Here is a 72,089-nt window from a genome sequence, read left to right as displayed (position 1 = left end):
GAGTCATGTAGTTTCAAATAGAAAAACTTCATCTATATATCGGTCTAGTGCTTTTTCCAGTCATGCATAACCTTGTCATCTTCAGTACATTTTTTGCGAGGGTTCATCTTAAATACATTTTTTATAAATATGGTTTGTTGATCTACACTAGGAACATTAATTGATATATGAGAAACCTAATGACAAACAAGATACTTATCGTGTTAATGAAGAGATAGCCAATAGGAAATTTAGGTATGTCACCATTTGATGTATTGTTTTAGAAGGCTAACATATAGGTTGTGAATCAGCATATCACTGGATATTCCGTGTGCAGATATGATGTTGCTTTGGCTTCAAATGCCTTAGGGGTCGCCCATGTGTGCCATTTAGCAAACAAGTGTGGTAATCTCAAAATGCTCCTTCATGTTTCCACAGGTAAGAACGTCCATAACTCATGCTCCTTAGCTCATCTTTGTGAAAGTGATGAAACATATGTTTAAAATGTAGATGTTCTGTGCATATATATGATGAAACATCATATACTCACCAAAAGTAGTGATGTTGTTCTCGTTGTTGCTGTCTTGAGTAGCTTTTGTAGCCGGTGATCAAGAAGGCTTGTTAATGGAGAAACCATTCAAATCAGGGGAATCACTAAGGAAAGGTTACAACTTGGACGTTCAAGCTGAGATAAAATTAGTTGAGAATTTCAAGTCAACACTCAGGATGCATTCCTCTAATGACAAGTTAGAAAAGAAGAAAATGAAGGAACTTGGGTTGAAAAGGTTTGGAAACATAAATATACATATCATTTGAATGATTTTCTATAAACATATGTGACCAAGATGTTCTAGTTAACATAAGTAACATGAGCTAATTAACAACATTTTTTTCAAGGGCTAGGCACTTTGGTTGGCCTAACGTGTACTCACTCACAAAGGCTTTAGGGGAGATGTTGCTTGGTAACTTAGGACGAGACCTTCCGGTTGTCATAGTCCGCCCTAGCATCATACTCAGCACTTTCCAAGATCCAATGCCTGGATGGATAGAGAGGACTAGGTAATTTTTTTTAAATGAAGTGTTTGTCCTTCATACTAACTCGTTTTATGCAACTATATTAGTACTTATATTATGTGTGTGTTAGTTGATTATGTCACATTGGTTGCAGGACAATTGATATGTTGTATGTCGCCTACAATGACCAAAAACTTCCATGTTTCATCGCCGACCATAATGTCATAAGTGATATGGTGGGTATTGCACAAAAACTAATCCAAAACATACATACACATATCAAAAGTTGTTTAACCATGTACAGAGGCATGTGTTTGCCAACTACGTCAAATAGGGTGCCTAGAGATTATTCTTAATATAATTCTGGGCTGTTAGTGTATTATTAACGCATATGAAGTTTATACATTTCACTCATATGTAATTAACTAGCATATACGTTTATGGGGTATTCTTATAGTTATAGGTTTGAATTTAATTTGAAAACTACAATATTTATAGATACCAGCACAGAGCCATGGCCATTCATTGGGACCAGCACAGAGCTCAAGCAATTTACCATGTGACCTCAGGCCATCGGAATCCTTTGAACTATTCTATTACAGAGGAATCACTTTATGAATACTTTCGTGCAAATCCTCGTGTATCCAACAGTGGGATGATTGTCAAGAATAAAAGGGTGCTCCTTTTCAAGAAATACACACATTTCCATTTATACATGATCCTACGGTATAAGATAGCATTAGAGGTACGCACATTTTTCTTTCCAATTCATATGTACTTTCAATCTATGTGAATATGTAGACGTCGACAATAATAGCTACAAACTACAGGTTCAATCTCCAAGAACCCTCCCTTTATTTTGCTTTAGTACGCGTTACAATATGCATTGGTACTTAGAATATTTCGAATTATAGATGAGAGAGAGAGAGAGAAGTTTTAACAGAAAAGAAAGAAATACAGGTTCATATTCAAGTCATTTAAATAGATATTTACTTAGGAATGATGAAATAAATATGTTAAAACTGTGAATTATGTAATGACTTGGGAAATCTTGTGATATACAGATGTTGCATGTGATGAGTGCATTTGGGGGTTCATTTTCCAAGAGTTACAATAAGCTGAACCGCGGCTACAATTTCCTGATGCTTGTCGCCAAGTTGTACGCTCCATATGTCTTCTTTAAAGGGTGGTGAGCAACTTCAACTTAATTTTGTAGATTACCACAGAAGTAACGCTATTTTGTTATAAGAGTCTAGAACCACGTACCATTTAGTGATTGGTCTCACAAACCAATATTTACTTTTGGCTTTCATTTCACAGGAAGTAGATTTAGTTTATTTGAATGTTCTGGAAACTACATGTGAACTTTTTATGTTAGCATTGTTTCAATAATAAGTAGTTCTTTGAATGCTTCTTAAGTGGATAACTACAAGTAAATTTCACAAGACCTACCATGACTTCATGTTTGTGTTAGAGAAGTTTAGAATAACACATGTTTGGAACTAGATGTTGCTAGTGGTAGTTGGTACTTGCTATATAAGGACATAATAGTGGCAGTGATGCAAATTTTACTCTATTCTTAAAAATATGTAGTTCCTACCAAAAAATTGTAGCCTCCATCATCAAGGACCAGCTAGAACATTCTGTTTGGGGAAAAGGTATAGTGATGTTTCATAGTGTAGGTTGGGTTATCTGTACAAGTGTGAACGTTTTACTGAGAAATTTGAGAATGTTGTACTAGTGCTAACTATTATGGTCGATGTGTACTAGTGCTAACTATTCTAAACTAACTTACCAAGTATTAGGTACAACTAAAAATCTAGAATGCATGTGCAAGCAATGTTACATATATAATCACTTAGGTAAAGGAAAATGGTTATATACTCTTGGGGGTGCGTACTTCCACTCTTCAAATACTACATAGATGAAGTGATTATACCCAGTTATCATTTTTAATATAACTCGTATTTAGGTATCCTAGAATAATTAATAAGATATATTTATACATGAACACTCGACCTTGTCTCTAAAGACCCTATGTTGAGCTTGACCTCATTAATGGCTTGTAAATAGCATGGTAATATACACACTGCAGATTTGATAATTTACATGCAAACACCACGGTAACTGACCAGGGAGGGGTTGGGGGAGTTGTTGGAACATAGCCACGGTAACTTCAGTGTAAATAACACAGTATTTTACACACTACTGAGCTGATAACTCACGTACAAACACCATGGTAACTTTGACCCATGAAAAAAGTTGTTGCAAACATACCCTCCTTAACTTCTGTGTAATTAGCATGGTAATTAACATAGCACATACATGGTAAGTTACGTACAAACACCACGGTAACTTTCACCTAGAGAATTTTTTTATTGATTACATACACCTGGTAGCTTCTGTATAAATAACATGGTACTATACACACCACATGATAACTTACTTACAAACACCCTAATTATTTTGACCCAGAAAGAAGGTTGTTGAAACATACCTGGTAACTTTTGTGTAAGAAGCGTGGTCACTTATGTACCCAAGGTGTGGTAAATTTTTGGCCCGAAAAAAGCCATCGAGGCATACCACATAGGATCTAGTTTTGAAGGTCTTGTCAAGACGGATTCAGAGATTAAAACAGATTTTGAGTCAGACAGACAGTTTGAGATACAAAACGTTTTGAATTTTTGAAATGGAAGAATTTATGATAACATCAATTTTTTGTCCTCTAGTACGTATGCATGCACATGAATGAGAAAGAAGGTTTGGAACCATTTTTATGCCCCGATAATTTAGTGTAAACAACATGATGATAACTTGCATACCTCGGGCCTGGTAACTTTGGACCCAAAAATATACCATCAGAACATATCAACATGGGATCTAATTTCAAAGATCTCGTCGCAACGAATTTAATTGTGAATAAAACATTTTGAATTTCAAAATCATAGAGAATCTAGGTTGAGATCATGCATCTCTTTTGCATTTTTCATGCATGCAATTAGTTGCTCTAAAAAGACTCACACATGCAAGGGGAAAGAAATGCAGTAGGAACACGAACATCCACAAAGGAATCGTCCGGTTTGATTACTCGAATCGTGACGTTCGTCGGTTATTTCAGCCCATTAAGGATTATAATGAGGTATACTATATTTATTTAAGAGGTATATTTTGTGTGGAAGTACATAAAATCCAAGGAGTCCATATCACTTGGATAGAATTGGTTATAGCTCTTTGTTATTTGTAATATGCTCCATTAGTAATTGTTATATACATGAGAGGAGCTCTACTAAAAAAAATCCAAGTTCATATATTTTACATAGTTTGCATCATTGCATATATACTGCTTTTTTGTATGTATGAAGTGTTTATTGCAAAAAGTAGGGGCTGGAGATATTCTTTCATGCTACTCATATTACGATTTCTTAAAATAATTTATTAAAACTATATTGAGAAAGATAAAGTGGTATACTAGATACATACAAGAGGTATGTTAACCGTGGCATCCATACCTCAGGAGTATAGAATATGTGTGTGTGTGTGTAGCCCTAGGAAAAATCTATACAAAATATAGTAAACCGGTGTACAAAATGTAGTAATTTCCACAATATTGTAGTAAGGCGGTAACATTGATAGTAAAAAATATTATTGTAGAATACTAATGTTTGTCCACACTTTTACCATGCATGCTTGTATATTTGTATATGTATAATAGATACATAGGTATAATAGGTACTCTTGTATATGAAGTTTCAGGAAGACATGACATCCTAGGTATTCTGGAAAAAACTAACAAAATCGAAGCTTTGTTCAAAAACACTATTTGAATGAATGGTAAAGTCAGATCGTATTTTCCTTACTACGAAATACCCTAGGTGTCATTCCTTCACGAAACTACACAACTGAGTAGAATGGTCGACCAAGATTGATACCCCAAAATTCAGATTTTTCTTCTTCTTCTTCTTCTTCTTCTGAATTTACTATTCACGGGGGTGCGCATGAAACCATGTTGAACATGTGTATTTTCGGGTGTAATAGTTACTTACAAGATATATATTGAATGTGGGATTACGTACACCTATGAGTACATATATTTTCACACAATATATATTTGATTTCATAGATCTTAGCATACATTTCCATAGACTTGGCCAAACTTAAAATTGTTTGACTTATGACTAATCTAAAACTTCAATTAATTTGGAATGTAGGATGTATGGATTTTGCCTCAAGGTTTTTGTTGGCTAGAGAATGTTTTAAATTGTTTGTTGCTCATTATTTACTGTACTTATCCAATTTTCCATGTGTCCTACAAAGCTTTGATGACACGAACATGAGGAAGCTGTGGGTGGCGACCACTACAGACAAGCTAAATGAGGATTCCATGTTTGATTGTGATCCTGCCTGCATCAACTGGAGCTCGTATCTCGTGAACACACACATCCCAGCTGTTATGGTGAATTCACGCAATGCCACATGAAAAAGGTCGACAGGATTGCATAAGGGACGCAAATTATAAAGTTTATTGCCAAGTCGGGAATGAGCATATATGTATATGCACTATATGTATGCATTGTTTTGTGTATGGAGATATATCGTCATAATATACCCGTCCTTTCCATGTACGTACCTTAAATATACATAATAACATAGACTAAATATAGGTGCCTATGTGTGTCACAGCCATATGCGATATATGTAACACTTCCTATGGAGATAGTGTGTTCTATCAGATTGGTTGTCCCGACATTTAAATACATTATAACTAATCATTTTCCCTGCTCTCTCAGGCCATTAACATTTTTAACCATTGGATGTGTTGTTTTGACGATTCCTGGCCACTGGATGTCGTTCTAATCCCGCGTGGGTTACGTACGCTGGTCACCGAGCGCTTAACACTGGTGGGCCGCTGCTCCCGGAACTAATTCCGTTGTTTCCTATGACTTGGGCCAAATGGGCTAGGTTCATGTCTGGAGGGAGAGGCCGCTACTCCGGAGACAAAATCCAAAGCCGCTCGTTCACCACGACCTTGACTTTCCCTAAAAGAAAAAAAAACTCAACCTTGACCTTACCTCGAAAAAAAAACCTCGACCTTGACCTCTCATCTCAATCCACCTCGACCTATCCTCTCCGGAAACCCTGCACATGCCGCCACGCCGCCATTCCCTCCGGCTCTTCGGACCTCGCCCCATGCAGCCGTCCGTGAAGTGAAACGACGCCTCCGCCATCGCCCAGCCACCGTCCTCCTTTTCCTGTCTTTCCCCAAGACGAGTGCATCAGGGAGGGGTCACCGCCCCGGCGATGCCTACTCTGGCCAATATCACCCCCGCTCACCAAATCATGTGTGAAGCACAAGCTTCCGATGCCTCTGCTACCTTCCCTATTCCTGTGCGCCTCCTACTACACCAGCCATCCCAACGACCTCTTGAATACGCAGGTATTCCACCTCCACTCACCGATCTACCCGGCGGTCCAGACCCCCGCGTCGCCTCCCTGGCGGCTCGGGGGAGACAACCCTAGCCGCCGCAGCTCTCTTCCCCTCCTCCTGTCGTCCCAGCGAAGCTCGGGCTGACCCAAGGAAGGTGGCGGCAGGGCAGCTTTGGGCGCGGGGCACGGGCGCGAGGTGCTGTGCTGCAGCGAGATGTCATCCAGATCTACGCGGCGACGCGGCGGAGGCATGGAGCTGCGGGCGGCGGTGCCGCGGCAGGGCTCCGCGCCAGGAAGCTGGGGCGGCGGCCCCAGGGGCTCTCGACGGTGGCGCCGCCGCTACGGCTGCGGGGGCAGCGTGGTGGCCGCCCGTGATGCCTGCTCGCGACGATTCGGGGCGTCCCCTGCTTAGATCTGGTCCGGCGAGGGTGGTGGTGGCCCGGGCGCTCGCCAGCGGCCCTGCTTCTCTCCTCCGGCGTGATGCTGGGATGTCGTTGGTGCGGCGGGCGTGGTGGATCTGGAGGTGGTCCAGATCGATGGCTGGCGGTGTTGCTGGGGGCGCGGGCAGCGGGCGGCCTCTGGCCTGGAGCGGCCAGATCCGGAATTTGGCGTCCGGAGGCCCGGAGGTGGGTCGGCCGACGACTGTCTGCAGTCGGGTTGCTTGGTGGCTCCTTGTGGGGATGGTGGTCCGCGGTGGCATGGTCGGGGCAAGGCCTTCGGGTTGCTCTGGCTTGCGTGCCGGCGGCGCTTCGGCTGGTTCTTGGGCGGTGTAGCAGGTGGCGTCTGCTGCTCCGGTTTGGTGGTGGTGTGTTGGAGACGCCGTCTCCGGCATAGGTGCTCGGCTCCCTGACGAAAGTCATGCTCGACTTCGGTCTGGGCTGGTGGCGAATGATGCCTTCGGGTGTGATTTTGCCTTGTTGGAGGCGCCATCGAGGGGATCCGACACCTCTCCCTTCTTCGAGTACTTGTCTCCCGGTGAAAACCGTGTGTAATGGTGGCGCCATTGGCGTCATTACTTTGTTGAAAGCATTGCCTTGGAGCCAAGTTGGATGCTCGGAACACTTGATAGTGGTGGTGCGGTGGATCTGAAGTGGGCAGCGTTTTGGTGTGCTTGGTGCCATTGGTGGTGCATCCGTCTGGGCTGGTCGTTGGTCGGCAGGAATGCGGCAGGAGCTCCCCTCGGTGATATGTCCGTCGGGGGCGATGGTGGTGGGCACTTGGTGCGCACACGACATGCTTGTGGCGCCAGGCGAGTTAGGTTGGGCGCCCTCTCGGGGTCGGAGAGGCACTTGTTCGCTCCTCTTTCGTCGGACATGTCGTTTCTCTCCGGCGACGGTGATGTCGTCTTACATGCTCGTAGCTGTCTCCTGTATGTCCTGTTGTGTCCGAGCCTAGGTGTGGTGTACTCTTTGTAAAGGTTTTAGCTTGGTTTCCCTTAATTAACCGAGCATCGATTTCTTTACCGCTTCTTCTAATCAATCGAAATACACAGCTCTCCTACGTCTATTTCAAAAAAAAAACTCACCGATCTATCCGTGTCCGGATTTAACATACCTGCTCGTATGTTTGTGTGATGTTTGCCATGTCATTTTTTTGTGCAGGTAGCAAGGTGAAACTCGACCGCGAAGTACATGGAATTTTGGTTTCGGATATATGTTCACAATACTACTCCATCACTTCTAATGTTTCGAGATACCAGTTTTATATAACTGTTCGTTCATGCAGAGGTAGAATTTTTTCGAACATTAAAATAAGATCAAAATTGTATATAGTTGAATGGATAAATGGCACTATAAAACTCTTCAAATTTTCTGCAATGACGACCCTTTGTTCAGTGAAATAAGTTAACATGTAATACTGCTTTTGGTTTCTTAACATTCACTTTAAATAGTTTTAGATTGGTGAGTAAGTTGTGGTTGATTTCTGTTTTTTATTTCTACAGATTTTTGTAATAGTCGACACTCAATTCTTTCTTTTGTGCACACATCATGTGCCTGAAGTTGTGCAAGCAACAAGAAAAATAACCAACTATCTAGACTAATGGAGCATTTCACACCACAGTTTTGCAATGTTTCTGCTTTACAAAGAGCAATAAACAAAGACGCAGAACGGTAAACCTGGCATGGCCACTGACCACTAATTTCCTGCCGAGATGATTTTTAATATGTTTGTTAACTCAGTGCTAAATTTATGAATGTAGACTCGAAACTACTTTATCCTGCTCATCCATGCATTGACCAATTTCCGGAAGAGGAGATTAATAAGATGCCATTGTGTAAAAAAAACCTTGATAGCTCTTTGAATCGATATAAGTAACCAACATTTTTAAGAATAACAATTAAGTTGAAGAAAAATAACTAGAAATATTTCAGATCATGTTTTATCAAAATGGGAGAGCTATTGGAATCAACAATTGTAGTACAACTCTTAGATAGAGGAAAATGATGAGGTACAGTTTTGGTTTCTGCTTTGACATATTAAGGACACTGATTTTACACCTTCGCTTGTTTGTTCCAAACCGTCAGACTTGGGAGCCATGTTATTACTTGTTAGTGATTATACTGTGGAACTGTATCCAATGACTAATTTTTCTCCGTGTGTAAATATGTCTTCGAAACATCTTTTCTTTTCACAATGCAGACTTGGAAAAATATGTGTTCCTTTTAATTTACATATGTTCTGCTAGATTCCTTAATTATCACCACTCATCTTAGAAAATACAAGAAATATCTGTAATTCTGCATTTAGATTACCTGGAGCTAAGACACGTATGCGACATGCAGGTATTGTGAGAACATTTCCGTTTTTTGTGCAAAGGAGATGTGTGGGCTGAAGTAAGTAGTACCATCTATTTCCTTCAATTAGTAGAGTCTGATGCGTTGCAGGAATTGTAAAAAAAAATGGTTGCCATTTCTTCATTTTTATACTATAATACAGCAACAACAGAATTACATAAAGCCTCGCCTCAGGATTTAGATATTTGTTTTTAGGGAGAACAATTAGCTTTGGTTTGACAACGAATAGATATGTAAATTCAATGTGATTCGCCTTAGAATGAACATTCCCTTGTGATTCTTAAGATCTTTGGATGAATGGATCTTGATAGTGGTCTTTAGGTGTTCACATTATATATGCTTTTGTTCTTCGGCACCTAACAAGTATGAACATAGGGCATGCAGCTTCCAACTATTACTTCGTAATACGCTTATTATGATGTGTACAAATTACATCATTGTTTAGGACCTAATAAGTATGAACATAGGGCATGATAGGTTTATGTCAAGTCTTTAGTTTAGTCTGCACATCTGTTCAGTTTTTTGTTCATCAGATTGATGATGTAGATTTAAGTGCTTGTGATCACTATGCATCTACTTAAAAAAAGTACCATTAACTCTGCAAGTTGTTGTCATCATATCATTATTTTCTGCAGTTTCTTTTAGCCTTGCACATAATTAAGTTTGTAATTGTTGGTGTGAGTTGGAATTTATATATCTGTAAGAGGCCTGGAGTGTAAAATGTACAAATAATATAGATAGAGAATAGAGAGATGGATCGAGAAGAGATCCAGAAAATTCCCCATCCATCGCCTCTGCCTCTCTCTCTCTCCGTTCTTCCACCTAGCTCACTCAAATCTGCATCATTTTCGTATGAGATTCAATATGGTATCAGAGCAGGTTCGTTCCTGTGTGTTCCACCTGAAATTTTGAGCGAAGATTGGCCGCTGACGAGGTGCTGTGTCGCCGTACTCTGGAGCTTGCGGTCGCTGTAGTCGTGTGTTGTGGTGTGGTCTCTCCGAATCCCCGTCTTCATCCCTACTGCAGTCCGCCGTCCGACCCGGCCATAGGTCTGCAGCGCTGCTCCGGTTTGGTGAGTGGTTTGCGGAAAAGTCAATTTCATCCCCAAAGTGCCATCGTTCTTCCTGGTACCTATCACGCCAATAGCTAGTTCATCTCCAAGTTTGTTTTTTGGATGCTATTCTCCTGCGTGAGATCTCCATTACAAGCAGTGGAGAGGCCAAATTAAATCAGGCTCATGTACTACAGCAAGTAGCACCTTGCGTGGTGAGTCTTACAATTGTTGAGTGTGCTTGGGGTGTGCTTTTGCATTGAAAATGTCAGAACAATCTAAAGACAAGTCAGGGGATGCAAGTATAGAAAAAATGTATGAAATTTTCAGTAAATTGCTTGAGCAGCAGCAGCTTAAAGCAGTCCCAGAGACAGTTAAGTATGCCCTGGAACCAAATCCAGTGAGGTTGTTAGGTCCTGGCAACTATGTCAGTTGGGCACGCCATGCTCAATTGATACTGAGTTCCCATGGCTATGAGTACCTGCTTGTTGATGATGAAGAAAAGCAGAAAAGTGGTGATACTCACACAAGACAGATCAATGATAGAGTTCTAGTATGGCTGTTAGGAAGCATGGATCCAATTGTGCGACAACAGGTCGAAATAATGTCATCTGTGTCTGAAGTGTGGACCGCCTTGGAGAACCAATTCGCTGGGAAATCAAACAAAATGCAGGCAACCCGCATTATGGAGGAATTAACTCATCTAAATCAAGGCACAAAGTCTGTAACAGAGTACGCTGGTGAATTGAAACGGTTGTACAGGGACCTACACTACTATCATCCTTTTCAAGCAGTTGACAAGAGAGATCTAGCCATTCATCACAAATGGTTTGAGACGATTGTGGGCAAGCTGTTTCTAGATGGACTAAACCTGGAGCTTAACCTTCGGTGACAACTTATATTCTCTCAACCAGAATGGCCAAGTCTCGATGATATTATTTCCAGTGTGCTTGAGGAAGAAACTCGGTTGGCTCAACCTAAGGAGGATGATCTGAAATGTGCAGATGACCGTGCGGCTTTATCTATGCAATACCGCCGTACTCCCAGGCCCTTTGGCAAGATAGACAAAAACAAGTTGCTTTGTGATCATTGTAAAAGAAAAGGACACACAGAGGATGGGTGTTTTGAGCTGCATGGATATCCATCTTGGTGGGAAAAAGGAAAACCTCGGATAGGGGGAGTTCAATGTGTGAATAGAAGGCAATCTAACCACACCACGTCTCTACGGGGGCCACCAGTGGTAGATGTACGAGCTCTTGAGGAGTTCAACTCCAAGCTTAAACTCTCAGAAAGCTCATCTTCCTCGCAAGGCACCTCTAAGGTTGATTCCAATCTAATTGCCACTTCTCACCAAGGTATGAACCTTTATCAAGCGAACACTACCACCAAATCAAAACCTTGGATTATTGATACAGGAGCTACAAATCATATGACAGGGGATTCAGACCTGTTTGTATCTTATACACCTTGTTCAGGTAAAGACAAGGTTCGTGTAGCGGATGGATCCATGGCATCTATTGCAGGACGAGGATCCATCTGGTGCACCAAGTCATTGTCTTTACCTCATGTTCTACACGTTCCCAAGTTCCCAGTGAACCTATTATCTGTTAGCTCTATGAATAAATCTCATGGTTGTAGAAGCTGGTTTGATCCTACGTGTTGTGCTTTTCAGGAGCTAGGGACTGGGACCGAGCATGAAGGACTTTATTATCTTGATGATGGAACTGATGAAGTGGCTTTTGTATCATGTTTGTCTTCCTGTCAAGAGTTATTGTTGCATCACCGCAGGCTTGGGCATCCTTCTTTTGCTGTTTTATCCCGTGTTTATCCTGCTTTATTTAAGTTATGTCATAAAGAGGCTCTGGTATGTGATGCTTGTGAGCTAGCTAAACATACTAGGGGCTCTTATCCTAGTATTGGTCTTAGAAGTGAAAAACCATTTGAAAGAATTCACTCCGATGTTTGGGGACCCTGTGAAGTTCACTCAGTGTCTGGGCACCGGTGGTTTGTCACCTTTATTGATTGCTTTAGTCGGTACACTTGGCTCTATCTTCTGAAGCATAAGAGTGATGTATTATCTGTTTTCAAAGACTTGTGTGCCCTTATTAAAAATCAGCATGCAGCTACTGTTAAAATTCTACATACAGACAATGGTACAGAATATGTCAATCATGAGTTTGAATTGTTTCTTGCTTTGAATGGCATTGAACATCAGACGTCATGTGTTAATACACCAGAGCAAAATGGTGTTGCTGAACGTAAAAATAGGCATTTGCTCGAAGTTGCACGTTCATTGATGTTTACAATGAATGTGCCCAAATTCCTTTGGGGCGAGGCAATTAAAACTGCAACTTACTTGATAAATCGCATGCCTCTTCGTGTTTTAGGTTACAAAACTCCTGCTGAATGCCTTTTAAATTCTAATGAATTTGTGGTTCCTCCAAAAGTCTTTGGGAGTGTTTGTTTTGTGCATGACTATAGAAATTCAGTACGGAAACTAGATCCTCGTGCTCTTAAATGTGTGTTTATGGGTTATTCTCCCTCAAAAAAGGGCTATAGATGTTGGTGCCCTTCAGAGCATCGTTTTTTTGTGAGCATGGATGTAACTTTCCGTGAAAATGAACCATATTATGAATCAAATGTTGAGTCTGGTATTTCGTTGTCACCACCTGATGAGCAGCAAGAAAGAGTAAATGAAGGGCCTGTCCTTGTTCTTGCTCCCACTTCTGGTGATCCTCTGTCTACTAATAGCACTCGAAATCAGGGGGAGGAAAATGATGGTGTTAGTGATGATAACTCTTGTCATGGAGACGAGGATGATGGCATAGGACACTTATCATTTCCATCTCAAGATGAGGAGTCTCAAATGCGTGAGGACCCAGGTACCAATACTATCCCTTCTGATTCCGTAACTCCTACGAGTACATCAGGGCAGAGTGATAATCAACCTTCTACTCCTGTAGACACTTTACCTATTGCCTTACGAAGACCAACTAGAACCCGAAATGCACCAGGATATCTTAAAGACTACAAACATGATATAGCCAATTACATCTCCTACAAATATTGTAGTCCGTCCCTCCAAACTTTTATTGCTTCTCTAGATCTTACTTCCATACCAAAAGACTGGAAAGTTGCCTTGAAAGACCCCAAGTGGAAGGATGCAATGCTGGATGAGATGAGAGCATTGGAAAAAAATAAAACTTGGGAGCTCGTTGATCTACCTCTAGGCAAGCAACCGGTGGGATGCAAATGGGTGTTTACTATTAAGCACACACCAGAGGGTAAGATAGACAGATATAAAGCACGCCTTGTAGCTAAGGGGTACACGCAGACTTATGGTATAAACTATGATGAAACCTTTGCACCTGTGGCAAAGATGAACTCTGTAAGGACTCTCATATCTTGTGCGGTTAATTTTGATTGGAGCATCTACCAGATGGACGTAAAAAATGCATTTCTTCATGGAGATCTTCATGAAGAGGTGTATATGCAAATTCCACCAGGTTTTGATTCCAGTCGTAATACAGGAAAAGTATTACGCCTACATCGTTCCTTGTATGGGTTAAAACAATCACCAAGGGCGTGGTTTGATCGTTTTAGACAAGCTATGTTGAAAAGAGGCTATCGACAGAGCAACGCTGACCACACATTATTCTATAAACATGCTAATAACAAGGTAGCAATCCTGATAGTTTATGTTGATGATATTGTGATGACAGGCAATGATACCGAGGAAATTGTTGGCCTGAAGCATCATCTCGCACAAGAATTTGAAGTGAAGGATCTAGGACACTTGAGGTACTTCCTTGGCATAGAAGTCTTGCGTGGTCCAAAAGGTATATTTCTGACACAAAGGAAGTACATCTTAGACCTGCTCAAAGAAACTGGCATGTATGGTTCAAAACCGGCTACTACTCCCATTGAACAGAATCACAAATTAAGTAGTGATTTAGGGAATCCGGTTAATAGAGAACGCTATCAGAGACTTGTGGGTAAGTTGATTTATCTTTCCCACACTCGTCCCGATATTGCATTTGCCGTAAGCGTTGTGAGTCAATTCATGCATAACCCAAGAACGGCTCGTCTGGATGCTGTTAATAGAATCCTACGGTACCTTAAAGGGTGCCCAGGAAAAGGTCTTCTCTACACAAAGCAAGGGAATTTACAAGTTGAGTGTTATACAGATGCGGACTGGGCTGGTTCTCTAGATGATCGGCGATCCACTTCTGGTTATTGTGTATTTGTTGGGGGAAATTTAGTCTCTTGGTGAAGTAAAAAACAAAATGTGGTAGCTAGGTCAACTTCCGAGGTTGAGTTTAGATCCATGGCACATGGCCTATGTGAGCTATTATGGCTGCAGATTCTTCTAACTGAACTAAGGTTATGTCAGAGTAAGCCTTTGATGCTTTACTGTGACAATAAAGCAGCAATTGATATTGCGAATAATCCAGTGCAACACGATCGTACTAAACATGTTGAAGTTGACCGTCATTTCATCAAAGAGAAACTAGATAGAGGAGTGGTTTGTATGCCATATGTGACTTCAGCAAATCAGGTAGCAGATGTTCTAACAAAAGGTCAACCAGAAAAGTTGTTCTCTATCTTTTGTAACAAGATGGGTCTATCTGATGTGTTTGCCCCATCTTGAGGGGGAGTGTTGGTGTGAGTTGGAATTTATATATCTGTAAGAGGGCTGGAGTGTAAAATGTACAAATAATATAGATAGAGAATAGAGAGATGGACCGAGAAGAGATCCAGAAAAATCCCCATCCATCGCCTCTGCCTCTCTCTCTCCAAATTCTTTCTTGATCTGCACACGCATTGACAACCTCTAGTGCACCAGCTTCGATCTGTATGAAGTCATAGCCCATGGAATATGCTACAATTAATCCATTTTTCATTGCTATTGCTTCCGCTGTTACTGCATTAGTAACATAAGGGATTGTAGCACATCACGCCGCCAATAAGGTACCATGTTTGTCATGGGTTACCGCCCCTGTCGCACCTCTTCCTTCATCCCCATGGAAAAAATCTCATCATTCACCTTGACAAACCCAATTGGCGGTTTGTTTCATTTCAGATCTGATGGAATGTCAGCCCCTGTTGCAGTTTCCACCTAGCTCACTCAAATCTGCATCATTTTCGTATGAGATTCAATAGTAATGTACACTGCGAGTTGAGGCTTTATTTTCCTTCCACAATCCTTTTTGCACTTTCATGGCTTATTAAATGCTGATGTTATAGAGTAATGATAAAATTTATGAGATGCTAGAAAAATCTTTATAGGTGGTAGGGGTCGGATACTATTGGATGTATTAACAGCAGAAGCTTTGTCTTTAAGGTTCGGCCTACCCCTTGCACAGAAGGTGGGATGCAATTGTCTTGTCGTTAACTCTGACAATATGGAGGTGATTGACACAACGAAAAATGAAGGACATTCAACGGGAGCGGCGACAACCGTGTTCGATGATTGCTATTTCTTAGCTTGTGATTTTCCTCTTGTTAGGTTCGAACATTGTAATAGGGAAGCTAATAAGGCGGCTCACGAACTTGCTAGGCTAGCGAAAGTTTCCATCACTAGGGATTGGTTTGAGGAATGTATGAGTGATATTGTACCTTTCCTAATCGAGATGTAATAATTACTTCTAATTAATAAAGTTGATGTTTATTTCAAAAAAAGATAACCTTACCAATATAGAAGATGTTGCGTAAAAATGATCAATATTTTGTTTGTGTACGAGAATTTGATCAGAGTTTCAATTAGTGTTTCACTTACTGATATGAGTTCAGTTCTTTCTTGCCTTTGCATATTAATTAATCACAATTCTTATTATTCCATTGGAAAAATGGACGGGCGCAGCAACGCGCGCAGTCATGGTCTAGTATAACCTAACAATACACATGACATGTGTGTAGTACACAATAAATATGAGTCAAACCAACTGCATCAATGTGTTCCTGTTTTATGTACCTCCCTAGTTGTCTTCTTCTCCCACATTTCCAATACCCCTGATATTCCAGAAGAGAGCTGTCGTCTTTTCTTCATTGTTATTTTCTTGCTCCCTTTTCTAGCACTCGATCTCTTTGGTTTCCCTTTCCTAGTGGTACACTCTTCATTCAAAAGATATCATCCTCTCGGTCACTATGTTATCCACCAGGTTGGTTTTCATTGACAGCCCCTGAACGCTCCACCAGAACTTGCTTATTTGCCAGCTCCTCTGCTGGCTTTTCCCCCTCTACATTCTCTTCTTTTTCGTATACGTCCACGAGTTTCGCGTGAACAATCTCTTGCGCATGAATAGAATTAAATTGTGCAACAGCCTTCCCTGCCTCGGTTCGAAAGATGCAAATTTGGCAAATTATTCAAGGGAGTGAACAAATTACTTGGAGCTGCATCTTTTGCCGCTACACGTGCCTCCACCATCTGCTGGACCGTGATGCCAGGCTTAGCACACATCGACATCCTACTAGTCGAGCTGTCGCCGCCTTCCGCTTCGCAGCGGCCGCCTCCTCATGTGCCTTCCTTCCCTCTTCCTCCTCTTTCGCTGCAACCTGTTGTTCCATGGTGATTGTGTGGTCGATCTTGTTCAGCATCTGCTCTTCAGCTTGGTCCTCAGAAGGGAGCTCCTCCCTAAGCGTCGCTTTCACACCTTCATACATATACGTAGTCAGCACCAGAGCACGCCCCCAATTTATTGTTGGCGGGCAGGGATCCTGGAATCGTGCCCCTCTGCAGTTTCCTGTTCCACTGCTCTCCCTCAGCAGGGTCATTTTCCTCGCCTGACAGCTATGTTACACGCAGTTTGTTCACCTTCCAAGCTGTGATTGGTTTCCCCATTGTGGTTGCGTAACAGTTATATGGATTACTGACCAGTCCACAAGGGCCCGGGACAACAGGAGAAATGACCTCAGTTGACCCTGCAGTGTGCGTCCGGACTTGGACCATCTCCTCCTCCAGTACCACCCCTGTTGTTCTGGTTTGACTTAAATTCTGTAGTCAGTGTTAAGAAACATTTCAAGGCGTCCGCGCACTTTGATCAAACATCTGCATGCAATGTCCAATCGGATCAGCCCTTTCCAATTAAGTGATAGATCATTTGAAAAAAAATGAACCACCAACACACGTTCATGTTTTACTCCAGAATTTTGCCATTGACTTTTGACAAAGGGGGCACCTTAACAGTTCAGAGCATAGTTCCAGACTCTTGATGAAATACAACTGCAAAGTCATGGTCGAGAAGCAAGATGTCTAACCTGCCAATCACATTTATCGTCCACCAATCCTTCAAATCATTTTCAGTTTGACCACACGTTGCACTCCCCTTCAGGATCTAGATAATTGCAGTGTTCATAGCATATCAGTAGAGTTCGCAACCTCTGCAACTACAGTCATGGAAGATCGAGACAATTAGTGGAAATATGCCCTGGTTTCTTGCGCTAATAACACAAGGGCATCTCCAAGGGCAAACCTCAAACGGACGCCCCTATTTACCCGCATGTCTGGACAACATATATGTACAACTCTAATATTAGGAATGTGCTGCTTGGTAAATATTTGTTTGTTAAATTTCACATCCTTTTGTTGAGTATACTTTTCATGAAAAATATGTGTCCTTCCTTGTATTCTTTTCCTATTCAACTGTGGTTTTGTTATGGAGGCAAGTTCAACAAAATGGTTCTGGACGCATGTTTAGCGGTTTGCTGAACCTAGTATGATGAGTTGTTCTTTGGCTGTGTTGGGTTTGGTAATCAATCTATAAATTCACTATACTCCCTAATTTTTATGGCCTCGCAATCAATTGAGGTCTCCAATCTAGAATTGGGTCATCCAATTTTGAATGGGTCAATAATTTTTCAAAGAGCTCTCTCATTTAATTTTTAATTTACTAATTTTCTAGGCCTCACAATCAATTGATTTCCAATTTAGAATTAGATCACCCATTAATTATGCTCCATAGTTTTGGAGCTCTTCCTTCGATTGAGGTATTCAATTTCAGATTTGGTTCCCGATTTTGAACGGGTCGATGTTTAAGAAAAATCAATTGATGGCAACCGACTCATAAAAGCATATCGGTTACACTTACCTCTCACCACCTAGAAAAAGGAAACACCAATATATTATACTGTAGCACCAGTAATTCTTTTGATTCAATATGCTCCCTAATTTTGGAGCTCTTGCGTTCGAATGAGGTATTTAATTTTGGATTTGGTTCACCATTTTGACAGGGTAAACAAATATTCAAATAAATCGACAGCAACCAGCCTATATAAACATATCAATCCCGTGCACCCTCTCACCACCTAGAAAAAAGAAACGCCAATATGTGATACTGTAACACAAATATAATACATGCAACCACTGATGTAGAAAGTTTCTCCACATAAGTATGGGTTGGTTAGCAGATAACATAAAATCACCTCGCCAAAGACCCACCACAACACCACATTATAAATAAAAAGAAAACACACATCAACATCTCCCCCACTCGCCAAAGCAAATACTCCCTCAGTTCAAAATATAAGGTGTGTTAGTTTTTTTAAACTTCAAATTTCTTTAACTCTAACCATGTTAAGAGCCAAAAACTTTCGACATCCACAATACTAAATAACTAAATATGAAAATTCATTTCATGACGAATCTAATGATACCGATCTGATATTATGGATATTGATATATTTGTCTAAAAATTTGGTCAAACTTAAAGAGGTACGACTTTTTGAAGACTAATACACCTTATATTTTGAAACACATGGAGTAGAAAATTTATGAAAACCCAACAACATCAATGGTGCAGCAAATCTTGACCAACCCTTCGTTTATACTGAATACGAGGATCCCAAAAGTAGCACAAAAAACACAGCTGCTAATCCCTCTAATGTACCAAATGTATCTCCTCGGTCATTTTTTTGTTCTTATGATTCGGTAGTTGTCCTCGATCATTTGTTTGTTCTTATGTGTTACATGTTGTTGATAGATATGAATTTCAGGTCATGTGGGGCCATAGCTTTCCATAAATGTATGGTCTTGAATTTTTTTGAAATATATTTGTGTATATGCAGTTATGTGTTTATTGTATTTTTCTCACAATTTGCTCCTATTTGTTTATAGGGTGTGTTGACATCATAGTCAACCAGCATTTTATAAAACCTCCGTCGTCGGGATTAGCCATTGGATATTCATCTGGTGCCTATACAAATAAACTAAAAATATAGAACAATGATTTTTTTTTTAGAAATGGAGGATGACCCCCGACCTCTGCATCTGGGCGATGCATACGGCCACTTTGTTAATTATTCTCACAAGACCTTACAAAGTAATACAACAGTAAGACTAGAGCCGCCGTCTAAGCAACAAACTGTCGCTACACCTATCCAGTTGATGAAGGGGCGCAGATAGCCTGGGCCTAATACCAAACAGACATCGCAGCCAAACCTAACATCTAAGACCTAAGGACCCATCCAGGACGCCTGTCGGGCATGGGTCTCGCCGGTCCGGCGTGCTCTCAGAGGCCACCGCCGCCAACTGCCCTCGCTCCATCTTCAGAACTGTACTGATGCATCAACCTTGCTCGGTCTAGCTATCGTCGACGCCACCACGGCGCCCAACGGTACCTCCTCCCTGCGCGCAAACAGCTGAGCACGTCGCGGTCGCCGCTGATACACCTCAGCACCATGCTGCCAAGTACCACCAGCCGACACAGCTTGAAGTCTTTGGAAGATCTGTCGTGCGTAGAACCTGCCGACCAGGCATGACTCAGCGTAGATCCTGTCGGCCAGGCATGACTTGACAGCTCCACCGAAGCTCCGTGCAAGACAAAGCCGCTCCACCTCCCGCCTCTGTCTTCCAGCGCTGCTCCACAAACGATGCTCCTAAGAGACAGACGGCACTGTAGTACCGCCATTGTTCGATCTGGAAGACCATATCCTAGGGTTTCCCCCGAAGCAGCATGAGTGGGTTGACAACGGTTACACGACGATGCCTTCATCAAGGTAACGACGCAAAACGCCGCCATCGCCCGCCAACGGCTCGGTTTTCACCGGCAACTATGTCTCCCCGACTCGTAGCCGAGACTAGCTGACGGATCTCGAGATCCGATCACCCAGCCGCAGGCCGATCACCTCTGACGGAAGAGATGACCACCACTGCCGACTGCACCGGTTAGAACAGATCTGACGGAGGTGCCGCCTACGCGACCACCAGGCCCTCCACGCTGCCGCCGCCGATCCAAAGGCAGATGGCGCGCCGCCGCCGTCGCCGACCGCAGTGCCGCTGCCGCGCGAACAGGGCTGGTCGCCGCGCCTACAGCCCGCGCCGCCTCCGACGCCGCCGCGCCACAGCCATCGCCGTTGCCGATCGGATCTGAGGCGCCTCCACATGATTCGGGGATCCGCACAACCCCAGATCCACGGGAGAGAGGTGATGTCCTCCGCCACCGCCGTCGGCCCCCGGGATTAGACCGGCGGCGTCCCCCGGCGGCGGCGGAGGGTGGGGAGGAAGGAGTATGCGCCCCCGGCGGCTGGGTAGGGAGCCGCCCGAGCCGCCCTAGCGGGGACGACGCGGGGGCCGTGCATGAAATAATAAGGGAAAAAGGGAATTGAGTTTAAATTATATAAAATATTGTGCAAGTAGGAAAAAATAAAATAAAGACAAATATACAGCGAGATATAAAAAAAATTGTTGCATGCATAAATCTTGAACCAAGGATCAGGCTTATCCTCTGGCTATGGGGGACATCGACTTAGCAGTAGGACATCATATATTTATAAATATATATACTTTCCTATCTAAATTACTGAATTAAGACTTTCAGACCAATACGATCCCTTGAATTACGATCTGAGCTGCACTCTAGGGAAGATTTTATAGTTTTAAAATGTAAGCTTATAGCTAAAGAATGGGAAAAAAGGTGTGGAACACTTTCAAGGTTTAACACGCGACCAGCTATCATCCTAGGAAGCAGCACCTAATCATTGCTTGCTTGTGTCTAGGATTCGCAAGATGGAACAGATTTAACGGAGGCGGGGTGTAACTCAAATGTGAACACTGATAGTAGTGACAACTCTGCCAGTAGGAAAATGCTCAATCGCACAGAGACAATGCTAGTAGCTTTTAAGGAATCTCAGCTCATCGGGCAAGAGAATGAAAAATCAGATATTCTCAAGCTAATTGCAAATGAAGATAGCCGGCAATGTGAGGTGATCTGTCTATGGGGAATGGGTGGTGTTGGAAAAACCACAATAATCAGAGATGTCTACCAAAGCCAAGAACTCATTGGCAATTTTGAGAAGCGTGCTTGTGTCACAATTATGTCCTTTCAATCCTCAAGTGCTCCTAAAAAACTTAGCTATGCAGTTGGAATGCAAGGAGTTGGACGATTTGGTCAAACTATTAGAATTGAAGAAATACTTGATTGTTCTCGATGATCTGTTATCCACCACAGAATACGCTATAATACCATATTTTCCTGCAACTGAAGCATCAAGCCGGATCATACTCACCACAAGGATAATGTTTGAAGAATTCTAAACATGAGAAAATGTATGAGCTCAAAAGTCTGGGACATAGCGACGCACGTGACCTCTTCATTGAAAAGGTACAGATAGTGTGTGGTCTTGTAGTCCATTTGCTTGAATTTTAAGAATGCATATTTATCTTTTAGATTTAACAACGTGTGGTTGGGCTACAATGCATATAATTGATTCAAATACTTACAATCTTAATTGTATCAATTTCAGGTATTTGACAGGACTACGAATTTGTATGAGCAGTATCCTGAGTTGGTTGAACAAGCAAACCTGGTCCTAAAAAAATGCAAGGGCGCTTGCAATAGTCACCATTGGGGGCTTTTTGGCAAACCAACCAAAAACTGCGGTAGAATGGAGGAAATTGAATGAACATATTAGTGCCGAGTTGGAGATGAATCCAGAACTTGGGACCATAAGAACTATCCTTATGAGAAGCTATGATGGCTTACCTTATCATCTCAAGTCTTGTTTCCTGTATCTTCCCATATTCCCTGAAGACTACAGGATTGGACGGGGACGGTTGGCACGTCGGTGGAGTGCAGAGGGATACTCAAGGGAGGTGCACGGCAGGTCTGCGGAGGAAATAGCGGGTAGCTACTTCATGGAGCTTATAAGCAGGAGTATGATCTTGCCATCTCAACAATCAATTTGCAGTACAGAAGGAATTGATTCCTGCCAAGTCCACGACCTCATGCGTGAAATCAGCATGTCGAAGTCGCTGGAAGAAAATCTTGTTTTTACACTAGAGCAAGGCTGCAGTGTAAACACCCAGGGCATAGCATGGCACCTTGCTATAAACGGCAATTGGGAAGGAGACAAGACTGAGTTTGAGAGCACAGTGGACATGTCCCGTGTACGATCAGTAACAGTTTTTGGCAAGTGGAAGTCATTTTTCATTTCTGATAAGATGAGTCTTCTGCGAGTATTGGACCTCGAAGACACCACAGGTCTTTATGATCATCACCTTCAGCATATCGGGTGGTTTCTTCACCTAACATACCTTTCTCTAAAAGGATGTGATGCTATTTTTCACCTTCCAGATTCGGTGGGTGATCTGAGAAAACTCGAGACACTAGACATCAGAGGTACCAACATATTGATGCTGAAGATGTCCGATAGATATTTGGTGGCATCCCGCTGAAGATGTCTTGTTTACAAAAGGATAAGTAGGTATGCAATGTACCCATTCAGGGTGCAGTCACCATGTCTTCTGGATGGACACAAATTGCACAAATTCGGTGGCATCAGGGGAATCATTTGAAGTTTTTCCCTAACCGAGGATGCAACAAAGTAATCATCACTCTAACACAAAGTGACATGCGGTTGGCGCGTGTTCGAGAAAAAAAGAAAGCAAACATAACTTGTTTGCATCTACCAAAGATGCTTTTTTGCAGTAGATGCACACCTTTGGATTGGCATTTTCTATACAACGAAACCCTCTATCAACTTGCTAGCGAAGTGCCAAGGGAGTAATGTAAATTGTCAGAATTTAAAGCACCCCAGATATTTTACAGCAAGCTATTTTCTTTCTGACAACAAGAAGACAGAGGCCATATACTACCATATAGGAAGTAGAAAATCAAATTACTTCTCATAGTTACTCGTAGCAGTTGGTTCATGTATTGTTAATGAATATCTCAGCTCAACCTCTTTCCGAATATCAGACATAATATAAGTCAACAATAAACACTGTGTCAAATCATTCAAAATAGGTACAGAGCCATATCAAATGCAAAATATTATTTGAGTGCAAACATCCAAACATACACACACACTTTTGGATTACAGATAAAGCAGAGGGTCTTAAGAAGGCTATCATAAAAGGTTTTTTTACATGCAACGAGGTTACTCAGAAAGTTGCCACTTATGTGATGCCAAGACCTCCTGGATCTAGTCCTTACTTTGTTAAGTGTGGCAAAAGGTTATCAAACATGAAATTCGTGATGGCACTTAAATTTTAGTTTGCACCAGATGTTCACCTCAGCGTAACATGAAAAGGTTTTCACATCAAAAATCTGTAAGCATGATTACCACAACTGAGCAGACAATTAATTGGGTTAAGATCCATTACCTGTCAGTGTTTAATGTTCTAAAAAGTACCCGTTGAACTCCTTTAGGAATATGCAAAGATTCCATCGTTTTAGCTGCAATAATAGATCAACTCAATACGCAGATTCCATGTATAATTAAACAGATATTAAGGTATTAATTCAGACTTCGTCAAACATCAATTAGACAAGTTTGACTTCTTGTTGTCAGTATTCTTGATTCTTTGACACATTTCCTTGGTGATGTACCTCACCGTTCATAGACTCATGCTTTTCCTAAAACTTGTGTAAGATTTGGCCACCTATTTGTGGGGCACAAAAGGTGTGGCACGACTTATTAATCACACACGACCAACATAATAACCCGCAGCAAGCAAATAGTTAGCCTAAGTAAAAAACACTAGCCTTTTTACCACGATAACAAATAAGAGACAGGAACAAACAATAGAAATTTTACCAGTAATATTTTCATCCCTTGGAACATCAACCAGCAGTGCAGGACCTAATAGCACAAGGAGTTGTTAGAATGATACAAACCAATTGCATATATGTAATAAATATGTACACCTAATTGTAACCCTGTGTGTAATGATTCAGATGTACACAAAGTATGATATGTGATGCCTTTTCTATCAATAATGGCATGTTCAATGTGCAGTACCACTCATTTTGCAAGCCCGAGGAATGAGCTATGATCGTGTACATGCAATGCTTACAGAAACTTATGTTGCTTAGCAACAGTTAACATGAAAATTTAGCTGACTAAGTAAGAAAATGTTTGAACCAGTGGAGCAAAGCTCTTATAGACTGGATGGTATCAGCACTTTTAAATCAAGAAAGTAAGGAAAAGGAACCATGATGTAGCCAAGGTTGTTACAATCGCGATTCTGTTATACGATTCTACGACTTTACGATCCAAACTTACTCATATGATTCTACGATTTTAGTTCATAAAATCTATGTTTCTACGATCCTGGTAGTGAAGATTCTACGATTTACGATTCTACCATCAGAGCTCCGATGCGATTCAAAGTCGCGATTCTGACAACCTTGGATGTAGCAACCATTTTCGGTTACTCGAGTACCGGGCCCTCCTCTGTCGCAGCAAAATGTGATATTACTAAAAGTTCCCTATGGAGCTAGTCTCACTAGAAATCTAGCTTTGGAAATTCCTACTGCCTCAAACAATATTTTCTCACAATTTTTACCTATTTGTTTATAGGGCATGTCGACATCATAGTCAACTAGCATGTTATAAAATCTCCATCGACAGGATTAGCCATTGGATATTAGTCCGGTGACTATACAAATAGAATAATGAAATAAGAAAAAAATGAATTGAGTACAAAATTTATTGGAAAAATTGTGCAACTAGGACAAAATAAAAAAAAGATAACTTTTTCGCGAGATATAAACAAAACTTTTCCACGCACTTTAGAGAAGATTTTATAGTTGTAAAATGTTTGCTTAAAGCTAAAGAATGGGGAAGAAAGTGTAGAACACTTTCAAGGTTTAACACGTGACCAGCTGTCATCCTAGAAAATGAAATAAAGCAGCACCTAATCATTGCTTTATTGTGTCCAGGGTTCGCAAGTTGGAACGGATTTAATGGAGGCGGGGTCTAGCTAAAATGTGGACACTGACAGTAGTGACAACTCTGCCAGTAAAAGGATGCTCAATCGCACAGAGACGATGCTAGTAGCTTTTAAGGAATCTCAGCTCATCGGGCAAGAGAATGAAAAATCAGATATTCTCAAGCTAATTGCAAATGAAGATAGCCGGCAATGTGAGGTGATCTTCCTATGGGGAATGGGTGGTGTTGGAAAAACCACAATAATCAGAGATGTCTACCAAAGCCAAAAACTCATTGGCAATTTTAAGAAGCGTGCTTGTGTCACAATTATGCGTCCTTTCAATCCTCAAGAGCTCCTAAAAAACATAGCTAAGCTGTTGGAATGCAAGGATGTGGAAGATTTGGTCAAGCAATTAGAAGTGAAGAAATACTTGATTGTTCTTGATAATCTATTATCCACCACAGAATGGGACACATTAATATCACATTTTCCTGCAACTGAAACGTCCAGCCGAATCATAGTAACCACAAGGATAAAGGATATTGCTAAGCATTGTTCCAAGAATTATGAACATGAGAAAATATATGAGCTCAAAAGTCTGGGACAGAACGATGTACGTGACCTCTTCATTGAAAAGGTACAAATACTGTATGGTCTTGTACTTCATTTGTTTGCATTTTAAAAATACATATATATCTTGTAGATTTTAACGCCGTATGGTCGGGTTATAACGCATATAACTGATTATAATTGATGCAAATAATTATAATCTTAACTTGTATCAATTTCAGGTATTTGATAGGACTATGAATTTGAATGAGCAGTATGTTGGAATTCGCCCACAAGACCGATCACATCAAATCACACGAACACACGTGCACGAAAAACTAATAGCCAAGGACCCGTATCATGCCCTGTTTTCGCCTCTTTATTTTTTCTCTCGTTTTCTCTCAGGTTGCAATCTTAATAGCCTGCCACTGCTTATATGGACACAGCCGGGCAGCAAGACCCGAAACGCTAGTCTCCTAAACCGACTAGTACATGGACATTATAGTAGAACTCCAACTCGGTTAACACACCACCACCGTAGCAAACTTTCCTAGTTTGACTACTCCTAACACAACACGACTTAGTACTACTATTTTTGACTGACGCGTGAGACACTTACCTAAACTAATTATCGGCAAGCTGATCAAACTACTAATCCTAACCGGCATACGTTTGGATTATTCCAACATTCACCCCCTAATCCAAACATCCGATTCTTGACTCGAACGAGACACGCAGACGACCTTCTGCTCATCTTTTCACGCCGATTGGCTCCAGTGACGCAACTTACCGGACCGTAACTTCTCTCTTCTTCAATGATGGTCACAACTTCGTCACACTAGTGCAAAACCAGGCAATAGCACCGGTTCGTAAGGCCCTTTAGTGTCGGTTCAGTAACCGGCACTAAAGTGTGGGCACTAAAGCCCCCCCCCCCCTTTAGTACCGGTTCAGCACGAACCGGTGCTAAGGGCAACCACGTGGCACGAGACGCGCCGTGGTCTAGAGGACCTTTAGTCCCAGTTGGTAAGGATTTTTTTTTATTTTTGAAATAAAGTAAAAACAGCCCGCCTACTGGGCCGGCATGGCTGCGTACGACTAGAAACCCAATCTCTAGTTGTGCCAGGATGCAGGCCTGTACGGCCCAGTAGGCCCCACAGGTCAGAAGACTTGCAATAGGCCCAGAAAGGCCTGCTTAGAGAGGAGCTTGACACGGTAGCCGCAGTGGGGCTTATAAACCGGTGTGAACTCCTCTCAACTAGCGAGGTGGGACCAAACATTATGCACTGCGGGTGGCAGCGCACCACCTTTAGTACCGGTTGTGGCACGAACCGGTAATAAAAGGGGGGTCTTTAGTACTGGTTGGAGCCACCAACCGGTACTAAAGGTGGTGGCCTTTAGTACCGGTTGGTGGCTCCAACTGGTATTAAAGACCCCCCTTTTAGTACCGGTTGAAGCCACCAACCGGTACTAAAGGCCACAACCTCTTTAGTACCGGTTCGTGGCACGAACCGGTACTAAAGGTTCGCCACGAACCGGTACTAATGAGCGCTGCCCGCCTAGCCATTTGGAACTGGTACTAATGGTCACATTAGTGCCAGTTCAATTACAAACCAGGACTAATGAGTTTCACATTAGACCCTTTTGTACTAGTGTCACCATCTTTTTCATGCCCACTTGTAGACTGAAAACAACGATTATCCGGACTACCAGTCACGCTGCCACATTTTAGCATGCTATATGCCGACTAAACGCATAGCTTCATGCAAAAACTCAACTTAACTGGTGTGCGTCCTCTTCACGTTGATCTTCATCTTCTCATCGGCTTTTTGCACACGGAGAGACACAACTCTTCACCCGCCACACCTTCACATCTTATCATTGTTGCCGATGCCATATCTTACCGAACAACACCTCCTGTCCAGTGGCAACACAACTCGTCATATACGTGCAACTCATCTCTATCGTATATGAACTCGCCGGAACTCCGCGACCACAAACGGAAACGCAAGGCACGCATTCCTTTTTCCACCCGCTCTCGCTTGCAATTCTCCTCCGCCAGTGACGCATCTCAACTGCAGCAGAAGATTCACACACCTGAGCTCTTGGACGCACCTTACAAGAACTCATGTGAACACGTTGACGGCGGCTCGCAACTTCGCCATCTCCACCTTGCACCCTCCAACGATGATCTCGATGATTTCCTCGGTGTTGCAACTTCAACACCTCCATAACCATCAACGATCACCAACGCCTTGCCGACGACAGCACTGTCGCCCTCCTCCAGGTCATTCCACAGAACGACAATCAGCTGTCGCCTCGCTTACGACGGTGTCCTCGCCATCTTCTCGTTGCCCCTCTGCTGAACAACAACCGCCTGACCCTTCACGTCGCTGCACCACCGAGCGACTAGATCGCCCGTTCCTCCTCGTCGTTGTACCACCCAACGATTATATGGCCCGCACCTCCTCGTCGCTACACCAGCGACTGTATCACATGTTCCTCCTTGTCGCTACATCAGCGACTGTATCGCCCGCCCCGAGACGCTAGTCAGGTCGCCACCCCGGGGCAAGCGCAGCTTCACCTCGACCTTGCTCTGATACCAATTATTGGAATTCGCCCACAAGATCGATCACATCAAATCACACGAACACACGTGCATGAAAAACTAATAGCCAAGGGCCCGTATCGTGCCCTGTTTTCCCCTCTTTATTTTCTCTCTCTTTTTCTCTCAGGTTACAATCTTAATAGCCTGCCACTGCTTATATGGACGCAGCCGAGCAGCAAGACCCGAAACGCTAGTCTCCTAAACCGACTAGTACATGGACATTATAGTAGAAATCCAACTCGGTTAACACACCACCACCGTAGCAAACTTTCCTAGTTTGACTACTCCTAACACAACACGACTTAGTACTACTATTTTTGACTGACGCATGAGACACTTACCTAAACTAATTATCGGCAAGCTGATCAAACTACTAATCCTAACCGGCTAAACTAATTATCGGCAAGCTGATCAAACTACTAATCCTAACCGGCATACGTTTGGATTATTCCAACATTCACCCCCTAATCCAAACATCCAATTCTTGACTCGAACGAGACACGCAGACGACCTTCTGCTCATCTTTTCATGTCGATTGCCTCCAGTGACGCAACTTACCGGACCGTAACTTCTCTCTTCTTCAATGATGGTCACAACTTTATCACACTAGTGCAAAACCGAGCAATAACACCGGTTCGTAAGGCCCTTTAGTGCCGGTTCGGTAACCGGCACTAAAGTGTGGACACTAAAGCCCCCCCCCCCTTTAGTACTGGTTCAGCACGAACCGGTGCTAAGGGCAACCACGTGGCACGAGGCGCACCGTGGTCTGGAGGACCTTTAGTCCCAGTTGGTAAGGATTTTTTTTTTTTTGAAATAAAGTAAAAACAGCCCGCCTACTGGGCCGGCATGGCCTGCGTACGACTAGAAACCCAATCTCTAGTTGTGCCAGGATGCAGGCCTGTACGGCCCAGTAGGCCCCACAGGGCAGAAGACTTGCAATAGGCCCAGAAAGGCCTGCTTAGAGAGGAGCTCGACACGGTAGCCGCGGTGGGGCTTATAAACCGGTGCGAACTCCTCTCAACTAGCGAGGTGGGACTAAACATTATGCACTGCGGGTGGCAGCGCACCACCTTTAGCACCGGTTGGCCTTTAGTACGGGTTGGTGGCTTCAACCGGTACTAAAGACCCCCTTTTAGTACCGGTTGGAGCCACCAACCCGTACTAAAGGCCACAACCTCTTTCTTACCGGTTCGTGGCACGAACCGGTACTAATGGTTCGCCACGAACCGGTAGTAATGAGCGCCGCCCGCCTAGCCGTTGGAACCGGTAGTAATGGTCACATTAGTGCCGGTTCAATTACAAACCGGGACTAATGAGTTTCACATTAGACCGTTTTTCTACTAGTGTCACCATCTTTTTCATGCCGACTTATAGACTGAAAACAACGATTAGTGACCACACTAATCCCACAGAAAAGCCATGACCCGTTGTTTGCTTTTTTAAATGTGTTTATCTGAAGACTGATCACACCAAAACTTGCATGTCGCGCAGAACAATTCCAGAAATGCTTCTTGCTAGTTCCTGTCAGGAAGAACAGTTTTAAGCCTGTACTCTGCTTCTCTGAAACTCTTGTAGAGTCGAACATGTATACACGTACAAGGGCAACGCATGTGCTCTGCACTCACAACTTGCACATCATGAACCGAAGCATCATGTAATCTCATCATTTCAGAGATCCCTGAGATCATCTTACAAAAGTTTCCGTTGCCCGGTTTCATTAATTATTAAACATCGTTTTCTCCGTTGCATACATGATCCGTTTTTTGGCTGCTCCGTGGCATGACGAGACGGTGGTACTTACAGTTACAGCAAATGGCATGTTAAGAAGAGATTCATGTTTTTGCACTCGATATAACTGAATTGAGCTTTCACAGGCATCTATATTACTACAAACGACGGACAACAGTGTTCCCTTCCATGCTAGTTTCAGAACTACACGGCCAAGCTCTGCCTTGAGGACAGAAGGCCCATGCCCAAAGATGTTAGGCCAACTCCAACACAGGGACTCAAATGGGTATTGTCCACCGGCCCGTAGATGCATCCGACATGGCCAACGCATTTCACCATTAGTCGGCTATACATGGCAGCAGTAGGTATGTGCTAGTAATCCCGAACAAACCGGTTAGTTGTGGCAATGAATTGAAGCCCACTATGGCGCAGCAGCTGATGCAGGATCCAACAATGGCCTCACTCCTCATGGTCACGCTCACCGCCGCGATACTACTCATCGCCGCCGTCAGCAGAGGCGGCCGGCGAAAGCCACCATTTCCGCCTAGCCCGAGGAGCCTGCCGGTGATCGGGCACATCCACCTGGTGCGTCCACCGGTGCACCGCATCTTCCGCGACCTGGCGGCCCAGCTCGGCCTGCTGGTCCACATCCGGCTCGGCTCCACTCATTGCGTGGTGGCCAGCTCCCTTGGCGTTGCCGCCGAGCTCATCCGGACGCACGAGGGAAAGATTTCGGAGCGGCCGCTCACTGCCGTGGCGCGCCAGTTCGCCTATGGCTCCGACGGCTTCGCCTTCGCTCCCTACGGCCCACACTGGTGGTTCATGAAGCGGCTGTGCATGTCCGAGCTCCATGGGCCCCGCACCATCAACCAGCTCCGCCCTGTCCGTCGTGCTGGACTAGTGTCACTGCTGCAGAGCGTACTCCATCATGTGACGTCGTCATCTCACCGCCGCACTCATCCGGCTGTCCAACACGTCCATTATGAGGATGATGGCGAGCACCGTGCCCGAGAGTGTCTTGGAGGAGGCACAAGCGCTAGTGAAGTCTGTGGCAGAGCTCGTAGGTGCATTCAACATCGAGGACTATGTGGCATTGTGCCGCGGCTGGGACCTCCAGGGCCTCGGCCGCCGGTCCGCAAACGTCCACTGCCGCTTTGACGCACTGCTCGAGGACATGATGATGCACAAGCAGGAGGCCCATGAGGCCAGGAGGAGGCATGGTGAAGGAGAAGGAGAGCCGCTGGAGAGCAGCAACGACTTGCTAGACATCATGCTGGACAAGATGAAGGATGACCCGGTGGGGGAGGTGAAGCTCACCAGGGAGAAGATCAAAGCCTTCGTCATGGTAAGATAAAACCTTTCCCAGCTAATTTCCGCATGTTCTTTTGCTGTTAACTCTTATCGATCATACATGCGGATGTAGGACGTGGTCACTGCCGGCTCTGACACGTCGGCGGCAATGATCGACTGGATGCTCGCGGAGCTGATGAACCACCCGGAGTGCCTCCGCAAAGTGTGCGAGGAGATCGACACGGTGGTTGCCCGTGACAGAATAGCCGGCGAGGGTGACGTGGCGAGCCTGCCCTACTTGCAGGCGATGTACAAGGAGACACTGCGCCTGCGCCCTGCGGCACCGATCCTACACCGACAATCGACGGAGGAGATGGAGATTGCCGCGAGCGGTGGGTTTACGGTCCCGGCCGACACGGCGGTGTTGATCAACCTGTGGTCCATTGGGCGCCACCAGGCCCACTGGGACGCCCCTCTGGAATTCCGGCCGGAGCGGTTCATGGCCGGCGGTTGTGGTCGCGCTGCAGTCCGTGCCGGCAGTTGTGATCGCGCTCGTGCAGTGCTTCGACTGGGCCATGATCACTCCCGGTGACGGCCATGCAACGCCGAAGTGATGATGGACATGGAGGAAGCCGATGGGCTAGACAGTGATGGAGGAAGCACCCCCGAAGTAGAACAATTGTAGTGCAAAGCACCCCCGAAGTATATATCAAGGTCCTTGGACCAAAACATTTTAGCTTGACATTCTTCTCCTTCTCGGGGGTCTACTTGTGGTAGCAGACACGATCTGAGCCTTTCTCCTTACCAGTCCGCTCTTTTCTTTTGTTCATCCGGTGTTCGTTTCCCTTTTTTGTCAGTGGTTTTGTTTTTTCTATTCATATGAACATGTGATAAAATAGTGGGTGTACGCGTCTGTTTATGTCTGCGTCGACACAAGAGAGCATTTTGGCATAACATTGTTTTTCTGCATTTTTCTTTCTTTAATAACTATTATATTTTCATTATTAGTTTTCTCCTAGTTATTTGACTACATATTAAGAAACACAATAGGGCAAACCAATATGTGGTTGGACTCTTAGGAGGATAGTGGTATCCTTAGCTCATCATAAAATATAACTTAACTAGTGCAGGCGTTCGTCCGCCATCATCTGGCCGATCGGCACTGCTTCAATGCGGGTAGCGGCCGAAGTAGCCTTCTCAATCATCGTGCCAGTGTGAATGGCGGGCAGGTGGCTGGCCGATCAACAAATATAAATGTGTGTAAGAATCCGTCTCATCTGGTCACATCCATTCTTAATGGCATGCATGCGGCGCGGTGAGCAAAGCGATGGTGGTGTGGACAATGTTGCAGTAGTGCTGTGAGAGGAGAGGAGTGATGCGGTGTGGTGTGAACGGTGATGGTGCCGTTTTTAAATGCGCATGACCAGGCCACCGAACAGAAGCCGGCTTCAGTGCAGAGCTGGAATAGGCTTCTGGGTCACCGCTTCGGCATTGAAGCCGCGCCGCCCGCTCTTCCAGTCACGTTGCTATGATCGACGTCAATGTTGTTTGTAGTCGCGTCTGCTCTGGAGCGGCCTGACCGGCATGAATCCGCGGCGGCCGCTTCGCTTATAGATGTTTTTTTGACCAGCGTCGATTTTGGGCGGGTGGGAAATGGTGGCCAGCAATTTTCGACAACAGGACGTGTCTCTAGACATGTAAGATATTGTGTTGGATGGTAAAATGTGTCCAGACAGCTTGATCCGGATATTTACGAGCAATTTGAGAGTCCGCGTTAGAGATGTACTAAGCTATTTGATTTGGTCTGCAACTAGACCGTTTTCCACGGAGTGCCAGCCCATGTCTAAAATTAATCATTTTCTAATTACTTCTTTCAGGTTTCTTGTCTTCTCGTGCAAAAGAAATCAGCTAGTGAGAGGAACGAAATTAAGATATATATGAGGCGCAGACTACGGTTACCCGGGGTGGCCACCCATATCTGCCCCTACGGCGGCGCCGCCCCTGATCAGTGGTGCCCGCGGCCGAGGTGGTGCTCACAACGACGCTCATGGCAGCGCGCCGGAGTAGGAGAGGAGGCAGGTCGCGCCTGGTTTTTGTGTTTAGCAAGCCGGCGCACGTGCACGTGCTCACGTCTTGTATTTTGCAGGGGACACCAAAGTTTTGTCCTTTGCCAAGTTGTCGAACTCGGCATAGGAAGCCCAGCCGTGGAGTAGCTGTTGCCACGTCTACCGTGGGCTCCACTATCTGTTTTTTGCCGAGTACTATTGCATGTGGCTACTGCAATTTCATAGTTCAAAATATAGAGAAGAAAATAAAATGATTGCCGAGTTTTTTTAGTATAAACCCGGCAATCACAGACCACCGTCACGGATAAGTCGGCTGCTCATCCATGGGGCCCACCGGTCAGTCTTTGCTGACTTTTTATCTAGAGAAACTCAGCGAACCTGAGGCGCTACAGAGTTCCTGTCTTTCGCCAAGAACCGTTCTGCTGGTACTGGCAAAATGTGAACCTTTCAGCCAGGACTCCTATTCGCGCAGCGAACGGCAGTCGAAGCCGTTGGCCGCCGCCTCGTCTCCGGGGAAACGTTCTGCCATGGGGATGGGCTCGGGAGAGGTAGAGAGTGAGAGGGAGGGGTTGGGCGGCGGCGCTCGGGAGAGATAGAGAGAGGGGCTGGGCGGCGGCGAGGGGCGGGGCTGGTGTGGGCACAGGCGAGTGAGGCCACCGGCTATATAGCCGCACCGCGCCAGTGTTAACGTGCGCGAGGGAGGGAAGGCGTCGGCGCGCCGTCCCGTGACGGGCCGCTCGTGGGGAATCAATGGCAAGGCTGACCGGCACGGGAATCGAGGCCGTTGGGGGAATACGAGGCGCCGTGTCACTGACGCGGCTGGCCCGTGGCTTTTTCGCGCAAAATAGCTCACCCCGGCGCCCCCGGGAGCCCCAGCGCGCCGGGTTCGGTCTGGGTCCGCCGGCACTGTTTTCGGCCCAGGCCGGCGAAAATCGGGCTCCTGGGGCGCAACTGGGCTTTTTTCGGCGTCGGCGTGAGAAAATCGTCTGGGGAGGCCTTCCTAGGACGCGGCTGAAGATGCTTTAAGCTATTTGATTTGGGCTGCAACTGGACCGTTTTCCACTGAGCGCCAGCCCATATCTAAAATTAATCATTTTCTAGTTACTTCTCTCAGGTTGCTTGTCTTCTCGTGCAAAAGAAATCAGCTAGTGGGAGTAACGAAATTAAGATATATATGAGGCGCAGACTACGGTTACCCCGGGGCAGCCGCCCATATCAGCCCCTACGGCGCCCCCGTCCCTGATCAGTGGTGTTGGAATTATGTGTCCTGCAACTATATTCAAATTACTTGGAATTGTTAAAATTCAGAATACCTCATTATGGAATTATACATGTATTTATACATGAAATTGTTTTACATGTTTAGCATGGAATTGTTACTTGCTGGAACGTACTTAAGTTTTATATACTTAAGGAAGCTGGTCGATTATCGGTGGAATACAATATACTATTTATATTGGAAAAACTATCCGGGTACACCGATGATTGGAAAGAGCTAGATCGTATAATTAGATTACAGCTCTAATGTTGATCTACATAATTAGAGTAATTTACACTCTATTATGGCACGTTGCTCACAAGCGCGTGCTCCGGGGACGAAACGGGTAGAATCCGTTAAACAGACAAATATGATCGTGGTTGATAATTTGATCTGGACTCTATCCCGGAAACTAGTGGAAAAGACTAGGAATCTTATATCTATATAAGAGGTGGACTCTTTGAAAAGACAGTATAAGAAGGTCCCTATCCCCTAGCCTCATATATGTGAATTGTGAGCGGCACCATGAATAAGCACAAAGGAATAGAAGGTAGACCGTAAACTCTAAATTTTCTTACAAGTGATGCCCGCGGCCGAGGTGGTGCTCACAACGACGCCCGTGGCCGAGCTGGCGCTGACGATGATGCATGTCGCCAAGCTTTCCATGGCAGCACGGCGGAGTAGGAGAGGAGGCAGGTCGCGCCCGCGCACGTGCAGGTGCTCACGTCTTGTATTTTGCAGGGGAGACCAAAGTTTTGCCCTTTGCCAAGTTGTCGAACTCGGCATAGGAAGCCCAGCCGTGGAGTAGCTGTTGCCACGTCTACCGTGGGCTCCACCATCAGTTTTTTGCCGAGTACTATCGCATGTGGCTACTGGAATTTCATAATTCAAAATATAGAGAAGAAAATAAAATGACTGCCGAGTTTTTTTAGTATAAACCCGGCAATCGCAGACCACCGTCATGGATAAGTCGGCTGCTCATCCATGAGGCCCACTGGTCAGTCTTTGCTGACTTTTTATCTAGAGAAACTCAGCGAACCTGAGGCACTACAGAGTTCATGTCTTTCGCCAAGAACCTTTCTGCTGGTAGTAGGCAAAATGTGAAGTTCACCGAGTTTCTCTCGGTACCGAGTACAAAATTGAATCAAACTCGGCACATGCATTAGTTTGTCAAGCTCCCGATGAAACGAACTTGGCAAAAGATCGAAACTCTGCATTAAACCTTGGTGAGCTTTACTATATAATAATAAAAATAATAAAAAAATATGGAAGTTCCGCTCACTATTAAAGAAGCAACATGATCAAATTTTATTAAAATTACTACCTCCATCCTGATTTATTGGTCCTAATTGTATTTTGTGCTAAATTTTAACCGTAAATTTAACTAACAAAATGTTCATGCATGTCACAAAAAATTATATAATTGAAACTAGGTTCAAATATGAATCCAACAATATAATTTTTGTTGACATGCATCAACATTTTATTAGTTAAATATTTGGTCAAAATTTGGCACAAATTACAAAGAAGACCAATAAACCAGTTCGAAGGTAGTACTTGCTAACAGGCAGCAGGGGCAGCGACTTCTTCCTTAGGCATAGCAAAGTAGTTGTGTTCCTTGGGATAACAAGAATCTCAGTAGTAGAGAACATGAGGCTTTCATTCGTTCGCCCAGCACCCCGTGTCGCTCCCGCGAGCGACCGGGGGAAAACCTAGCCACCACCTAACCCCTCTTCCCACCGTTCCTCCTCCCCTGCCGTCGGCGGCGGGACCTCTACTCCCCGTGCAGAAGTCCCTCTTTGGCTGGCACGGGACGGCCGGGGCATACAACGGTGTTGTGCTTGCGTGGGACCGACGTCATGGTGGCGGGCGGTCGGGGCGGCATTTTGCCCGCTGTGGCGGTGCATCGGCGGCCCGGGGTGTTTTCTGGCGGCATGGTGGTTCCGTGATTCAGGATTTGGCGGGGCATGCTGGTTGGTCTCCGGTTGAGCTCTTCAGACTCCAACCCATGGACAACGACGGGCGGTGCGGGAGGGCGTCTCCGGTGAGATTCTTGGCTACATGTGGCGGTCCTCCTGGATCTCTCGTAGGTGGGTGGGTGGCTGCTAGTGGCTTCGCATGTTTCTGAGCCGGCGGCCTCGGTGGGGCGACAGAGGTGTCCGGTGGGGAGGTTTGGATTGAGGGATGGGAGCTTCTGACTGTGGTTGAAAAACCCATCGCTGGCGGGGGTCACCGGCCGTGGATGCATCTGCTCCTCCTCATCCCCCTTTGATCGGCCGAGTGCGGGCTGGGCGGTCGTTGCCGGCTCCGTCTGCTGGGGACTTCCGGTCGGGCCAAAGCCGAGGCCTTTGGTTGATCTCGGGGACGTCTGGATTTAGGGCGGCGGCCATAGCGGTGCGAGGCATGTTGGTCGTGGGCAGATTGCACGTGCGGCTCGTGTGCGGGCGGGCAGCCATGGCTTCTTGGGCGGCATGGCTGCGGGTGGTTGGCGGAGCGATGGTACGACGGAGGGATAAGAGCACTGGGGTACATCACCTGCCCAGTCGGTGTACTGGCCGACGGTGGCGGCGTTCGTGGACGTCGTGCTCCTCTTGTAGGTTCCGTCGGGGTGTTCCTACTCCTTTTGTGTTGTTCCAGGTCAAAACATGATCTTCAAATCGGATGGTGGCGCCTATCCGTGGTCATGCCCTTGTTGAAGGCATAGTCTTGGAATCCTCGCTCCGGTGTTGTCCGTCTCACCTCTTCCCGGTGGATCGCTCATCTTGGTGGTGGTCTTCGTCGACTCTAAACGGATTTTCTTTGCTCATCTTGTAATTTGCTTGGTAGTCGTTGAGGGGGTGTGCCGGTTCCCGGCACCTTTGTATCTTGCTTTGGGTGTGTCTGTTGTGTGCCGTGGTGACGTGTATTTGTATCAGTTTGCTCGGATGTGGATGATGGTTCCTTTATAATGTAAAGCGAGTGAAGATCCTTTTTCGTTAACCTATGATGTCTATCAAATAAATTTAGTGCAGGAATATGAGAAACATATAAGGGAAATTTAAAATTAGCGGCAAGCATCGGCGGTCCTGCATACCGCGTGCTCCTTGCTGATTGCTCGGTCATACTCATTCCGTCTGGAAATACTTGTTATCAAAATGAATAAAAGAGGATGTATCTAGATGTATTTTAATTCTATATATATCTTTTTTGTCCATTTTGATGACAAGTATTTTCGGACGGAGGTAATAGGATTTTTAGCTTGCAGTCCGATGAACGTTGCTGAGGAAAATCCTGCGCTGGGACTGGGACATAGGTGACTGGCGGAGATAGCGCGGAGGCTTCCATGGCCAACGTAGGTGGCACCGAGGCCAGCGGAAGAGATGTGGCTGGCACCGAGGCCACCGAGGCCAACGTAGGTGATCGTCCACTGGTGACAACTGCAGAGCCGGACGATTTTAAAGCGGTAGTTGCTTTCATACTTCCTTATTTTCTTTTTGGTCCATATATAAATTTGCTTTTAGTCAAACGTACTAGATTTTGACTAAAATAATAGGACAAAAATCAACACTCTCAATATGAAATCAATATCATTAGATGTGTCATTGAATTAACTTTCATATTGCGTATTTGTAATAATATAGATGCTGACAACTTTCTATACAATTATGATTAAATTTTATGAAGTTTGACTTAAAACAAATCTTATATGCGAAGTGAAAAGAAACGAAGGAAGTACATTATAAAGCGGCCGGTGTGTATAGCTATCATTGTGTGCAGAACTGCAGACAATGAGGTCGCTCGGGGAGGCCGTGCAAGGAACGATTGTGACGGCTTGCGTACGAGGTCCCTCTCTCCTACTCGGGCCAAACTTAAATTGACCATCCTAGGTAGGTACTACTAGTACTATTGCTTGACTGAAGGCTTGCGCGGTGATATATTATGGCGCCTCATCTTGCCGCCGTGTGTGGCCAAGAAAGAGACGAGGGACCTACTACGTACCTAGGCTTGGATCAAGCTATAACCCTGTTGTATTCAAGAGTGGAGTAGCTACTAACTACCACCAAACCAGCTAGCGTGTGTAGTGCATATTGCTCTATCGCCGGCACGACCACGTGAGATTTGGTTGCTTAATTTGCTGGACAGGGCGAGGATCGAGATCGACCGTGGGGATGGGGAGGGCGCCATGCTGCCAGAAGCTGGGGCTGAAGCAAGGAAAGTGGACCAAGGAGGAGGACGGCATACTTGCAAACTACATAGCCCAGCATGGTGAGGGATCATGGAGGTCTCTGCCCAAGAATGCCGGTAAATATGTGACTACTTAAAGTTATTTTCTTTGTTTGCAGCCGCAACCTATAAATAATTGAAACTTATTTGTCAGACACATTAGTTAACTAGCTAGACAGTAATCCGTTAGTTTCTAGTTAGTTATTCTTGATTTGTCTAGATACGGCTCCATCTAACACTAAGTGGTTGTTTGGATAGAGAGTAATTATCCTCAGTATTATCAAAACCCGTTTTAAGAACATTTTATAGGAAACCAGTTTTTGCTACTAATCTGTTAGGAAATCACGCGTAGAAGATTCTGTTTGGATTTAGAAATCATTAAATAACGCATTTACAAAACCAGGTTTTGGTTATCTTCACGAGAAAACAGGATGGGTGCGATCATGTTTGCATGCAGGTAGGGCACAGTGGGAAAACGTAGCAACTAGAAACTAGGAAGTAGGTTCTTGAGTTTAGGATAAACGTGTTCATACAAAAACGACTAATAGTCGTTTTCCCAAAAGCTTGGGTTTTTGGGTGTTACGAGAATCGGTTTGGGATATCTACGAGTTAGTTATGCGAAACCAAACAAAGTTTTAGTTTGTTACACTGCTAGATGAGTTTAAGAAAAACTAGATCTGTAAATACCCGGTATCCAAACAACCCCTAAAAGTGTCTAGATACTGTTAGATCCTCTGGATCGGATAGGCTAGATGATTCGCAGTACTTTACCTTCACTTTGGCTCGAGGAGCTCTCGGTGCCGGCCATGGTGACGGTGGCCCGTGATGGCAGAGAGTAGTGGTGATCCATGGTGAAGTGGCTCGTGGCACTTCGCAGCACTTCAATGCCTCCCTCTCGATCGGAATAGGGTTACGAGTGGGGAGCAGCGGCGGAGACGAACCTCAGAATTTGTGCCGTGGTCCCCACCTCCTCTAAATGGCACTGCGCGACAGGGGCCCACCAGCCTTGCTTGGGTTGGACACCCCCAATCAGGGTGTGAGTCAACGGTCCAATGGGCCGTTGGACCCATTGGGGAAGAGATCAATCTATCAGATACATCTATGTCTAGATAAATCTAAGACAACTAATTTAGAACGGAGGTAATATTTGTTAATCTCTTCATGCTTCCGTAAGTTGTACACATACAGGGCTACTGAGGTGTGGCAAGAGTTGCAGGCTGCGGTGGCTCAACTACCTGAGGGGCGGGCTGAGGAGGGGCAACTTCTCTAAGAAGGAGGACGATCTCATCGTGAAGCTCCATGCCACCAATGGCAACAGGTACCAGTTCACTGATGTCTTAGTTATAGGTTTTTCTTGTCAATTTGCTATAGGGCTTATCATCCGATATAAAACCTTCACTGGTCTTATTCATCTGCAAAGACACGGGAACAATGGGAACAATTAGCTATAGGTTTCTGTTGTCAATTAGCTATAGGTTTAATCATCCAACATGATACCTATGTTCGAGTTACTTGTCAATTTGGGACGGAGGGATTATAATACTAAACCTACCTACGCACGTTATGTTGTTTACGGATGTATCCACATCCTACCACTAAATCCATCCCTGATTTTAATAAATATAATCCCCATGATTCTACCATGGGCCTCCACGTAATTAAGCCTTTAAACTCGTTTCGTCTGGAAAACAAGTCTATGGATCTACCATTACTCTCTTTTCTTGACAATGTAATGGTTTCATTCGTCAGAGAATAACATTATCATTTACAATCAGGGATGATATAAAATCAGTCCGGTCGGTGTCCCACAGAGATGAACTTTTGAACATGTATGCTACTTTTGCTAAGAGTCTGCCACTTGCTTGGTTTACTTCACGGTAACAAGTAGTGAATTGGACCTGTCGAAACTCTTAATCGTCGAAACTCTTAATAGCAATCAGGTAAGCTACCCAAAAAAAAAACCAAATGATAAGTGCCACACATGTGACACGAAGCAATCTGGCCTTGACTTCTTTACAACTAAAATCGTCATCCGAAAAGAGAAACCAACGCCCAAAAAACTGAAAGTTGCCATCCTCGCGTCACTAAACTTGCCACCAAAAACATTTGGAGTTGCCATGTGTTCGTGTCACACGTGTGGCATTTACCAGGTTCCAAAAAATAGATTCAGGTATGTGCACATACATGCATGCAAAGATATATTTTTTTGCGGTAGAATTAACAAACAGTTTGGATCAATCCGTCATAAATAAGGAAGGCACCAAATCTGTCAATTTAAGCTAAAATCAATTCATATCCATAGAGGTCAGTACGGTAACTACAGTGTGACGCCATAACACGCAACCAGCGCAAGCGGTTCCGCATATCTCACAACGGTCCACATATGACACATCAATTCATATGTACTATGTGAGGGCTTGCTGGGTGAGCTTAGGTTATGAATGACTATCTGTCTAATGTTTTTATCTACAATTTTCATAACAAAAATAATACTCCTATTGTGTTATAAAAAAACTCATGCTGGGGCACGTTCCCTTTTTGCGAATCATTTAAAGATTGCTCGCCACACGTTCCTTAATATGTGAAGAAGAAAAAATGCTTCTCAATTTATGTTGACGGTTCAAAATAGTAATTTTAAGGGCATATCAGTTCTTGAAAATACACCACCACGTTCTTCCACATAAGCTAAAACATTTGATCCATTTATTATAAATTTTGATGGATGAGATTTTAAAAGTAACATCTCTAAAATTAGTACACTTATATATAAACTACAAAAGGATGTGATGGGGTGCCCTTACAAAGAAAATTGTTGAGGAAATCGTTAACTGGTAGTTGTTCGGTTGGCTGGCGAGTAGGGAATTAATGGGCTAATTGAAGTTAATCAGTAAGTTGGACGATTTATCAGTTTATCGGCTACTTGATGACCCTACAAGTAAGGATTAATCAGCAAGTTAACAGGTTAATCGGACGTATTCTTGAACAGGAAGAAAAGTACGTGACATGTTAGGATACATTATATATGTGCTAACCAGAAATATAATACGAACACGTCAAATAGTTAGGAAGCGGTCTGACTGGATTCAAAAAAGGCCAGCTGTCCGACCCTAAAAAAGGCCAGATGTTCGATCCTCGGCCAGCAAAATAACAGTCCGGATAGTACTGACATCAGCAATAAAAAATAGTATCTATTTAAACATGTACATCAGGATCATATGAAACATTAGATTATAATTTCTACTGAAATTTATAGTTTGAATCTGCGAATTAAGTATAGAAGAGAGAGTAGATTAGTATCTAGACGTGTACTCCACAAATCATATAAAACTCTAGAATTCTTTTCTACTGAATTAGTAGCTTATTTTGTGAATAAAAGATGGACGATAGAGTAGAATGATAAATTGAAGGACCAAAACAAACATGCATTGCATACTAATGAATAATTAATGTCGAGCTACAATACTAAGATTATATACGTATGTGAACTAAAATAAATACAATATACCTAAAACAACTAATTGGCATGCCTCACCAAAATGATATAGCAAAAAATTACCTATGATATGGCCAAAATCAACTTCTTATACCCGGGGTACTTAGAGTAAGAATAATATACCTTCAACAACAGAATTCCACACCTCACAACAATGATATAAAAAAATGAACTTATTATCGGATTAGAAAATGTGGCATTACTAGTAATGGTATACTTGGAGACATACTGAAGGTAAATACATGTTATTTCTAGGTCTCATATGTCTACCAGAAGTAACAGCCAGGCTTTTTGAATTTCATTCTAATTGGGGTATATATGCCGATAATTGGTATGCATGACCAACCAGTACATAAATCAAGACCTCACCAATTAGACACATAGTCTAATATGTCACCTATAGACTACCTTGCCTTTAAATAAATTCATAATAAAAAGGGCAAGTTAATGTCAAGTGGTTTTTTTCGTATATTTTGTATATTTAAAATTTGTATTTACTATTCCACGGGTATGAGATATCCATGTCCCTTTCTAATGCCATTCTACATTTGGTGTCAGATACCCCTTCTGATACCTATTTTTGTCGAGTATCAAACACAACACGTTCTAAGAACCTCCTAATAGAAATTAAATTTAGAAAGAATCAAGCTACTCTTTCGGGTAGCAAAATATTGTACATACCAGGTCGACATATATACCTATAGTAAAATATGGCTATGTATATACCAACTACATGAAATATGGCATCCATAAGTATCGAGTTATTTTCTTTTTCCTTGCTTGGGCATAGTTTTGGTCTTATATGACTTTGCCTTTTGCCAACGTGTTCATTAGTGTGTGAGTTGATGTTGGCTGTGTGCATCTTTGTTATGCAGAGGCCGGGTGTGTGCTCATTGTGTTTGTATCCACTTGATACTTCATTTTGAGTTAATAAAATCCACCATTTCTCGAAAAAATAAGTATCTGGTAACCGGTGCGATAAACTGAATGAAAAAAATACTATCTTAATTTCGAACCATAAAAATGTTGTATGTATCCACTTAGTCGTGCTACATATCTCCGATCATACAGGTATGAATAAATGTCCATATACCCAAGAACACATGCTCACCTAAATTTCCTAGTATATACCCAATGAACTAAAAAATAAAACTGCATATCTAAAAATAACCCACAAACACATAAATTTTGGAAATGATATACACAAGTCCCAACCTGCTTCTTATCATATTAGAATATGGTATTCCCATAAATAATATACCTCAAGTGGAAATATACCCAATGTGTCTGCACACAGACGTATATACCCGGCTATGTGAAGATAGCGAGGAAAATATTGTACATATCCGGTCGACGTATATACCTATAGTAAAATATGGCTATGTATATACCAACTACGTGAAATATGGCATCCACAAGTATCTGGTAACCGGTGCGATAAACTAAATGGAAAAAAATACTATCTTAATTCCGAATAATAAAAATGTTGTATGTATCCACTTAGCCGTGCTACATATCTCCGACCATACACGTATGAATAAATGTCCATATACCCAAGAACACATACTCACCTAAATTTCCTAGTACATACCCAATGAACTAAAAAGTAAAACCACATGTCTAAAAATAACCCACAAACACGTAAATTTTATAAATGATATACACAAGTCCCAGCCTGCTTATTATCATATTAGAATATGGTATTCCCATAAATAATATACCTCAAGTGGAAATATACCCAGTGTGTCTGCAAACGTATATACCCGGCTATGTGAAGATAGCCAGGAAAGTACCGTACATACCAGTCAACCTATATACCTAAATTAAAATATGGCTATGTATATAACTGGCTACATGAATTATGCATCCATAGGTATTTGATACCTGGAGTGGTAAAATGGTTGAAAAATATGTTAATTTTGAAAAAGAAAAAATGCTGTATTTATCTGGTCAACCGTGCTACATACCTCCAATCATACACGTATGAAATAAATGTCCAGAACATGGACGTTTGGGAAATAATAATGATGCCTTCACTTCTATATTTTTCTCTCCAATTTATATTATTAAGACCTCTCAACCAGGAAGAATGACATGCATGGTATTTTTAGCTTGCTTTTGAAATGTCACCATGCATGGTGTGCTGGGTCATGGTTAATGACATCCATTTATGATTACCGCTATAGTAATTGTTTCCAAATTATGTATATGTTTCCAAATCAGTTGTTTGTGATGGATTGACCCATTAACCTATATACCATTATAACAACGCGCCCCTTAATGAAATCAAATGGTGGAAAAGGCTAGGAGCATGGGGGGTAATATAACCAACGAGGAGGGGAGTAGATAAAGAGATCTCCAGGTTTAAATGCGAATATGAATGGCAAATATTTAGCTTATTTCTCGATGGATACTATTCAAATTGTTAGCACATGCAACACAAGATCAAGTAACATGATTTATACCTTCTGGTGGGCAAATTAAAAAATATTAAATCCTACCACATAAAACAACGGGTCACAATGCTAACAGTAAAATAACATTACATTAAGATGAGAATGCACGTAAGCATTGATCGAGATATTGCACTAACAACAATACAATTTCACTAATACAATGTGGGTGAAGAAAGGGAACACAAATGTTTACACGATGTATCCATTCTTTATGTCTCAAAACCTGTTGACATTGAATCATATGTATGCAAATTAAGAAGAGAGTATGTGCTATCAAATGTTAGGAAATTACCTATCAATAGTTATAATTGATTTCAGTATAGTTTACTTCGGCCAAGGTCATTCCGTGTAGCACCATCACTCGTAATTTCATATACAATTAAGCATACTAATGACCATCTTAAATATAAAACAACATTTACAATGACATAAAATCTAGCCATGCAAATGCGCATGTCACTCTGGTAGTTTCATTAATTATTAAGCCGAGTAGAGAAGAAAGACAACCACTATGGAACCATTACAAGATAAGAAATTGACACCTACGTCGGCTTCTTCCTCAGCAATGCCTCCAAGAAGTGTCAAATGTCTTCGCGTCATTGTAATCAAGTCTGACCTAAAACGTCGCCTTCATGTGTAGATATCTGCCCCTTCGCTTTTAGCCGTGACATTTAAATATCTCTAATTGACGAGCATGCATGTTGTTGTACTTACTGACAGGTGGTCGCTGATTGCCAGCCACCTACCAGGGCGGACCGACAATGAGATCAAGAACTACTGGAACTTGCATCTCAGGCGGCAGTTCCATAGCTTCAAGAAGACATACACCACCAACAACAGCACCACCATAACCATTGACATCAACATGATTTCCGCCACCAATAGGAAACGACGAGGCGGTCAGGCGCTAGGTCAATTGCCAAGGAGCAGCACGAAGAAGAAGCCAGTACCTAAGCCAGCCAAGCCGCAGGATGGCTGTAGCCCGATTGGCGCCACTTCATCAGCATCATGCCTACCTCAGGGTAATCAGGACCAGAACCAGCCCATAAACATCACTATCAGCCACACTTTTGGTGAACCTTGTAGTGGAAATGGGATATGTCACATGGTCAGGGACAACATAGCCCAGAATGGTGGTGTCCTAGAGACAAACGGTGCAATAGATTGGATTGAGCTCTTGGAACCGAACAACTCAATGGATCATATTGGTCTTTTGGAGGATGAAAGTGAGATGGAAGCCCTATTGTCAAGCATCGACTTGACAACTAGTGGGCATTCGGTCATTGAGCATGGAGGCCAGTCTTGGTTGGAGGATCTCCTGGAAATGGACTGGGAGGGGTTTGTATCCCATCTATGGGGCCAGTCTGCCCAGAATGATCTTCTCCAGACTACTATGCCACATGCAATGACGGGCTCCGAGGTGAGCGAGTTCGAGCAGTTCGTAAGTTGGCTCCTCTCCGATGAGTTCTAAGAAGATCCCAGAACGGCAGAGTAGCCACTGCCCATGGCAAAGTAGGTTTCATGTGTGCTAGTCCTCAGGGCCTCTGTGCGATGGTGCTAGTGTTGGAAATATGCACTAGAGGCAATAATATTATATTATTATATTTCCATTTTAATGATTAAGAGTTTATATTTAATGCTATAACCGCTATGATCCTGGAATGTTGGATTCAGTGGAAAAATCATATGCATGTGTGGAATGATAAACACTAAAGAATAGGTTCCTAGTCTTGCCTTTAAGACTGGCTCAAGTCTTGTTGATGATCATGTTTTTTGGATCTTAGGATATCGTTAAGTGTAATGATAGTTCTAAAACAACATTGTTGAGAGTATGATGTTAGAAGAACGATGATCATATTGAATCGAACCAATTGTTTGTTATACTTTAAGGTAATATCGTCTGAAATCAATTGTTATAACACGAAGTGTTAATTAACACATATTTTTGTTCCTCGGACCATGAGAGTATCATAGTCACTTTCCACCATATGGTGGACTTTAGTGTTGCTCGAACATCATTTGTAGCATGGTGATCATAGCGAAAACTTACAGGTTCATCGGATGGGGGGTGTCATTCTTTTTTGAAAAAGGGGAACCCCGGCCTCTGCATCAGAACGATGCATATGGCCATACTTATTAATAAGCAAATAGGTTCAACAAAAGTCGTCATGTGTCAAACAAAAGAACGAAAAATGCTCACAAAGAGCAGGAAAAGTAAAAATAAAGCCACAACCAGATGGCATAATAAAGATAGGGAAACTAATTGCCTATCCTATTACATGACCGCCATCTAAACTGGTTGAAAATAGCCGGGCTACCATCTCCCATCGGATAGATCCAGTAACCAAACGCTCCCTACTCTCCCTCAGAGTGAGTAGCGACCACATACAGATCAATGCAGTAGCTCGGAAGATAACCTACAAAAAATGAATGTTTGTTGTTCTGTTAAAGACCAAATCATTTCTGCAGTTCCAGACTGCCCATAATAAAGCACATACTCCTACACAAATGTGTCTCGCTGTTCCGGAATCTATCCCATCAAGCCACGTCCCAAATAACGTACTGATAGCTAGTATTCGGAGGAGTAATATTAAAGGCTACGTGAACCGTCCGCCATAAGATTTTTGTCAAAGGGCAGTCAAGAAAGAGGTGTTTGATGGATTCATCCCGATCACAAAAACTGCATCTTGTAGATCCTGTCCAGTTGCGTTTGCCAAGTTGTACTTAGTTAAAATGACTTGTTTTGTACGAACCACATAAACACTTTAACTTTCAAAGGTACTTTAACTTGCCAAACATGTTTTGAACTAGGGATAGAGCTAGAATTGATAATATCCAGATACATGGATTTAACCATAAACTCTCCATTCCTAGTTAGCTTCCAGCACAACTGATCAGGCCGTTGAGAAAGTTGAACATCCATCAGTCTTCTCACGAGATGGAGCCAGGCTTCCTAGCGGTTTCCTGCTAGCGCCCTTCTGAAATGAATATTGAGAGGAGTAGATTGTAGTACTGTTGCAATGTAAGCGTCTCTTCGTTGAACAATGCTATACAATGAAGGATATTGAAGTGCGAGGGGTGTTTCCCCTAGCCAAGTATCCTCCCAGAATCTCGTAGTGGTACCATTTCCAACAATAAACTTCGTCCTATTGAAAAAGGCTGATTTAACTCTCATCAGTTCTTTCCAAAAAGGTGAGTCTGTCGGCCTCACTGTCACCTGGGACAAAGTTTTAGAGTGCAGGTGCTTATTACGCAAAATCTGTGCCCATGTGGCCTCCGTCTCAACAGATAACTTATACAGCCACTTACTAAGAAGACATTTGTTCTTCACCTCAAGATTCTACAAGACATAAAAGGGCTCACCTTGTTACGCAAGTTGGGAGTGACCGATGTCAATAAGGAAAATGTCCAAGAGTTGTGTTCAGCAATTTTTGGTCTCGGTGCCTAGAGCTGCTGTGTCAATCCGGTCAGAGGGGGCACCAGATATGTGTGGCTGATTGGAGAGAAAGTTCTCGTTTCCGAAGAAACCGCAAATCCAAAAGTTGTGCGGTAACCCCACCAAACAGACGGAATGGGTCCAAGGGCTAAATAATCTTGTGATGCCGAAGCTATGGAGCACTAGGCTTGTGCCTGTTGTTGCACCATGGAGGTCCTTGGGAATATACAAAACCTTGCATCCTTGTATCATGTGCATAATTTTCTCTGGAGCTTGATCTACTTCATCTTAATTTTTATTCGTACATGTTCCCGAGCCATGTCATGCTGGAGCTGGGATACCTTAGTTCATTAGACTCGGTGTTCGGGGAGGGAGCAACATCCAAGGGCTCAATAATCATGGGAGTTGTTGAAGGTTCATCGTTTCAGCCCTCGGTGTGGTTTTGGGTGATAGGTGATTAGGAGATAACTAGCAAACATGCCCGTGCGTTGCAATGGGATAAAAAAATCATGCGTCTCTAAAAATGACTCAGGACCCTCTCTCTCTCGCACAAGCCCTCTATTTCAACCGGTCACCGACCCATTTCTCGCTTTATATAAGAGCTAAACGGTAATTAAAAACCTATTCTCAGTATTACTACAATATGCAGAAGTTGAAAGGCTTACGAAAACAAATAAATAATTGACTGGTTGCAAATTATAGTTAACTAAAAAACAACAAATAAAGTACGAATAATCATGTTTATCTGTAAAAATAATTAGGTAAAGAAATGGTGCTGAGATCTAACAAAATGTTTAAGAAAAATAAGCATTAAGTTCTTCTGAAAATTCAAAAAGGAAATGTCTGAGACGCACGTGCTTTGGTACATTGATTTGCTACAAAATTATGAGCTCCAACCACTATAGAAGACGTACATGATTGAGGAACTTCTGGCATAACACACCCAAGTAAGATCACAAGCACAACCAACTATTGCTAAAGAAATATCTTGGTTTTCAAGGAAGCAAAAGAAGTAAACGTATGTTATATAGTATGTAACAGATGCATAGAGAGTCCAACAACGCACCTATGCTGTGCATCAGAACTTGTATCGTATCAAATCAAGTGGGCATAGTAAGTGAGGGTTTGGTCGGTTTACAGCGACCCAATCTGCATAGTACTATATCAATAATCAGATGGATTAGCAAATAAGTAATCACAACAATTGATGTATAAACATCTACTTTGGATGATCATGTGCATGCATACCTGTAGACGTGAACTCATGCGCCAGGTTGCTGGCTTGAAAGCCTTCCTGCAATCACCAAATAGGATTAACCAGTAACCAAGATAGTTTGATATGTTAATAGGTATATGAGTTTTCCATCGGGCGAGTATCCATGCATCGCTATCTAACCTCCAAAGGAATCAACCCAGCAGCTTGCCATTTTTCTGCCGTATAATATCATGTTCTTGTAAAACCAGACATTCGGAAGTAATCAGAAGACCCTTTTTTTGACATGGAACGGCAAGAGGTCTTTTGTATTGAAGTTTAGAAATGTACAGGGAAGTGATACAGATCCAAGAAAAGGGATGGGAGCAAAAAATAAGAGCAATCACCAGCAGGCGATGTCTGTACAGGGGCGAGACACTACAGTGCTAAATTCATCAGTAAAGCCCTTGCAATGGATGAACGATGACTCATAATATTTATAATCCCACAATAAAACAATTCAAATTCATCAAATTGAATGAATCAGCCATCAATTTTACAAATAAAATAATATTTATTAAGAATAACACATGCAAGGTAGAGAAGAACAGATGCACTGACGGCTAATCAGTCACCCCAAGGGAAAATATTACAGATTGACGTGGTCCACTATAGCATGCGATAAGGCAACAACAGCATCGGCCACTGCATCCTCACAAGCTTCGCTCCATGCTACTTCAAGTTATGTGCCGACACTTGCCGCCGCAGCTCTCTGCAACCTGCGCACCCTCTTGTTGCAATGGGCGCTCCTCCTGGTTTAGATTGAGGGACTCCACTGATCCACTCAGATCCGATTCCTTCTCACGTACGACAATAGGAGGTGGAAGAGCACTAGTAGAAAAAGGGGCTTTGGTCTAGCCAGAAAAGAGCATTAATCCCGGTTGCATTACGAACCGGGACTAATGTGAGCATTAGTCCCGGTTCAAGCGGCGAGGGCACCATACAGGCATTACTCCCGGTTCAAATGGGACCTTTAGTCCCGGTTCGTGGCATGAACCGGTACTAAAGGGTGCGATGCCCATTAGTACCGGTTCGTGGCACGAACCGGTACTAAAGGTTAGACCTTTAGTACCGGTTCGTGCCATGAACCAATACTAATGGGGTTGAGACCTTTATACCGATTCGTGCCATGAACCGGTACTAATGGTGCAATTTTCAAATCCTACCCCCCCCCCCTCATCGCCTTTTCAGTTTTGTAAAAAGCAAAAGAAAATGATAGAAACTTCAAAATTTAAAATCCTTCCAGTGGTAGTTATGTTACTACATCTACTAGTTAGGAAAATTTAAAAACTTAAATTTGGACATGTTTTGTAAAAAATGTAGGGAAAATGTAAAACGGCTATAACTTTTGCATACGATGTCGGAAAAAAAGTATAATATATCAAAATGTTCCGAACGAAAATCCGCATCCGATGGAGATGGCCTACGGCCTGTTTGTAAATTTTTAGAATCCTCAAATTCTAAAAGGAAAAAAAGTTATGCTCAAATTTCAGTTTTTTTTTTGAATTTTTGTTAAATCTGGTCAAACTACTTATTCAAGAAGTATTAGTGTTACTAAATAATTATTCAAAAATATTAGTGTTACTAAATAATTATTCAAAAATATTAGTGTTACTAAATAATTATTTCAGTTTTTTTAAATTTTGGTCAACTATGGTCAAACTACTTATTCAAGAAATATTAGTGTTACGAAATAATTATTGATTTTTAGAACAATAGTTACAAACTCAAACAGTGAAATGTGTGACTTCATGCTCAAGCTAAATTCCTGAGGGTTAATAGGATTGCCATCTTAATATTGTTAGGAAAACAACAAGTGCAGACTTAGAAACGAGGGAGAATAGAACCCGGAAGTTAAGCGTGCTCAGGCTGGAGTAGTGAGAGGATGGGTGACCGTTTAAAAAGTTAGATGATTTGGAATGATGAGGGGTGATTAGAGATTACATATTAAATTGAGCAGTGATGAGGGGTGATTAGAGATTAGAGGTTAAAATAATTCAGAAATTTGAAATTCAAAAAAAATTCAAATTTGTTTTTTCAAAAAAATCATAAAATATCCTTGAGTACCGGTTGGTGTTACCAACCGGAACTAAAGGTGGACCTCCAGGCAACAGCCACGTGGAGGGCCTTTAGTCCCGGTTCCAGAACCGGGACTAATGGCCCTTATGAACCGGGACTAAAGACCCTTTTTCTACTAGTGGAGGTCGAGGGTGGCTGCCCAGCTTCACGGCGACCACCTACGCAACCAGACGTGGACGACAGAGCACTTTGGGGTCAGGTAGGTGGGGGACGATGCAATTGGGGTATGTCTATTTTTTGTTTTGTTGGGCCAAACGTTGGATATGATACGGGCGTGGAGTCTGATACAATCACCCTTTTCCTTTTTATCGTCTTGTGCGACACACGGAAAAAATAAATTAGCCCTTGTCCGATCAATCCGGACATATGAAAGCCCAAGTGCTAGGTGGCCCAGTTGGGCGACGGGAGGGCCCAGATGGGCGACGTGAACAACGACGCGATTCGAACGTATGACAATCGACGCAGACGGCTTCTTTTTTAATCTCAGCCATCAAAAGTCTATGGTTAACACAAAATCAACGGATATAAAGAGGTGACATATAGAAAACTATGAAATCTTCCGTCTTTTAATATTAGGTATAGATATAGATTGCACGTATCATCCTGGAAGTCGGCGGCGAGGTCCAACATGGTCCTGAATGCTGAGAAGTGCTTCAATACGGTCCCGATACATGGAAACACGTGATCAATATGGTGCTAGCCAACTCACCTGGCGCGATTGCTCATAATTAATTGACTATTTCCTTCTTATCTATCTATCTATACCTATACTAATTAGGCTCTTCCTAAAAGTTCCCACATCTAGATTAAACCATCCAAACCTAATCTCAAACCCATCCATTGCTTCACCGAACTCCCACAATCTCTAACCCAGCTGCCACCCTCCCTCTCCTGATTCGTTGATGGTAATCACGTCCTTTAACATAGCCAATACCTATTCTCTCCTAATTCCTACATGCTTCACCACGCTCTTATGGATGCAGTCTGGCAGCGACCTGCAAAACACGGCTCCGCCCGACTGACGCGCATCCGGTGCTGACGACCGTAGGGGCAGCGCACAGGCGAACCCGGGCAAAGAGCCACCGCATGCGAGGGAGGACCTGCAGGCTTTGGCGCGCACAAGAACACGGCCCTGAGTGCGCGTCACCCGCAACAGCCGAGAACCAATCTATTAAGTCATCATGCAGGTTCACAGTGGCGAAGCGACGTTCTAGCTGCGTAGTCAAATGACTACACAGGAAATTGGTAGGCCAAAAACTCCCAGTTATAGTCATTTGACTACGCAGGAAATTGGTATACCCCACGATTGAACAAACAATCTCTGAAAATTGACTATTAAGGCCCACAAGTAATCTGCTTTGGGTAACCGGTGGTTTGGCCCATATAGTAAATTGAAGCAAAGGGAGTCCTAGTCTTTGGCAACTCAACTTCTATGCCTTTCCATCTTTCCGCCCATGACCATGGTTCCTGGACAGCCGCCACAGCTCCTCCCCTCCTCCGTTCGTGATCTTAGCCGCGAGGCACTGCCACCTCGGGCGAGCCATGAGCGACGCAGCGTCCCTGTCGTCCATTGACATCCAAGTACCCATGTAGGCCTGTACCTGAACTGCCGTGCAGATCGAGGTTCAATCCAACACTAGAACAAGGCCCTTCCCCTTTATTTGTAAGTTTGATCTTCCTTCTATTCCAATTTTTACTCCCACTAGCAGTACAGAAAGTAAGAGATTAGAAATTGTTACTTTCTCCGTATCAAAATATCTTCTTCAAGTTTATGCCAGACTCAAAACGAGAGCGCTGAAGCCTTCTAGGGATTAGCTGTGGCTGGCATGTGGGCCAAGCACCCCTGAGCATCCAACCGTCTTTTTTACTCTTCTGTAGTTCAACTCCAGTCGCTAGTATCATTCATATAGTGTCAAAAAACGTCTTATATTTTGATACAGGGGGAGTATTTATGAAGAATTGCAGATATTGTTTTCTTAGCGATAGATTTTTTTGTCAATTCGGTACATGGATTAATTTGTATAGAAGTGGCATTCCAACTCATATGTTGCAAATTCTTGGTGGCAATTACTCGAAAATGAGGACAGACCTATTGACGCAAGCCCTGCTTTGGAACGGGTGCAAGTTAATAGTAATGCAACGCCACATTCAAACAAAGAAAATGAACAAGTCAACAAAATTTTGCATTGGAAAGTTTGACATCACAAGGTTTAGATCCTGGCACCACCACTGAGTTCACTATCAACCCCATATATAGACCTGTAAGTGCTGATGATATCAATTAACATGCATATCTTAGGCTAGACGGAGCGAGCGGGCTTTTTAGCCTGTTTGGGACCGGACCGTTCGGTCCTGGCCCGTCAAAGAAATTAGCCGGTCCTGTTATAGAATTTGGGCCCGATATTTTGTCGGTCCGGTCCGGTCTTTGACCGAGCCAACTGAGCGGACCGAAGCGCGCTGCAGGCCATTCCTCGTCATCGCGGCCACCACATGCTCTGGCCGGCGAGATCCGCGCGCTGGGTGACCGACGACCACGCCCCGTCGTCCCTCTCCCGTGTGGGGCTCGCCCCTCCTTGATTTATTTCCGTTTATTGAGTCGAACAAAGAAGAAAACTCAAGTCGCACGTGAGGTAGAAGAGAACAGAAAATAGAAAGAACACGCCCTAACACCAGTGATTATCTGAGAGTCACACAGGGGCAAGAGGCAGTCACGCCCTACCATTTGGTTTTTCCTTTTACTAGTAAGTATGCACGTACAACGCACGTCTTAATTGTCATCAAATAATTATTAAAATAGTTTATCATCTACTCCCTCCATCCCATAATATAAGATCGTTTTTGAAGCTAACATAGCTTGAAAAACGTTCTTATATTATGGGACAGAGGGAGTAGTATACATGTATTATTACTGATAATAATTTTTTTGGGATGGAAACACAACTAAATGACCAATAAATAAAGGGCATGCAAATAAGTTCAAGATCAATAAATTTATGTAACATATGATGCTAGTACCTAGTAATTAGTTATAAGCTATTTTTGTAGCCATATCATCTTGATTCTACCCTCTGCCCCATCATAAAAATTGACATGACACATGGCTGCAACAATTTCAACATGATGATAGTCAAATACGTTGCCTCTCCTGTCTCACACATGCCCTTGTTTCGTCATATCATAGAAGAAAAACAGTTCCGTAAAAAATGGACAAGCTGATTTCTTCATCATGAAATTTTATGATTTGAAATAGTTACTAAATATGTAATGTTTAGTCCAGCAGCCAAATGTGCTTATACCCCTCAGTTGTATACATTTTTGCTTCACTCATGGTTTAGTGCCATGATGTCATAAAAGATATATTAGAAAAACTCGAATACACATATGTAGTAATGCAGCGTGTGGGAAGATGGATTCATGCATAATTAACAGATACCCAAAGCAATTATGAAAAAACATGAAAGGACGGATTAACCATTGTTACATCCCAAATTAGTGAGAATATTTGTAAATTGTAGAAGAAAAAGGTACAACTATCAAAATAAAAAAAACTTGAATCTTGGTTCATTAAAAAGTAACTTATCCTACAGTCTAATCACAGAACAACACATAAGTAAACGACTTGTTGTTTTCTAAAGAGGATGAATTTCATTGGCAGCATGTCTGAACTATCATAAGAAAATTAGTCTGAACTCCTAAAATTTGTTACTCAAGAAATCATCTCCAGGCCCCTGAAATTTTGCTATGCATTTTTTTGGAAGAGAAGAGCGCTATATCATATCCACAGTACTGTGCAATAGTTTGTTTCTTGAGCCTAAACAAAAGCAAAACTTCCTCTAGACACTTGCCTGATGTAAGAGGGGAAGAAACTTTCATAATTTCAAAATGGAGGACAATTCACACTTGCCTTTTTTTGCAAACAAAGGGATTGTCTATGTACGCGGACTGGTGGAGACATCTTTGAAGAAAAACTCACCTCTATTTTTTTTTACACAAAATGAAACTGACCGTGCACCTTAAATATGTGCAAGCTAGTTGTGTATTTCATCGATTGTTCAAGGAGAAGGCATCGAGGAAGGAACCTCCCTGATGATAATACAACCTAGTCGGTCAGAAGATAATTCTTTTTTTATTTGGACAAGCCGCACTCACTCACAATTTCTCTGGTGAGTCACTGTCAACACGGAGTACGTCTATACAGTATTAATGAAAGAAAAACAATCTGGTCACTTCCCCACCGCCCCCTCGCATCTCCTTGCCGTTCCCCATTCTCCCATGGTCGCCCCTGCTCCTCCTCCCCTTAATGTTGAATCCGGCCGCGGAACTGGCCGTCGGAGGCGTGGGACTCGCACACCCCTGCTCTTCCCTGCTCCTTCATCGAATCCGGTCGCCGAAGTGACCGAGGCGGTGCTCGAGCTCGGCATGCTCGCCCGGACGCCGAGGCTCCTCCCTCCTCCTGATTTAGTAAACATCGCCGCCGCCGCCATGAGCCTCTCCACCCTCTCCCGCGCTCGTCCCAGTTCCAGGTTACTCTATCTCTCCGACCCCGCCGCCTGCTCCTCCCCGTCAATTCGGTTCGTCAACAGGTGCATCACCTCACTCCGTGCAATGTTCGGACCCCTAGGGTTATCTGCTCGGGGGCCATGGCGTGTTCCGCGCGGTGCTGCCTTCGCCGCCGCCGCCGCCCGGCGGTGAGGGCGCTGGCTTGTGTCTCGTGGGTCGCTGCCTGACTTCCAGTCTGGGGAGACGGGCTTCATTGGCCAATAAATAGGGACGGGAAGGTCCGAGACTGGAGGTCCCTGCTCGCAAACTCGCAATCCCGGCAGCTATTCTATTACCAATCGAAAAAGAGTAAGCTTTCTTCCAAGTTTTGGGTTTCCTTTAATCCGCTTATTAGTTGGTGGCTGTGTTGACGATGCGATCCTTAATGGTCCAGTTTCATGAAGGAGAAGAAGAAGGCACCGAAAGGGAATGGGAGCAACAAGTCTGAATGGACAGGTATGTTTTGATTGTGAATTGCATTGCACTTTATTTTTATAGTTTGGGAAATCCTTGGGGTTGCCTATGGAACATTTCCTTGATGTGATGGTTGGGCATATTTGTTTACTAAATCAATGTTCCAGTTTACATTCATCGGCAACTCTAAATATTTCTTACACGTCTTACCACAAGCATATATACTTCAAAAACATTTATTCTAAACCGGTTCATGATAGATCAACAAAACCTCGTTGACGTTCTCACCTAATAGGATATCTACATGAAAGAAGAATATCGCATAACTGCATAGTTCCAACAAGCAGACATTCAAATGCACCATTTTACACTCTGGAATCAGGAAGTGCAACTTCTTTAGTGTTTAGAATGGATCAGGTTACATGTTTTGTTTTCAGTTTTAAATAAATAGTAAGCTTGCAAGTGCAACGCATGTATTATCATGTGAAAACAATTAGCATTCATCATACAAAGATAATATATCAATAAAATGATGAAAATACATTGATGTGCCAACATAAGAGAGGCAATAGAGATGTTTACAAATGTTGTAACACACCAAAAAAAATTACTCGGACTAAAACCCTAGTGAACATATTGCCAAACCTTTGTATTCAAGTTTTTCCTATTAAATAGGTAATGCCGAGAACCAATTTTTTTGTAATTACACACATGGGAAATTCGCAAAGAAGCGAATCATTCATCGTAATCAACTCCATATTATTAGGGAAAATCTAAAAGGCTTGAAACATAAACCAATGCATCTATCCACAAAATAAGCTCTGCTTCATGACACCGACCAATGATTACAAAGAATTGTTATGATCACACTAATAGGGCATCTTGCAATATAACAGAAAATCATTCAAGTCTATCATGTATATTTAGGAAAAAAGCAAATATTGCAGTAACTTTTTGTGATGAAGTAATACAAAAGAGGTTCTGGAACATACTCCTTGGCTTCTTCTAAGGCTCAGTAGAAGCATGCTTGCTTGCATTCATTGCAATCAACCTTCCACTCAAATCCTTTTAACCAGAAGGGAGCTTGCTGCCACAAACGAGCAGTAACAAACACTTTTCTGTTGGGAAATGTTTCACCCTGAAATATAATCTCAAGGAATCACTTTCATAGCAGAATTTTGTGTTCTAGTTTGATGAGGGATGCATTAGTTAAAATTTCAAAACAAGTTATTTCAGTTACACCAGTGTTCCATATTTTACTGTATTACTATTTTCTGCTATGTACTTTATTATAACGGTTTCCTTCACATACTTCCAGTTTGCAACTTCGGTTATACTAATGTTACAAACACAAACAAATAAAAATGCTTGGTTGTACTTGAATTTTGTGTTGTTGTCCCTCCTTTTTCATTTATCTAAACTGCAATGGACTCCATTATAAACACTGAAGCAGTGTACAAAGCTATCACTGAAGCACTATATAAAGCTATCACATTGCTATTCCATTTTTGCTGAAGTGTTTTTTCAACCACAACTTAGTTCTGTAATTCTTGTTAAAAATATCCATCCGGTGATTTTTTTTATATCTTCATAATAATACCTATCCTCTAATTGCTGGTGCGATGTAGTGGGATTCAAATTTGGAGCAATACATCTTGCCCAGTTTCACCTGTGAAAACCCTCTTTTAAGGTCAAGATCCCTACAAAGATCAAAATGATAGAAGGTCCGGTGTGCTGGCGCTAATGCAGAGCGTGGCGCAGATGGGCTGGGTCCTCGGCCCATCGTCCTCATTGTGTGCGCCTACATCACCTACTACATCGTTGTCCTCATCTCCGACTACTACCGCTCGCCGGAACCCATCCATGGCAAACGGAACTATACACCTGTATATGGACGCCGTCCGCTCCTGCCTCGGTAACAAATAATCCTGAAATTAACTTCTCCTGGCATGTATGGATGGACATCGGCAGCATGCATGCATGTCTGTTGTTAGGCAGAATAAATGGGTCTCACACTCTTGATCATGTCCATGCAGGGCCTAGAGATGTAGCTGTGTGTGGCAATGCACAGTACACAGTTGTCTATGCATCACAGTTGACACGGGCATCATGTAAGCACAGGCAGTTTTACTATTTAAGCCTCTTTTGCTTCTGAATATCTGTAAATATTTTGTTCATAAAAGTCATGGACTGAAAGAAGTTCCTTGCCTTGAGAGTGGAGGTCTGTGGCGCCCAGCAACCGCCGCCATTAAAAGGGCCACGACGCGAACTGCAGCAGGATGGGGCGATGTACCTGGTGATGTTCCGCCTTGCCGAGGTCGTCCTCTCATAGTTCCCGGGCCTGGAGATCGGCCACCTTTGTCTCCATCATCGCCGTTGTCATGTCCTTCACCTACTCCTTCATTGTGTTCTTCCTGAGTGTGCGACCTGCGCGCAAGGATAGGCCAGTGGCGGTGTACAGCCACTTGCATCGGTCGGTGGCCAAACGAAGGAGCGGTGGGTGGTGACCTATGCGTAAGGAGAGGCCGGCCAGCAGCGGCGGGGGCGGAGGCCAATGCAGATCAATGGCGACAAGGGAAAAAGAGGCAAGGCAAGCGTCGGCGGTGGCGGAGGAGGAGGGTCAGGCGGCGACCTATGGGGCGGCGACCCTCGAGGGAGTAGGAGCATCCGGCGGGTAAAGGCAGGCGGCATGCGTCGCGGGGTAGTTGTTTTGAGGGGATCTGATTGCGATCAGTTTCCTGTTTTCATGGCTTGCGTGATCATAGGGATTGCAGAGGTGGGACGGCAGAGTTTTCGTCCGCCGAGGAAAATTGCTAAGCGCAGTTTTGCCTGAGGGTTAGTCTAATCTTAAATGTTAGATCTAATTAAGTAATCTGATCGTGAGGTTGTAATTGGTCCATGATGTTTTGTGTAGCTTAGGCTGGGTGCACTTAGCAATGAATATGTTTGTTTGTTTAATAGTAGTATACATATACATATACATTCAGTCGACAAAAGATAGAGAGAATGAGATAAACATGATTCGATCCGATAATTTAGGCGCTTCCCACAACAACTCCTCGCTGTTCTTCCTTTTACTTGCTAGTAATGAGAGAAATAAGTTCGATCGGATAATCAGGCGCCATCCCATGACGCAGTTTCCTCTTATTCAGACGAACATGCAGAAAATAGAAGGAACAAGAGAGAAAAAATGATTGGATCCGACAATCACGGTGTCATCCCACGACTTTCTTTACGTCAGAATTAATCCACCAATCACGGCAAGGCTCATACAAGGAAAATCATGGGCCCATGCAAGCGCGAAAATATACTTACGGACGCTCGAGGCTAACAGTCACCCCCCGTCCCCCTATCTCTTGTGCCTCTCCCTCACGCCGCCGCGCCATCATCAGGTACGTCTTCTCCCGCTCCGGCCACCATGCTGCTTCTCCAACAACCTCTCCGACATCCTGGGCCCACATGGCAATGACTGAACGTCACCGGGACCATGAGGACCGCCTGTCCGCACCGAGCTTCTCGTCCACCGGTCCGGTCTCTGAAATCAGGACCGCTGCCCTGCTCGATCCGGTCCGGACCGGACCGCCGGCGGCCGGTCCAATTGACAGCTCGGACTGGGCCCGGGCCGGCCCGGACCGTGTCATATCCATTTCTGGTCCGGTAATTTGGGGATGCATGTTGTCTTTTAAAACGCTAGATCACATCACGGGAGCGATGTACATATACCTGCAAAGCTAGCTGAGGAAGGAAGCAAGCTAGCAGCTTGATTAATATTTCCTTGGAATTGCACGTGTGCATCTAGCCGCTTAGAGTACGTACGTACCTTAATTTGAGGCTAGATTTAATTAATCGATCTACTCTCTCGACAGAACACACACGTAACTTTGGCGTACGAAAAACCAGGAAACAGATGTGTCCGATAACACTGCAATGCACGATGGATATGATGCAGTGGAGAAGGAGCGAGGTGCGTCAACAATTGGCTGATGCATCGCATCTCTGCAGGTTTCGTTCCGCAATCAAGTTTCTCTACCATCCCAGGTCGTTCTCTCAGCATACGGCGTGGGCATGTACTTCCTCCCCTCCACCGTGCATCTCCGGTTGTGCCCAGCCCTTCGGTTGTCCATCTCTAGGCCTTTGATCATCCTTAATCATAGTTTTAAATAGCCAGCTATAGCTCCGCTATAGCCTTTTTAGCAGGGTGCCGCTAAATAGTCACCTTCGCCACAAAATGAGAGAATTTCATCCACAGTGTATTGAATGGGTCAGAAAAATCCTAATGGGAGATATGGTTAGTGTGAAACTAAATGATGAGGTGGGCCCCTACTTTCAAAGCTCGAAAGGGGTGCGCCAAGGGGATCCATTCTCGCCCTTTCTTTTTAACTTAGCTGCTGACTGTTTAACCAAGATGGTACTTAAAGCTCAACAAAATGGCTTATTCAAAGGTCTGGCCTCCGACCTGATTCCAAATGGAGTAGCTATTTTACAGTATGCGGATGATACAATTTTGTGTTTTGAGGATGACCCTAGAAATGCTCTAAATATTAAGTTGCTCTTATATCTCTTTGAGATCATGTCAGGCTTGAAAATCATTTTTTTAAAGTGAGATCTTCTCTGTCCGTGCGGGCGATGAGACTATGCATAAATACGCTGAGATGTTCAATTGCCAAATAGGTAACTTTCCTATAAAATACCTAGGCATGCCTGTTAGCTATGCTGGACTAAAATGCAGTGACTGGATATTTGTGGATGACAAGTTCATTGATCACTGTGAAAATTGGATTAGCGAAGTGCTATCTATGGGAGGGAGACTAATTAAAGTGAATGCGGTGTTGTTATATATTCCAACTTTTTACATGTCCATGTTTTTACTGAACAAAACCACTTTGGAGAAGTGGGACAAACCGAGAAGAAAGTTCTTCTGACATAGTAAAGGGAAGAAAAAAGGATACCATATGGTCAAATGGAGCCGCATTTGCCAGTCTAAAAAAAGGGAGGCCTGGGGGTTAAAGACCTAAGAAAACAGAATATTAGTTTGCTGGTGAAGTGGTGGTGGAAACTAGAAAAAAATAAAGGTCTCTGGCAAGATATTGTTAAGGCAAAATACTTGAAGAAATCTTCAGTGGCCACGGTGAAGGCAAAAAATAATGATTCACCATGCTGGAAATCCCTCCGGAAAGTGAAAGACATGTATATGAGGGGCAGGGGTGTCAAATTGAATAGGGGGGATGTAGCCAGGCTTTGGTTCGATGAACTGGAGGGAAGGCCCCCATTTAAAGAAAAATTCCCGTTGCTTTTTGAAATCTGTGTTGAACAAGATTGTACAGTGGATAGAATTGACTCGTTGAATCAAATCTCCTATTTTAGGAGGAGGATGTCCCCTGAGATGATGAAACAATGGGAGGAAATGAAGAAAGAAGTTGTAACACTAAAGCAAAACGATCCGCTTGATGAGGTTTATTGGAAATTTGACAACTCCGGAAAATTTACGACAAAATCGATGTATAGATGGTTGGAAAAAGACATCGCTGGGTCCAGTTTCAAGTGGGTTTGGGATGCTAAGCTGCCGCTTAAAATTCAGATCTTCTTGTGGCAGGTGGGGCAAAATGCCATCTTGACTAGGGAAAACATGAAGAAAAGACTCTGGCCCGGAAACCCTTGTTGTTCCTTCTGTGATCAATTGGAAACAACACAACACCTGTTTTTCTTATGCCCTGTGTCTAGAGTGGTGTGGAGAACTATTGGAGCTCTCCTTGGGAGTGACTGTTGTCCTAATTCTGTCTGGCAGTACTATGTGTGGGTTTTCAGCTTCTTACCTGGCTGTGAGCAAATTTACACAGTCGGCTTGGCTGCTATATGCTGGGCTATATGGCTGGCTCGAAACTGGGCCACTTTTGAACGCAAATGGATTAATTCTCCGTTTGAGATTGTGCTCACAGCTTGTGCTTTTCTGATATACTGGGCTGGCCTCCAGAAGCCTGAGATGGAAGAGATGGTGAAGAGGGGCGCGGAGATGCTGAAGGAGAACACTACGCAGCGGATGCTACTGTGCGGCCCTCCGGCTCTAAACATGGACGGGCGCGATGGAAGCTGAAAGCTGGATGTCGACAGAAGTTTGTGCTCGTCTTCGTCTGCCGGAATGTGCTGCTGGGGTTGTGTTGGGGGTGTTAGTTTCTTTTGAAAATTGCTGATACTTTGGCCTGGGCCTGGTGATAGCGTCTGTAATATGTGAAGTACTCTTTTAGTTTCCTGTAGGGCGGCTTTGGGTGATATCAGGTTTTCGCCCCATGATCTGTCGTTCCTGATGACAAGCGCAGATGGTGGGTTTCCTGGTACTGCTCCGAACTCGCTTTTCTTCTTTCCCTAGCCTTGATAGTTTCAGTTCCTGAGACAATGTATTTCCGTTATGAAAGTAATGGAAAGGGGAAAAACCCGGTTCGAAAAATAGTCGCCTTCACAAATAGCCCGCTATAGCTCATTTGGAGGCGTACCGCTATTTTCCATAGCCCGCTATTTAAAACATTGTCCTTAATGCGGCCCTAAGACAAAGAACCAGCACATGTAACACCTATCTACTTCTAAAAAGCACGCGATTTTCTTGGATGAGGGAGAAGACAAGCATGAGAAACTAAAGGTTGGTCTTTATAATCTGCATCCTGTTTTACTCTTCCTTAAGAGTTAAGTTTTTCCTTTTACAAAAGTTCGTTAATCTAGATTCAGTATGATCCTCTGTTACAATTAATTTGTCGATCTAGGATGAGTTGAATAATCTAATTATAATTTAAGTCAGACTAGCAAATTATCTTACTTTTATATAGCATAACACATTTATCTTAATTGGTTGTTCACCAATAACATGTGCAGATAGGCTTTGAACACACTCCGTTTAGGGTGCGTTAACGTTGCTCAAGTGCAGGCCAAAGGGTTGAATACAACTCCATGTTAACGTTGCTCAAACAATTTTCTCTCTAAAGTAGAAGAACCTCAACAGTACGTGCATTTTTAATCACTTCTTCCAGTAGAATGAGCGGTTTTCAAAGTTTGATTGCTAAGCTCCTTCCAGGATTTATTGGTCTATCATTAGAGAACAACAGTATGCATGCAGTAACACAAAAGCAACATTTATTTCTGTAATTGTTTAAAAGGGTCCTATACAAAGCTTATGCAGTCCACGAATAATAACACTGAAGAATGATCTCGACACAAGAATATCACTACTCATTTGTTTTGCTACTGAGACTAAGAATGTGTTTGGCATTATGGTGGATGATACTGAACTTAAGAAACAAACCTTTTCCTTTTTATTGTTTTTTAGCAAAAACACGTTGTATATAACTATGCTTATAGCAGATTATAAAATGAGAACAAGCGATTATTTTCCTATATTTCTCACAGAGGCAAGTCCGGACAAATTTGCTCTCATAACAACATATTTAATGGAGTTTGTTGTAGTAAAAATTAGGTGGTGCCTATATCTATAGGATATTCAGTTTCATAAATAATTCAGTATGTTTTCATAATTTATCGCAGTATAAATGCTAATGCTCTTCCTTACGGACATCGTGACAATTTCTGCGATATGCAAATTATTTCTTCTTCATCGGGCCACGACATGAATTTCTATTCGTGCTTTCATAGAAATATATCAGTTTTGGCGTATGTATGTTTAGACCCAATGTGCTTAAATACATGGGAGAAAAAATGGTCCATAAGTTCAGAAGGCAACTATGATGTTCACGTACACGTGCACGGGAGGGCATTGACGTGGATGTGCGTTAGGTGTCCATTCCGCTAGCCACAACTTGGAGGGATTTGATGGTCGTAGGCCCCCTCATGCCAAGCTCATCCTCTTGGGATCAATGAGTTTACGCATATTGTGATTGGATGAACACCACATCATCGTTAATGGGGACGGGAAATGAGGATAAGCGGTGAAACTGATGGGTTGTCGTGCTGAAATAGAGAATGTGGAAATGTGTGTGTGGGTGGGGGGATTGAGGTCTTGGTCTTAATCCATGCTTAATGGTGTAGGAGCTCATTATTCTTTTTCTCTTATTACAATAACGACCCATTTTCTAACTATAGCGGGTAAAATATAAATCTTTTAAAGAACTTCTAATTATTTCCTTGCAGTTATTTAATTCAGTTGCAATTGATGAACTTCCCACTTGCTTCAACAATCAACTCCCCCCAATTGTCTTTCTTCATATAATGCTTATGATGACTTCTATTCTTTGCATTTTCTTAGCCTATTCCGACTGTTATTTAATTTGTCTTTTTCTTTCTGAGACTGATATTCAGGTTTGTGTCGAATTACCATAATTAGTATTATTGATACTCTTTTGTGATTTTGATCCATTCACACAATCATGCCATTTGTGCACACACATTAGTGACTAACATTGTATCACTAATTTATTTTTCATCAGATAGAATCCATTATATCAATGGTTGAGAAACTGATTAGTCTTACCTACGTTCAGGAGCAAGACCACGTTGTTTTATGCGATATACCAATAGTGTTAAGAATCTTTACTTTTGGTTCTATTGCATGATCTAAAACTATAATCTTGAAAAATTTATAGGTCTCATAGAAATCTTAGATTTCCCCTTTTAAGAATAGATATTTTTAAATATAAAACATCAATATCAGGAATCCAGCCTGCATATTATGTAAAATCTCCCTTCCATTTAATGAAGTTTAGAAATTTGAGTCTCTAATAAAATTGGATTGTAGCTCTTTCATTTTGTGTATAGTATCAACATAAATGGTTAGAGATGTTCCTTATATATCATGATCCCACCAGCTTTACTAGACACCATCATGAGTAGATCAAGGCCAGTCTCTATTTATCTTTATTGAAGGAGAAAATAGAGACTTTCATCTATGTATTTGCATTCTCATATCAGAGTAAATAATCATATTTTGTTTTCTAATAAAACTGAGATACAGAAGGGAGGGTATTCTCTAATTAATCATGACTTAAAATTCAACAACCAATATCTTCCTCTACATGGATGGGATGATTATTAATTGTGTAACAGCTCTCGATGAAGTGTTAATATTGATAGAGCGAGGCAATAGATACAGAAAAAAGACTTGCGGTGCATTGTCGTTACATAATAAAGTCAATATTTTTTAATATTCTTATTATGGACCAATGTGTGGTTCAATTTTATCCTTACTTATATTTTTTTAACTTACAGTTCCTATCTTAAATCTTCAGTTTTGTTTCAAATGCATACGGATGTAGCTTTCATTGATTTGATGCAAGTGGTAAAGCTTCCATTGATTCAAGATATATTGTCATAGTAAAAAAATGAGTTACTGAAACAGTTGACCGAGAGCAGTCATTATGATGGTCTATGGATCTGACTGAAGCTGCAAAAAAGTTCAGTAAGTGGATCATCGTGGCTTTTTTCCTCACGACAAAAGTCTTCAACGCCAATGCACTTTTCACCACCATGCGTAGGGTGTGGAAACCTTATGGTGGTCTGTGGGAGAAACCGATTGCAAATAACCGGTTCATTGTCGAGTATGAACAGGAGGGTGACTACCTGCACGTCCTAAGGGGAGGCCCCTGGACTCACGACAACGACGCTCTCCTCGTGACGGCGTACGACAGAAAGACGACGCCGTCGGAGGTCCCTATCGTTATCCTGCCGATGTGGGCGAGGATTTTTGATCTACCCTTGCCAATGATGGATGACATATTTGGAAGAGAAGTGGGGAAAAAACTTGGTGCGGTGAGGATGGTTCACACAGACAATAAGGGGAGATCTTTTGATGGTTTTCTGCGCGTCAGGATTGAACACATAGTTTCCAAGCCACTTCGCAAATGGATAGTGATTGAAGATATCAGTGATCCGGAGAGGAAGAAGAAGAGATGCCCGGTAAAGTATGAATGTATCCCACACTTTTGCTTCTTTTGTGGTTTTATTGGGCACACACAGAGCTCTTGCCTGATTCCAGAGGAAGAGAAGATTGTTCGTTTCAGCACTGAGCAGCGGGCTTCGCCATAGAAAATGTTTGAGCATAGAAGTTTCTATATGCCCGGTGAACAGAGCAAGGCTAAGCGCAACCTCCAGTTCAACTCGTCATCACCGTCGGGTTGGAAGTGTGTCCCTCAGAATGACTCAGGAAACGACAGCCATCAGCGGAATGTAGCAAAGGTAACAGCGAGGACAGCTGGTATACCAAACAGTACTGATGAAGAGCGTACGATCTCTGACCCCATGGTCGCTCAGGTCGTCAAGGAGGTAGTGAAAGCTGTTAACAATCTGGACATTTTTTTTCGCGCGGGAACAACAATATGGACATTGACGGGGAAATACAGGTATGAGGAAACAGATGGGAGAGTTTCAGAGTAGTGTTCCGGTGCAGCTAGCTGCGAAGAAAGGAACATGGACTAGGTATGGCCGCCCGGAGCAGACTGGTCGACAGCGCCGTAGCCCGACACAATCGCTCACACAGACAGCAAGAAGAAACCCAAGTGTTGGCCAGGTCGCTGCTGCACTCTCAGCGGGCATAGCTGCACGTAAAGCTGCACTGTTAAGTCAGCGTCAGGAAATAGCAAGAAGAGAGAAGATAGGAACAGAGGTGTGCGCTGCTGCACATAGCAGGATTGAGCATGAACATCAGGGGCAGGTGATCAAACATACAGGTGGTCAGACACATGCAGAGTGCCATCAAGAATCCCGCGAGACGGATTCCACAAAGCTACTGTATGCAAACATTCATGGGGGTGATCCATTAGTACATGTGAATGCTCCAGGAGTGGGAGACGTAGACTTGTTGGCAGGAGACAAGATGACGGTACTTGGTAAGCGTGGCGTGGAAGACCTTGACCCAATGCAGCCGGATGAGGGTGGAAGCTTCCCTTTCAGTTTTGAGAGCAGCAAGAGGAGCCGTGGCACTTGGTCGACAGAAGCAGGAATGCAATCTGATGGCAGGGAGAAGCAAGCTGAAAGGGAGGCAACCAGCCTTGGGGCCGCTAGTCAACTGACAGGCGAGGAGGAACGCACCTGTTAGGAGCCATGACGATTCTTTGTTGGAACTGCCGAGGTTTGGGCGACCCTCGGACAGTTCAAGAACTTATCCGCCTCGTGCATGCTCATCAACCAAAGCTCCTGTTCTTGTCGGAGACGCGTCAAAATAAATTCGTAGTAGAAGGTTTACGTTGGAGGTTAGGTCTTAAACATGTAGTATCCTTTCATGAGCCAGGGAAGGGGGGAGGTCTAGCCCTCTTCTGGCATGAGGATGTCAAAGTCGAGTTGTTTAAGATAGGTAGTCGAGTCATTGATGTAATTGTTCATGAATGGCCAAAAAATAATAAATGGAGATGCACGTTTGTTTACGGTGAACCTCGCACACATCTTAGGCATCACATGTGGACTTTGCTAAAAAGAATAAAACCTATGCTTGATGCTCCTTGGCTAATGGCCAGAGATTTTAATGAAGCTTTGTACCAAAATGAACATTTTTCTGAAACAAAAGGAGGGGAACGACAAATGATGGATTTTCGAGAAATTCTATCACATTGTGACCTTCATGACCTCGGCTTCTCCGGAACGCCGTGGACTTACGATAACAAACAATCTGGTAGACGTAACGTCAAGGTGCGACTTGACCGTGCGGTGGCTTGCCCAGCGTGGTCGAACATATTTCCGAACTGTCAGGTAAGACATCTTGTATCCTCGCGTTCAGATCATACACCCCTGCTAATTAGTCTTACACATAAATCGTTGGGGAGAAGCTCAGGTCGCCGGTGTCGTAGATATGAATTTTTTTGGGAAAAAGAAAAAACATTAGCAGATGAAGTAGAGGTTGCTTGGACCATGCATAGGCAGGCAACGGACCTAGGAGACGTAAGATCCAAGCTGGAGGGGGTGATGGACGCACTCCATTCATGGAGTAATAAGACAGTGGGCTCGGTCCCAAGGAAGATAGAAAAGACAAGGAAGACTGGAAGCTATAATACATAGCAATAATCCGAATAAACAAGCGATTCAAAAAAGGCTAGAAAAGGAGCTAGATAGTCTCCTAGAGAAGGAAGAGCTTTTCTGGAAACAAAGATCGAGGATGGACTATCTCCGTGATGGTGATAGAAATACAGATTTTTTTTCACTGCAAGGCGACTTGGAGGAAAAAGAAAAATAAAATTAGTCAGCTGGAGAAGGATGATGGTACCATGACGGATAATATTCAGGAGATGGAGGAGCTTGCTACATCCTTTTTTCAGAATTTATACACAGCCAATCAGGGAGTACAACCTGATATTATTTTAGATAAGATTGAACCATTAATCACAGAGCAGTTAAATGAAAAGTTGTGTAGTGAATTTTCCAATGAAGAGATCAGTAATGCACTGTTCCAAATAGGTCCTCTGAAGGCTCCAGGTGCAGATGGGTTCCCTGCGAGATTTTATCAGAGGTATTGGGGTACTCTGAAAAATGAGGTGATCAAGGCAGTAAAAGAGTTCTTTAGTTCGGGCGTCATGCCGAAGGAGTTAATAATACTGTTATAGTGCTAATACCGAAGAAGGAAAACCCGAGCTCCCTAAAAGATTATAGGCCTATCAGCCTATGCAATGTAGTGTACAAAATTGTTTCAAAATGTTTGGCAAATAGATTGAGACCACTGCTCCATTATTTGATAGCCCCAATGCAAAGTGCCTTCATTCCAGGGCGAATGATTACGGACAACGCTCAGATTGCATTTGAATGTATCTATAGCATTCAAAAAAGTTCTGACGCAAAAGGAAAATATTGCGCATACAAATTAGACCTCGCAAAGGCCTATGACAGAGTTGACTGGAATTACCTTGAAGGGGCGATGAGAACATTAGGTTTTGCAGAAAAATGGATACAATGGATCATGACTTGTGTGAAAACAGTAAAATACTCTGTTCGTTTCAACGGGAACCTGTTGCAGAGCTTCACTCCTACATGTGGTTTGAGACAGGGAGATCCAATTTCCCCTTATCTCTTTCTTTGTGTCATTGATGGGCTCTCACGGCTAATACAGAGTAAGGTGGAAACGGGTGAATTACAGGAGCTGAAAATTTGTAGACAAAGCCTTGGTATTTTACACCTTTTATTCGCGGATGATAGCCTGCTATTTTTTAAAGCTAATAGCGACGAGGCCAATAAGGTAAAGAACATCCTGGACAACTATGAGAGAGCCACTGGACAGCTAATAAGTCCATCTAAATGCTCCCTGCTCCTTGGAAACAAATGCTCACAAGAAGATGGACAGGACGTAATAAATATCCTAAATGTAGTGACAGTGACTTTTGAGGAGAAATACCTGGGTTTGCCGGTTCCAGAAGGACGTATGGTAAAAGGGAAATTCAAGCACACAAAAGATAAAGCGAGGAAAAGAATGAATGATTGGACAGGAAAATATTGTTCTAGTGGAGCTAAGGAGACACTAATTATATCAGTGGCCCAAGCGATCCCCACTTTTGCAATGAGTGTTTTCAAGTTCTCAGCAACCCTTTGTGAGGAGCTCATGCACATGACCAGAGACTTTTGGTGGGGAGATGATAAAGATCGTCGACGTATTCATTGGTTGAGTTGGGAGAAACTTACAAAACGTAAAAGCCAAGGAGGTATGGGATTCAAAGATCTTAAAGTTTTTAACCAGGCTCTTCTCGCTAGGCAAGCCTGGTGACTGATTGCACATCCTGACAGCTTGTGCGCGAGAGTACTTAAGGCAAATTATTACCATGGGGCTGATCTGCAAGACACGGCGTTTATTCATAATGCGTCGCCGGGTTGGCAGGGCATCATGCATGGTTTGGAACTCCTTAAAAAAGGATGTATTTGGCGCATTGGCAACGGAAACAGTATCCGCATTTGGAGAGACAATTGGATCCTGAGAGGAAACATGAAAATAAACATGAACCCAACAAGCTCCCGAACTCGGTGGGTAGCAGACATCATCGACCAGGAGAGTCACGCTTGGAAGAAGGATTACATCACACGTATATTTACACGCGAAGACGCAAATTATATTTTAAGTATCCGACTACCAAATTATGATGATGAGGATTATATTGCGTGGCAGCCCAAAAAAATGGAATTTTGAGTGTTCGTAGCGCATACCGGTTAGCCATGGACGAAAAGGGTTCTGTGGTGATTGGGTCCAGCCACAATACCCAAGGGGATCGCAGTATTTGGAATAATATCTGGAAGACAAGTGTACCCCAAAAAGTACGTATTTTTACATGGAGACTAGCAACGGAATCACTGGCGGTTCAAACTAATAGATTTTGTCGCATCGCAGGCCTCACCCCGATTTGTAATGTATGTGGGCCCGAGGATGGAACAGGCTTCCATATGGCACATCGATGCACATTTGCAAGGGCCCTGTGGCACGAACTCAAGGAGGTATGGAACCTGCCCCCTGAGCAGGAAGTAGAATATACTGGAAGGGATTGGATCCTAATCCTGCTAGATAAGGTGAGTGAAGATATGAAACAAAAATTTATGCTATTTTGGTGGCGTGTTTGGCACTATAGAAATGACGCGATCTTCGCAAAAGGTAAAGCGAAAATTTCCCACTCTGCTCGTTTTCTGCAAAACTACCTTGCAAACCTCCGCTTGATTGCGGAGGGAACTTCTGAGATAGATCGAAAAGGGAAAAGTCCAATGGTTAAATTGCCATCTGTGCAACAACATGATAATACAAAGGAAAAAGGATGGACAAAGCCAGAGCTCGGATGGGCTAAGGTCAATGTTGATGGAAGCTTTTTGGAGGAAAGTAGGAGTGGAGCCTGGGGAGCTGTGATTCGAGACCATGATGGAAGAATTATCTTATCAGCTTGGGATTATATACCGAGGTGCAATGGAGCGGACTGCGCGGAAGCCATGGCTTGTCTAGAAGGACTACGGAAGGCAATGTCGGGGACGGATCTACCCTTAATCATCGAGACGGATTGCAGCTTGGTGACAAAGGCGCTTATCCTCTTGTCTATTGATAGATCGGAGGTTGGAACAATTGCAAAGGAGTTTCAAGCCATGAAAAGGAACAGAGAAGTTAGAGTTTGCAAAGTAGATAGAAGGGACAATAGGTTAGCTCATAGTCTTGCCAGTTGGGGCGTAAAGAGTTGCGTGGTGGGGTTATGCAAGGCACAGTGCCAACCTGCGTGTTGAGCGAGGCCTTGCACGATTGTACGAACTATGTTTTCTCTACTTAATTAATACAACTCTATTTCAAAGAAAAATATGATACATTCTCAAATAAAAGTACCTCGCTATACATGTTACCAATATTATAAGGCCTTCTTCTTGATTAATACCAGAA

At 43.3% G+C, this 72,089-nt stretch overlaps 2 protein-coding genes, 1 long non-coding RNA gene and 2 pseudogenes across 4 annotated transcripts in view; all 5 read left to right on the top strand.

Moving 5' to 3' along the window:
• LOC125532544 (fatty acyl-CoA reductase 1-like) overlaps positions 1–5,585 on the top strand; it is a 9,042-nt gene extending 3,457 nt beyond the window's left edge. The window contains exons 4-11 of the mRNA XM_048696575.1: positions 317–417; positions 572–764; positions 877–1,038; positions 1,148–1,328; positions 1,391–1,410; positions 1,492–1,738; positions 2,058–2,182; positions 5,308–5,585. Coding sequence (XP_048552532.1) covers positions 317–417; positions 572–764; positions 877–1,038; positions 1,148–1,328; positions 1,391–1,410; positions 1,492–1,738; positions 2,058–2,182; positions 5,308–5,470 — 1,192 coding nt within the window. The 3' untranslated portion in view covers positions 5,471–5,585. The remainder of the gene's footprint in view (positions 1–316; positions 418–571; positions 765–876; positions 1,039–1,147; positions 1,329–1,390; positions 1,411–1,491; positions 1,739–2,057; positions 2,183–5,307) is intronic.
• Positions 5,586–21,363: 15,778 nt separating this feature from the next.
• Positions 21,364–22,933, top strand: LOC125532542 (annotated as a pseudogene).
• A 7,786-nt stretch (positions 22,934–30,719) lies between these two features.
• Positions 30,720–32,271, top strand: LOC125532541 (annotated as a pseudogene).
• Positions 32,272–39,058: 6,787 nt separating this feature from the next.
• On the top strand, positions 39,059–46,533 carry LOC125532540 (myb-related protein P-like). The gene is made up of 3 exons (XM_048696574.1): positions 39,059–39,191; positions 40,302–40,431; positions 45,783–46,533. Exons 1-3 carry the CDS (start codon positions 39,059–39,061, stop codon positions 46,531–46,533), a joined length of 1,014 nt encoding a protein of 337 aa, XP_048552531.1.
• A 9,703-nt stretch (positions 46,534–56,236) lies between these two features.
• LOC125537663 lies at positions 56,237–56,795 on the top strand. 2 transcript variants are annotated; one of them, XR_007296053.1, is made up of 3 exons: positions 56,237–56,352; positions 56,451–56,677; positions 56,773–56,795. It is a non-coding gene; the product is annotated as an uncharacterized LOC125537663 (long non-coding RNA). The 2 variants fall into 2 exon arrangements; XR_007296068.1 differs by having other exon boundaries at positions 56,413–56,677.
• The last annotated feature ends 15,294 nt before the right edge of the window (positions 56,796–72,089 follow it).

Source organism: Triticum urartu, chromosome 1 (assembly GCF_003073215.2).
Source record: "Triticum urartu cultivar G1812 chromosome 1, Tu2.1, whole genome shotgun sequence".
In the NCBI taxonomy this organism is placed as follows: domain Eukaryota; kingdom Viridiplantae; phylum Streptophyta; class Magnoliopsida; order Poales; family Poaceae; genus Triticum; species Triticum urartu.
This window is presented reverse-complemented; position numbering and strand designations above follow the sequence as displayed.

Coding starts and splice junctions, on each gene's coding strand:
- LOC125532540 (XM_048696574.1), top strand. CDS start 39,059: ATGGGGAGGGCGCCATGCTGCCAGAAGCTGGGGCTGAAGCAAGGAAAG. Junction 39,192..40,301: donor GTCTCTGCCCAAGAATGCCG/GTAAATATGTGA, acceptor GTACACATACAG/GGCTACTGAGGTGTGGCAAG. Junction 40,432..45,782: donor CATGCCACCAATGGCAACAG/GTACCAGTTCAC, acceptor ACTTACTGACAG/GTGGTCGCTGATTGCCAGCC.